Source organism: Pristiophorus japonicus, unplaced genomic scaffold (assembly GCF_044704955.1).
Source record: "Pristiophorus japonicus isolate sPriJap1 unplaced genomic scaffold, sPriJap1.hap1 HAP1_SCAFFOLD_542, whole genome shotgun sequence".
NCBI lineage: Eukaryota > Metazoa > Chordata > Chondrichthyes > Pristiophoridae > Pristiophorus > Pristiophorus japonicus.
In genome coordinates this window covers 28,992-101,080 of record NW_027254449.1, presented here as the reverse complement: position 1 = coordinate 101,080, position 72,089 = coordinate 28,992, and the positions used below count along the sequence as shown (strand labels likewise).

Genomic DNA, 72,089 nt, shown 5'->3' with positions numbered 1-72,089 from the left:
TGGCCAGCTGTTGGGATATGCCCCCCAATGCTTCGATGAGCTGGTCACCAATGTCTACATTCCCCCTGGACAACTGTACCATCTCTCTGCTGTCATGTGGCGCTTGTGGAACAGACCTGCCGCGTCCACGAGACCGCCGGGGGGTTGGCGCCCTCCTGGGGCCAAATGGGGTGCCCTGTGGCAAGATGCTTGGGGCCAGTACCTCCAAAGTGGAGGCGGAAATGACCGGAGGACCACTAGATGGCCATGGTGTGGAATGGCTTCTGGAGCGTGGTGATGCAGGTTAATCGAAGTCAATGCTCTCATCTGTAGAGAGCAGACCCAATGGATTGACGAGTGAGAATCGGAGCTCCTCAGCACCAGATCCCATACCTTCCCTGTGTCAAATCACCCCAGCGTAACTCGACCTCCTGCAGGAGGGGAGGCATTTGCCTCGTCCGAGAACATCCTGGTTCTTTTGTGCCCTCCAATGTGCTCCGCTTCCACCTCACTGCTCTCTCCTGCATCAGTCTCTACACCGTGCTGTGATGCCTCCTCCTCTCTCTCCATTATAGGCCAAGTTCGGGAAAATATTTGGCTTGTAACTGCTAATTTTTGTTTGCCTACTTGCTGTGAAGCTCTAAAGTCTCCCTCCTTCCTCCCAAAGCAGCCACACCACACCCAGACACGCCTTCAGTTCCTCTGAGCTCCCTCTCTTTCTGTCTCCTCTTCTGTGCATGTCATGATGAACTTTGACCTCTTGTATCGCGGGAATCAAGCATTGCCATGCTGTTGCTAAGGACGGTCACACTTTATGGCAGAAATTCAAAAAAATTTAACGCTACCGCCCATTTTATATCGTTCGCGGTTACGTATGTAAACTTGTATATACCTTGTACAACCACCAGAGGGCTCATCCCCTGGCATCCCAAGGGATCCCACAATCCCTTGGGAGCACAGGTACTTAAGGAGGTCTCACAGGCTGAAGAGGCACTTTGGAGACCTGTAATAAAAGACTAAGGTCACATTTTACTTTGAGCTCACAGTATCCAGTCAGATGCTTTACTCATATATAACAACTGGCGACGAGATACAGATGATGAACCCAATGATGCAGAGAACAGTGGGCATCCTGGAGAAATTCTCGGAGGGAGATGATGGAGAAACCTTCATGGAGCGACTCGACCAATACTTCGTGGCCAACGAGCTGGAAGGAGAAGCGAATGCTGCCAAACAAAGGGCAATCCTCCTCACCGTCTACGGGGCACCAACGTATGGCTTCATGAAAAATCTGCCTGCTGCAGCGAAACCCACAGAGAAATTGTATGATGATTTTTGCACACTGGTACGTGAGCATCTGAACCCGAAGGAAAACGTTCTGATGCCGAGGTACCGGTTCTACACCGACAAAAGGTCTGAAGGCCAGGAAGTGGCGAGTTATGTTGCCAAGCTAAGACGCCTTGCAGGACATTGCGAATTTGAAGGACATTTGGAGTACATGCTCAAAGACATTTTCGTACTTGGCATTGGCCATAAACTGATACTTCGCAAATGTCCGCTGCCACCACTGAAAGCCTGCAGGCCATGTTTGCCATGCACGGACTACCTGATGTCCTTGTGAGCGACAACGGGCCATGTTTTACCAGTGCCGAGTTCAAAGAGTTCATGACCCATAATAGGATCAAATATGTTACATCTGCCCCATTCAAACCAGCATCCAATGGTCAGGCAGAGGGAGCAGTGCAAGCTATCAAGCAGAGCTTGAAGAGGGTAACTGAAGGCTCACTGTAGACTCGCCTATCCCGTGTTCTGCTTAGCTACTGCACGAGACCCCACTCGCTAACTGGGATTCCATTTTTTGAACTGCTTATGAAAAGGGTACTTAAGACAAGGCTCTCGTTAGTTCACCCTGATCTATATGAACAGGTAGAGAGCAAGCGGCTTCATCAAAGTACATACCATGATCGTGCAAATGTGTCACGCAAAATTGAAATCAATGATCCTGTATTTGTATTGAATTATGGACAATGTCCCAAGTGGCTTCCCGGCACTATTGTGGCCAAAGAGGGGAGCATGGTATTTCGGGTCAAACTTTCAAACGGACTCATTCACCGGAAACACTTGGACCAAATCAAACTCAGATTCACGGACTATCCTGAGCAACCCATTTTGGACCCTACCTTCTTTGACCCCCCAACATACGCACCAGTGGCAACTGACACCACGGTTGACCACGAAGCTGAACCATCACCAGCAGCTGCCCAGCAGGACTCATCACACCAGGCAGCCCAGCAAGGCCAGCTGCATAGCAGCCCAGCGAGGGCCCAACAAACGATTCACCAAAATCAGCATTTGCACCGAGATGATCAACCAGGGAAAGAAAGGCCCCAGATCGACTCACCTTGTAAATAGTTACACTGTTGACTTTGGGGGGAAGTGTTGTTATGTAAGTAAACTTGTACAGCCACCAGAGGGCTCATCCCCTGAAATCCCTTGGGAGCACAGGTACTTAAGGAGGCCTCACAGTCTGTAATTAAATACTAAGGTCACACTTTACTTTGAGCTCACAGTATCCAGTCAGACTCTTTATTCATACATAACAGTGCTAATGGCCATTTTCAAAAATGGAGACTAGGGGCTAGAACCTCCACTTTTTTTGCATGCTTTGCGCCCACTTAATGCCCATTTTACCGTTGAAATGATGTAAAATGCCCAGATATTGCCCAGTTTGGCACAAAATGGAAACTGACGGGCATTTTTAGGAAATTTATCACCGAGCATTTGTTTCCCCATATGCTTAATGCCCGGAAAAAATATTACCGCTTTTTTTGGGCGGAATCATCAGAATAGGCGAAATCAACGCACATAATATCGTCCAGAATTACTTCCCACACTGATTTAATGCCGAGATTCAATATTAACGCCCGCCCATGTTTTTTTGTCGTAAAGACCATATTTACCGAAACTAGTGGCCATGAGATCGCCCAGCTTCAATTTCACGAACTCGCACACATATCGCCCACAATATTGCTCGCCCAAAAAAACGCCCTGAAAAAGTTGTGGACGCCATGTTGTACATCACATGTTGCATCCTTTAAAAGGCTGCTGTGCTTCAACCTCGGCGGAGTTCGAATGTACTCGGCAGGTCGTTGGAGTTGATGTGAACGTCTCTAAAAACATCTTGACTATACAGTGACCGATTGAAATTGGATAGTGCCTTCATTGGGACATTCCTTATTTGTGATGAATCGGTGTAAAACAGAGAGCTACTGCAATGGGGCCTGTCCTTTCTCACCCTCTCTTGGTGACCAAATACATGCAGCAGACTCAACATCACGGAAGGAATGCTCCACTGCATTATGTGCTCAATGTAAAACATGAAAGACAGATGAGGAGGACAAGACATTACACCCCCGCAAGTACAAGGAGAAGCATTCTTACCTTGACTTGCCCGATACCACCTGCCTTCGGAGACTGCACTTCCACAAAGAGGTTATCACTGAGATATGCCAGCTGATAAGGGCAGATCTGCAGCCTGCCAGCACCTTCAGTACTGCATGATCCGTCAAGGTCAAAGTCACCACGGTACTGTCGTTCTACACCTCGCGTTCTTTTCAGGCCACAACTGGAGACATTTGCTGACTTTCTCAGCATGCCACACATCGCTGCATTAGACAGGTCACTGAAGCCCTGTACGCACGCAGGGCAGACTTGATCAGTTTCCCTATGACCAGGGAGGCACAGAGTGAGAGGGCTCTAGGATTCTCCAGAATTGCAAACTTCCCCAAGGTGCAGGGAGCAATAGACTGTACACACATTTCGATGCGGGCACCTTTCAGGTTGCTGAGGTTTTCAGGAACCGCAAGGGATTCCACTCCCCGAATGTCCAACTGGTTGTTGATCACCAGCAAATTAGACTGGCAGTGAAGGCTCAATTTCCAGGCAGCATTCATGATGCTCACATCCTGTGTGAGAGCACTGTATCTTAGTTGTTTAACAATCAGCCAAAAGGTCAATGCTGGATGCTTGGTGACAAAGGATATGGCCTCGCCACCTGGCTGATGACCCCCCTGCGTGATACCCACACTGAAGCCAAGAGGTGATACAACAAGAGTCACAGAGCAACTCGCAATATTGTGGAGAAAACCATTGGAGTGCTGAAGCAGCGTTTTAGATGCTTGAACCACTCAGGAGGCGAGCTCCAATACCACCCTGAGTAGGTAACTCAATTCATGGTGGTGTGCTCCATGCTGTACAAATTGGCTATCAGGATGGGACAAGAATTGCCCGATGAGCCTGACAGTCCACCTCACCAGAGAGAGGAAGAAGAGGACGAAGAGGAAGACGCTGACATCAGACCAGACAATCAGGCTGACACTGAAGCCATACTCTCAACCCCCTGTAGAACCCATGAAAGGACCCATGATGGCATGATAGCTGCAAGAGCCTTATGTCAGGAGCTCATCAATGATCGCTTTGCCTGAAACAACATTGGTGTTATTTACAAGGCTGACACACTGCTGGATATGCAGGTGATGCATCAATGGTGGGCATCACCTTGGTGACAATTAAAGTTTAAGTTGATTGAAATTAATTGTAATTATACCCTTTGATGTTAAGGAATCACCAGCGTATAACGGTGCAGCTATCTGAGCCAATGCGCTACAAGATTTTGTGAAATAAAATATATTTAAACCGAACATTAGTCTGATATCAGTATTTCTGTACTAACCAAACCTTCCACCCGCCCCCCCACCGCGCCCACTTCTCCTCCCTACCTCTACCCCTTCCCCTTCACCTCCTGACTCCAAGCCGCCTGGCCGAGGAACTCCTCAGACAATGCTTCATTGGGGGGTGGGTGACAGCCGAAACGCTGCTTGGATGGATAGGGGAGAGGACGGTCCCGAGGTGGGAACAAGATGTTACTGCTGGCTCTCATGTGTGGTTGGCAATGGGGATGCGGCACCTTGGGGTGCAGTGCCGCACTCCGGGACCACTGGGAGCCCTCTGCCACCAGTGTTCCTGGCTACCAGCTCCAGGGGCTCCTCCATCCCTTCCATGTATATATTATTTATTGGACAAAAATTTGGTGCCAATTATGTTCTTGGTGCTAGGTAGGCTTTTTGCTACTGGTGAATCTCCCTCATGCCTCCCACAACAGCCAGGCAAGCACACACCACAGCCACACATGCTTTCAGTGCCTCTGAGCTCCCCCTCTCTCTGTCTCCTCTTCTGCGCATGTCATGATGACCCTTGACCTTCTGAGTCATGGGAATTGAGCGTTGCCATGCTGTTGTTAAGGACGGCCAAACTTTACGGCGGAAGGTCAAAAAAATTTAACATTACTGCTCATTTCATATCGCTCGCTTTGCCCATTTCAAAAATGGAGACTAGGTGCTTTGAGAATGGGCGAGAAGCCAGCGATCTGAAAATCCTTTTTTAATGCCCATTTTTGGGCGATAAGCACAAAAGTGGAGGTTCTAGCCCATAAACATTAATTTCAATTAATTTAAATATGTGTCTTCTGTTTTTTATTTTTATTATTTTGTGTGTTTGGTTTTGTTCCCATCAATAGCACTGGGAACTCGTAGATACGCGCGTCTGTAAAATACTTAACTGATTGGCTGAGCAGTCACATGTGACTGCATCTTCTGCATGGGACGGGAGCACACTTTTCAGTGCGGGAAAAGAAGGCCTCCCCACTGGAATCCAGGGCGCCTCCTAGACCACCAGGTACTTTCGTGAAAAATCTCCAGCGAGGAAGCAATTGCCCGCGGGGAAGAACCCAGAGGAATTTCTGGGCCAATATTTTTTATTACATTTAGTGCACAGCAGGCTGCAGTTAGTCTGCTCTGATAATCTTGTGAATTAAGGAAACAGTCATGTATTGTATTATGTAGGGCTCTGTTGGGCTGGAGAGTGTGAGTGTTACATGTTGGTAAAAATTATTCTTTCATCTTTGACATTGGTGTCTTATGTCTCGTTGCACAATCAGTTGTACATTAGGCAGCGTAGTGGCATAGAGTAGTGAGGAAAGGCTCACTCCTCCCCTTCCCCATTCAAGACAACTGGTCAATGATGAGCTGCCTACATAAGGCTCTTGCAGCAGCCACATATCCACGCTGCCTTTCTCTATGGTCACGGTGGTTGCGGTATGGCTTCCTCGCCAGGCTCCTCTTCCTCTTCTTCCTCCTCTTCCTGCAATCCCCACTGGCAATGCCTGTCCCCTCATGATGGCTAAGTTGTGTAGTATGCAGCACATGACAATGAGCTCGGGGACCTGCTGAGGGGAGTATTGAAGGCTGCCTCCAGAATGGTCCAGATATCAGAAGCGCTGCTTTAGCATACTGATTGTCTGTTCGATGATGTTGCATGGCTGACATTATAGCATCACTCGGCTTCTGAGGCAGGGTTCCTGAAGGGGGTCATGAACCAGGTGGCTAGGCCGTATCCTATGTCCCTGATCAGCCAGCTCAGACCTCATCTTTGTCGCTGAAACATGTGTGACACACTGCTCTCATGCAAGATGAAAGCATCATGTGTGCTCCCTGGATAGCGGGCATTGACTGTGAGGATGCGCTGAGTGTGGCCACAGACCAGCTGAATGTTTAGGGAGTGGTATCCCTTTATGTCTTGGAAGACCTCTGCATTCTGTGTTGGTGCTCGCAGGGCGATGTGCATAGAGTCAATTGCACCCTGAACCTTGGGGAAGCCTTCTGGCTGTCCCTGCTCATTGGGAACTTTCTGAAGTCCATCCTGCACACATACAGTGCCCTTATCACCTGGCAAATGCAGCAATGTGTGGTGTGCTGCGAGATGCAGCATATGTCCCCTGCTGCTGCCTGGAAGGTGCCAGTGGCATAGAATGCCAGTACCGCAGTCACCTTCACCTCAGCGGGCAGCGCTACTCTGTAAGGTACTGGTCGGCTGTAGGTCTGTCTGCAGGAGCTGGCATATCTCTGTCAGCGCTTCTTTTCTGAAGCACAGCCTTCTAATGCACGGCGCATCAGAAACATGGAGGTATGACCGATGTTCCCTCTAAATCTGTTGGGGGTAAGGCTTCTAACCAAACGTCTGCGACCTCTTCGATTCCATTGCAAACCATGAACAATAAGCCTTCCAGCTTGAAGCCACCTGCTCATAACAATCAGCATGATTTGCTGCCTAACTAGCATTGCCCCCATTAAAATCTCTTACTGACGTGGGAAACAAAGGGTTAACTCACATAAAAGTGATGCTTTATAATGTCCACTAATATAGAAACATAGAAAACATATAAACATAGAAAATAGGTGCAGGAGTAGACCATTCGGCCCTTCGAGCTTGCACCGCCATTCAATGAGTTCATGGCTGAAAATGCAACTTCAGTACCCCATCCTGCTTTCTCACCATGCCCCTTGATCCACTAGTAGTAAGGACTACATCTAACTCCTTTTTGAATATATTTAGTGAATTGGCCTCAACAACTTTCTGTGGTAGAGAATTCCACAGGTTCACCACTCTCTGGGTGAAGAAGTTTCTTCTCATCTCAATCCTAAATGGCTTACCCCTTATCCTTAGACTGTGACCCCTGGTTCTGGACTTCCCCAACATTGGGAACATTCTCCCTGCATCTAATTTGTCTAAACCCGTCAGAATTTTAAACATTTCTATGAGATCCCCTCTCATTCTTCTGAACTCCAGTGAATACAAGCCCAGTTGATCCAGTCTTTCTTGATATGTCAGTCCCGCCATCCCGGGAATCAGCCTGGTGAACCTTCGCTGCACTCCCTCAATAGCAAGAATGTCCTTCCTCAAGTTAGGAGATCAAAACTGCACACAATACTCCAGGTGTGGCCTCACCAGGGCCCTGTACAACTGTCGTAACATCTCCCTGCCCCTGTACTCAAATCCCCTCGCTATGAAGGCCAACATGCCATTTGCTTTCTTAACTGCCTGCTGTACCTGCATGCCAACCTTCAGTGACTGATGTACCATGATACCCAGGTCTCGTTGCACCTCCCCTTTTCCTAAACTGTCACCATTCAGATAATAGTCTGTCTCTCTGTTTTTACCACCAAAGTGGATAACTTCACATTTATCCACATTATACTTCATCTGCCATGCATTTGCCCACTCACCTAACCTATCCAAGTCACTCTGCAGCCTAATAGCATCCTCCTCGCAGCTCACACTGCCACCCAACTTAGTGTCATCCGCAAATTTGGAGATACTACATTTAATCCCCTCGTCTAAATCATTAATGTACAATGTAAACAGCTGGGGCCCCAGCACAGAACCTTGCGGTACCCCACTAGTCATTGCCTGCCATTCTGAAAAGTACCCATTTACTCCTACTCTTTGCTTCCTGTCTGACAACCAGTTCTCAATCCACATCAGCACACTACCCCAAATCCCATGTGCTTTAACTTTGCACATTAATCTCTTGTGTGGGACCTTGTCGAAAGCCTTCTGAAAGTCCAAATACACCACATCAACTGGTTCCCCCTTGTCCACTCTACTGGAAACATCCTCAAAAAATTCCAGAAGATTTGACAAGCATGATTTCCCTTTCACAAATCCATGCTGACTTGGACCTATCATGTCACCTCTTTCCAAATGCACTGCTATGACATCCTTAATAATTGATTCCATCATTTTACCCACTACCGATGTCTGGCTGACCGGTCTGTAATTCCCCGTTTTCTCTCTCCCTCCTTTTTTAAAAAGTGGGGTTACATTGGCTACCCTCCACTCCATAGGAACTGATCCAGAGTCAATGGAATGTTAGAAAATGACTGTCAATGCATTCACTATTTCCAAGGACACCTCCTTAACTACTCTGAGATGGAGACCATCAGTCCTTGGGGATTTATCGACCTTCAATCCCATCAATTTCCCCAACACAATTTCCCGACTAATAAGGATTTCCCTCAGTTCCTCCTTCTTACTAGACCCTCTGACCTCTTTTATATCCGGAAGGTTGTTTGTGTCCTGCTTAGTGAATACCGAACAAAAGTACTTGTTTAATTGGTCTGCCATTTCTTTGTTCCCAGTTATGACTTCCCCTGATTCTGACTGCAGGGGACCTACGTTTGTCTTTACTAACCTTTTTCTCTTTACATATCTATAGAAGCTTTTGCAGTCCATTTTAATGTTCCCTGCAAGCTTCCTCTCGTACTCTATTTTCCCTGCCCTAATCAAACCCTTTGTCCTCCTCTGCTGAGTTCTAAATTTCTCCCAGTCCCCGGGTTTGCTGCTATTTCTGGCCAATTTGTATGCCACTTCCTTGGCTTTAATACTATCCCTGATTTCCCTTGATAGCCACGGTTGAGCCACCTTCCCTTTTTTATTTTTATGCCAGACAGGGATGTACAATTGTTGTAGTTCATCCATGTGGTCTCTAAATGTCTGCAGCTTTCTGCACGCAATCGTGGCAATCATTGACAACTGTGATCTAAGATTCTCCAGCCTTCATTTAAAAATTCTGCCAATTGTGTCTTCTGCACCCTAGGAATGCCTATTATTTTTGGTTGGGTCCTGGGGTGGACACCAAATCAGGCGTAATGCCTGAAAGTTACATCCGGGGCACGAGCGTAGTCTTGCATGATGATTGACATCATCCTGAAGGTCAAAACAAAGGGTGGGGCGGTAAGTTTTTGCGCCACTGCAAAGCCATTGCCGAAACTTTTGCCCGGGCGCAGAATCCTGGATGCCCCATTTGATGCCCAGAAACACCCTTTTGCACCCCGCCAAGGCGCAAAATGGAATGCAAATTAGCAGAAAATCCAGCCCATAATCTATTAATTTTGAAATATTAATCACTTTAATGTAAAATACCATTTATTTGCAGTGTAGCTTTCCGCCCACCCCGACCCCCCATCAAAGCAGCATCAATGTTCTGCCTACTTGTTATTTTTCTCCAACAAAAGTGAAGGAGTGTAGTGTGTATCCTTACAGCTTCGGGTGCAAAAGTCATGTCATACTTGTTTTCACATGTCATCGATTTTTACACTAGCCCATTTGTGAGGGATAAACCTTTACAAAGCAGTTGGTCATATATGACAATATCCAAAAACTAACAAACTACTCTCGTGAGACATCTCAAATGTGAAAATATTCCAAGTTAACACTAGGGCCGCAACCTTTACCTTGGAGTCGGGTTGCATGCATGCAGGCTGCATAACGGGTCGGGAGCCTGATATTGTGACAAAGTGATTATTTGCAACAGTTTTTTGTGTGTCCTTCTGCGCATACGTGGCCTAGACTCTGCCCCCGACATGCTACGCATGGGCATGACCGTCCTGGACTCTGCCCCCGACATGCTACGCATGGGCACGACCGTCCTGGACTCTGCCCCCGACATGCTACACATGGGCACGACCGTCCTGGACTCTGCCCCCGACATGCTACACATGGGCACGACCGTCCTGGACTCTGCCCCCAACATGCTACACATGGGCACGACCGTCCTGGACTCTGCCCCCGACATGCTACACATGGGCACGACCGTCCTGGACTCTGCCCCCGACATGCTACACATGGGCACGACCGTCCTGGACTCTGCCCCCGACATGCTACACATGGGCACGACCGTCCTGGACTCTGCCCCCAACATGCTACACATGGGCACGACCGTCCTGGACTCTGCCCCCAACATGCTACACATGGGCACGACCGTCCTGGACTCTGCCCCCAACATGCTACACATGGGCACGACCGTCCTGGACTCTGCCCCCAACATGCTACACATGGGCACGACCGTCCTGGACTCTGCCCCCAACATGCTACACATGGGCACGGCCGTCCTGGACTCTGCCCCCAACATGCTACACATGGGCACGACCGTCCTGGACTCTGCCCCCAACATGCTACACATGGGCACGACCGTCCTGGACTCTGCCCCCAACATGCTACACATGGGCACGACCGTCCTGGACTCTGCCCCCAACATGCTACACATGGGCACGACCGTCCTGGACTCTGCCCCCAACATGCTACACATGGGCACGACCGTCCTGGACTCTGCCCCCAACATGCTACACATGGGCACGACCGTCCTGGACTCTGCCCCCAACATGCTACACATGGGCACGACCGTCCTGGACTCTGCCCCCGACATGCTACGCATGGGCACGACCGTCCTGGACTCTGCCCCCTCCGTCCCGCGCATGCGCAGACTCCTCGAATCGGAAGTGGAGCCTATATCGTGAGGAGCCCTGCTGACCACGTTGCTTTGCTGAGACGCCCGGAGCTGCTGTCGACCATGTTGCTTTGCTGATTTAGACTTTTGTCTAAAATATCGCTGTGGCTTTCTGTGGGAGAGAAAAAAATCAGAGCTAGTGAGAGACTGGGAAGAGAGAGAGAGAGACTGGAGGAGAGTGAGAGAGGCTGGGGGGGAAGTGAGAGAGGTTGAGGGAGAGTGAGAGAGAGACTGGTGGGGGGAGAGTGAGAGAGAGACTGGGAGGGAGAGTGAGAGAGACTGTGGGAGAGAGAGACTGGGGGGGGGAGAGGGAGACTGGGGGAGAGTGAGAGAGACTAAGGAGGAGACAGATGGGATCATAGAGGAGAGAGAGGGAATTCAGGCAAGATGGATCACCTTCTTCCAATCCCCCCCTTTACGCCCACACCCGATTTCTCAGAAAGCTGGTTCATGTGTGACAAGTGACATCATTGCTGAAGATGAAATCCGGAAGTCATAACACTGTAACTATTAACTTCATACCCAATAAACCCGCTAACAATCTGTGACCCACACACAATGCCCCATATATAGCGTGGTGGGGAGTGGGGTGTAAGGTCAGAAAATTGACCTGGGATGGGACAGGATCATAGCGGGTGGGGGGGGGGCAGGAACTTGGGCTGGGGGGGCAGGAAATTGGGCTGGGGGCAGGAACTTGGACTGTGGGGAGCAGGAATTTGGGCTGGGCTGGGATGGGGCCGGAACTTGGGCTGAAGGGGCATGGACATGGACTGGGGCAGGAACCTGGGTTGGGATGAGGCAGGAACTTGGGCTGGAGGGGCATGGACATGGGCTGGGGGCAGGAACTTGGGTTGGGATGAGGCAGGAACTTGGGCTGAGGGGGGGCAGGATCTTGGGATGGGGCAGGAACATGGGCTGGGATGAAACAGAAACCAAGGTTGGGAGGGGCAGGAATGGGATGCGGGGGGCAGGAACTTGGGCTGGGATAGGGCAGGAATTTGAGTTGGGGGTATCAGAGATTTGGGCTGGGATGAGGCAGGAACCAGGACTGGGATGGGGCAGGAACTTGGGCTAGGGGATGGGCAGGAACTTGGGAGTGGGGGGAGGGGGGTTGTTGGGGAGATTTTAACCTGTGAGAGTGAGCTCTCTCCTGTCTGGAGTTGGCAGTCAGAATGGCTCAAATTACACTTTGCAAAGTTACTGATTACATAGGCAAGGTGATTCTAATTACACATTCCACAGAAACTGCTGGGTGTGTCTTATACTCCAATGGGACCAATCAGCAATCAGGTCATGTGATCAAGGGGACCCAATCAGAGCATTTTTCTGTTGCAAATAAACGCATCCATATTGTGAGCCGCATGTTCTTCAGTGCGACTTTTACTTAATGGCCCCAATTAAACCAGTCATGCGCATTTCCAGGTCCAGTTAAATGGAATGGGTCTGACTCATTTCCAGTGCTGACATTTAAAGCAGCCTTGCACACATCTTATTTGAAGGTTGATGTAGGAGTGAATATGTTAATATCCAGAAGTCTGAGTAGCATTATAAAGCTGATAAAAGTCTGGGTCATGGGGACACAAAGGGAGAGGGCCATGCCAAGAATTAACAATGCCCTCCCTCAATGTTCTATGGTGCAGGTAATTAGGTCCTCTTCCTACACAATAGATGAAAAAGACCACCCAAGGACACTAAAAGGGCATGATTGGAGGTCGCAGAGGAGGTCAGCAGCAGGGATGTTCTCATGAGGATGTGGATTCAGTGCAGAAAAAGATTCAATGATCTCCTGAGATCAGGACAAATGAATACAATGCTACACTCACATATATCCTGATGTACCTGTCACCACAACCCCATTACTCTGCATTACCAAGCATACTTCTGAAAATCATTCATCACACCAACTTACCTTGCAGGTCTATCCATCCCTCTCTGTCGACGTACATCCTCATGTCCCCATCTGACTAACCAACCCTGACACTTGCCCTCATCCTGATGCAATCATAAGAACATAAGAACATAAGAAATAGGAGCAGGAGTAGGCCATATGGACCATTGAGCCTGCTCTGTCATTTAATATGATCATGGCTGAACTAATCATGGACTCAGCTCTACTTTACTGCCCATTCCCCACAATTGTATATTCCCTTATCGCTCAAAAATATGTCTATCTCTGCCTTAAATATATTCAATGACCCAGCCTCCACAGCTCCCTGGGGCAGAGAATTCCACAGATTTACAACCTTCTGAGAGAAGAAATTCCTCCTCATCACAGTTTTAAATGGGCGGCCTCTTATTCTGAGACTATGCCCCCTAGTTTTAGTTTCCCCAATGAGTGGAAATATCCTATCTGCATCCACCTTGTCGAGCCCCCTTTTTATCTTATAAGTTTCAATAAGATCATCTCTCATTCTTCTGAACTCCAATGTGTATAGGCCCAAACTTCTCAAACTTCTGAACTTTCTCTGAACAGCCTCCAATGCAAGTATATCCTTCCTTAAATACGGATACCAAAACTGTATGCAGTACTCTAGGTGTGGCCTCACCAATACCCTGTACAGTTGTAGCAGGTCTTCTCTGCTTTAATACTCCATCCCCGTTGCAATAAAGGCCAACATTTCATATGCCTTCCTGATTACTTGCTGTACCTGCATACATACTTTTTGTGTTTCATGCACAAGGACCCCCAGGTCCCTCTGTACTGCAGCACTTTGCAATTTTTCTCCATTTAAATTATAATTTGCTTTTTTATTTTTTCTGCCAAGGTGGATAACCTCAAATTTTCCCATATTATACTCCATCTGTCAAATTTCTGCCCACTCTCTTAACCTGTCAATATCTCTGCAGATTTTTTATGTCCTCACAATTTGCTCTCCCACCCATCTTTGTATCATCAGCAAACTTGGCTACATTGCACTCGGTCCCTTCATCCAAGCCATTAATATAGATTGTAAATGGTTGAGGCACCAGCACTGATTCCTGCAGCACCCCACTGTTTACTGTTTGCCAACTGGAAAATTAACCATTTATCCCGACTCTCTGTTTGCTGTTAGTTAGCTAATCCTCTATCGATGCTAATATATTACCCCCAACCCTGAAAACGTTTATTTTGTGCAGTAACCTTTTATGTGGCACCTTATCGAATGCCTTTTGGACATCCAAATACACCACAGTCACTGGTTCCCCTTTATCTACCCTGCTCATTACATCCTCAAACAACTCCAGCAAATTTGTCAAACATGATTTCCCTTTCATAAAACTATGCTGACTCTGCTTGATTGAATCATGCTTTTCCAAATGTCCTGCTACTGCTTCCTTAATAATGGACTCCAGCATTTTCCCAACGACAGATGTTAGACTAACTGGTTTATAGTTTCCTGCTTTCTATCTGCCTCCTTTTTTAAATAGGGGCGTTACATTTGCGGTTTTCCAATCTGCTAAGACCGCCCAAGAATCCAGGGAATTTTGGTAGATTACAACCAATGCATCCACTATCTGTGCAGCCACTTCTTTTAAGACCCTAGGAAGCATGCCATGAGATCCAGGGGACTTGTCCGCCTTTAGTCCCATTATTTTACCGAGCACTACTTCTTTAGTGATAGTTCCTCCCTCCCTATAGCCCCTTGATTATCTGCATCATTGTCTGCCTTTGTTGATAAGAGGCTCCCAAGATATGGGAAATGGTTCACATTGTCGAGGGCCGAGCCGTGAATCTTGATGATTGGAGGGCAGTGCTGTGCGGTGGGGACAGGCTGGTGGAGGACCTTTGTCTTATGGATGGTAAGCGTAAGGACCATGCTTTCATATGCCTCAGTGAACACATTGACTATATCCTGGAGTTCAGCCTCAGAATGTGTGCAGACACAGGCAACGTCCACGTACTGCAGTTCAACGACAGAGGTTGGGGTGATCTTGGACCTGGCCTGGAGGCGGCGTAGGTTAAACAGCTTCCCACTCGTTCTGTAGTTTAGTTCCACTCCAGCGGGGTGCTTGTTGATTGTGAGGTGGAGCATGGCAGCGAGGAAGATTGAGAAGGGGATTGGAGCGATGACGCAGCCCTGTTTGACCCGGTCCAAACATGAATTGTTCTTTAATGGATCCGTTGGTAAGGATCACGGCCTTCATGTCGCTGTGAAGCAGGCGAAGGATGTTGACAAACTTTTGGGGGCATCTAAATGGAGTAGGACGCTCCATAGACCCTCACGGTTGACAGTGTATGTCTGTCCCACCTGTGACAGGGTCTGTGGCTCTCGTATTGGACTTTTCAGCCATCAGGGAACCCACTTTGGGAGTGGAAGCAAGTCTTCCTCGATTCCAAGGGACTGCCTATGATGATGATGATTATCCACTATTGGGATTTTTTTTAGTGTCTTACATGGAAACATAGAAACCATAGAAATTTATAGCGCAGAAGGTGACCATTTCGGCCCATCATGTCTGCGCCGGCCGACAAAGAGCCGCACGGCCCACGGTCAGCAGCCCTGAAGGTTACATAGAAACCAATGAACAATGAACAATGGTGGAAAGGTAAACCAGTCTGCCCCACACAACTGTGACACCCCTTACACTGAAATATTCTAAACTTCACCCCAACCGGAGCCATGTGATCTCCTGGGAAAGGCAAAAACTTCTACCGTGAAGACTGATACAAAATATTTGTTCAAAATCTCTACCATTTCCCTGTTCTCCATTATTAATTCCACAGTTTTAACCTCTAAGGGACCAAGATTTACTTTAGTCACTCTTTTTCATTTTATGTACCTGTAGAAACTCTCACTATCTGTTTTTATATTTTGTTCTTGTATGCTTTTATAATCTATCGTCCCTCTCTATTATTTCTTTAGTGGTTCTTTGCTGGCTTTAAAAAGTTTCCCAATCCTCTGGCCTCCTACTAGTCTTGGCCCCTTTGTATGCCCTTGTTTTCAATTTGATACCATCCCTTATTTCCTTTGTTAGCCACGGATGGTAATCTCTTCACTTACAGCCTTTCCTTCTCATTGGAATATATTTTGTTGAGAGTTATGAAATATCTCCTTAAATGTCTGCACACTGCTCATCAACTGTCCCACACTTTAATCTATTTTCCTAGTCCACTTTAGCCAACTCTGCCTTCATATTTTTGTAGTCGCCTTTGTTTAAGCTTAGGACACTGGTTTGAGATCGAACTTTCTCACCCTTCAACTGAATTTGAAATTCAACCATGTTACGGTCACTCATTCCGAGAGGATCCTTTACAAGGAGATAATATATTAATCCTGTCTCATTACACAGTACCAGATCTAAGATAGCCTGCTCCCTGGTTGGTTCCGCAACGTACTGTTCAAGGAAACTATCCCGGATACACTCTATGAACTCTTCCTCAAGGCTACCTTTGCCAAGTTGTTTTGTCCAATCAATATGAAGGTTAAAATCGCCCATGGTTATTGCCTTTCCTTTTTTACAATCCTCCGTTATTTCTTGATTTATAGTCCATTCGACAGTGTAGCTAATTTTAGGGGGCCTATAGACTACGCCCACCTGCAACTTTTTCTCCTTATTATTCCGTATCTCTACCCAAACTGATTCAACATCTTGATCTTCTGACCCAATATTGTTTCTCACTAACGCACTGATCTCATCCTTTATTAACAGTGCTACTCCACCTCCTTTTCCTTTCTGTTTGTCCTTCCGAATTGTCGTAGCAAGTAACACCACAGAAGGAGGCCATTTGGCAATGTCACGCCACTCCCTCATAGTCAACCTGTACAGATATAGCCCATCCATTCTTTTCACTCATTCCATCACCCACTCAACATTATATTCTTTCCATCCTTGCAGAAGAGAACCCATAACAGGGAGAGGCAGAGAAGCAGAGGTGGCTCTCCAGTTTTAACTCAATTGACTGCAGTAGAGGAGGGGGCCTGGAGATTTCAGGAGTTACAGAGCTGCTGGTGGTGGGAGATGGAGAGATGGGATAAAAATTGATAAGGAGGAGGTACTAGAAAGGCTAGCTGTACTTAAAGTAGATAAATCATCAGGACTGGATGGGATGCATCCTACGATGTTGAGGGAAGTAAAGTTAGAAATTGTGGAGGTATTCGCCATAATCTTTCAATCCTCCTGGGTTATGAGGCTGGTGCAGAGGACCGGAGAATTGCAAATGCTTGGACACTTATTCAAAAAAGGGTGTAAGGTAAACCCAGCCACTACAGGCTAGTGAGTTTCACCTCAGTAGTGGGGAAGGTTTTAGAAGCAAAGGGGTCAATTTTTCCCAAGCCTGTTTTCTGGCGTATTGCCAGAGTTACACCCATTTTTCTAGGCCAGAAATGCACCGTAAATAATTTGACAAAGTTTCCCTGATGTATAATTCAAATATGGCGCCGCGCAGTGTGTCCAGTCACCTCGGGGGGTGGAGCCTGTTGTCTGCACCGAAAAACCATGCTGCACCCTCTGCGCATGCACGGGAAAAAAAAGTTACGCTGCTGATGTCGTGGCAATAGACGGCACATGCACAGTATAGCTCCAAGTTGGCAATCGGCCATTTTTAAAGAGCCATTTGTGTGTGTGAGAACGTTGAGTGCTGTGTGAGAGCATTAGAAAAATCGCAGCTGCAGCAGTACAAGATGCAACATGGTGCAAGGACCAAGAATTTCTTACAGGATGAAGTGGAGGCACTAGTTACTGTGATTGAGAACAGATGGCAGGAGCTGGACACCAGCAGAGGTCACATAAAAGTTCCACCCAAAGAAATGAAGAAACGCTGGAACCAAGTTGCAGAAGATTACTGTGCAATGGTGACCACCACGAGATCTGGAGGCCAGTGTAAAAGGAAGTGGCAGGACCTTGGTCAAGTAATTAGTGTAAGCAATATTTTCATTTATTCAATGCAATTGCAATTGTAAATGTATGTCCCACCCAGCAGAAAGACACCCTCTTTAAAAAGTTAGGTTTTCATCTTTGCAAATGAAGGTGGCGCATAATAAAAGGGAAAGAACTCGAACAGGGGGAGGACCGGCAAATCTGCACCCACTGACACCCTTGGAAGAGAGGGTCGCTGCTTTGATGGGTCCTGCCTGGAGAAAAGCAATCACCACTGCACAAGCTGGACCCACACTCGAGGGAGAGGGTAAGTTCTGCAAATTCAATGTGGCCCTTCAAATCAGCCTGCTGCCTGGCCTGCGATGTGCATTTACAATTTACAATTGCAATTGCATTGAATAAATGAAAATATTGCTTACACTAATTATTTAACCAAGGTCCTGCCACTTCTTTTTACATTGGCCTCCAGATCTCGTGGTGGTCACCATTGCGCAGTAATCTTCTGCAACTTGGTTCCAACGTTTCTTCATGGCACCCACCCTGCCCGCTCCTCTGCTGCTAACCACTTTGTGTTCTGTTATATTTTGCAGAACTTGAAGCCAACCCTGACGATGCAGAAGATTCAGACGGGGATGAGCCTGAAGAGGAGAACATCTTCCAATCCAACCCTCCAGACCAAGAACATTGGTGTGAGGGGGAGGGGGAGGGGATGGAGCTGGATGAAATGCCAACTGTTGTACTGACTTTGGAGGAGGTGCTGTTCATTGATGTAACAGCCCAACTAGTTGTTTGAATGCTGGTGGGACATTCCATGGTTTCACACCTTCCGAGGTTGCAAGTCCCAGTGGTGGGGTGCAGCGAGGCACACGCAGGGCCCCGCCCACTGTCCCAGACTGTGGGTCCCAGTGCTGGGGTGCAGCAAGGCATACCCGTGGGGAGGATGAGAAGGAGAGCTCGACCACACTCTCCTGAGGTGCAGGATCAAACAGATGTGGTTCAGATGATATCATTGAGTGTGAAGAGCATTGACCTTACCCAATCACTCCTGGACACCTTCAGTGGGGTGAGTGATGAGGTAGCAGGACTGTTGGGAGAAGTAACAGCAATGACATGAAAAATGGGAATGCTGTCTGGGACCACCAGTGAGGGAATAGTGACCATGAGGGAGGGAATGTCAGAGGTAGTGCAAACCACGTCACTGACCATGAGGGAGGGAATGTTGCAGGTAATTAAGACAGTTTTGATCAACATGAGGGAGGGAATGTTGTAGGTCCTTGAGACACTGTCAGGGTGCATGAGGGACGGCATGTTGGAGTTAGCTGCTGCAATAAGGGAACCCGCCCAGACTCCGCGTCCATTGACAGAATCAACCATCACTCCCACTCCAATCACCAAGCCAACCTCTAAAGAGCCCAAAGCCGGGCCCTCCAACTTGCCACCTGCCGCTGATGCCACCCCCGCCACATCCCCAGAGCTGCGCAGTACCCGAGATCTTAGAAAGAATAAGCTTGGTACCAAGCCCAGACACACTGCACCACCGCCTGCGGGTATGGGTGGTGGAGTGTACAAGACCTCTTAGCATAAGGTGGAGGAGAGATGTGTGGGTACAGCCAAACTTTGCTGCTGTTATTGTTGTTGTTGTTGTTATTGTTATTATTATTGTTGTTACTGTTATAACTGTTCTCAAATTAAACGTTTTTTATAAGTTATGTAAATTTAAAAGTTTGTAAGTGACTTAAAGTTTTTAAGTGATCTTAAAATAAAGTTTGATACAAGAATAATTTTATTAAAGTTAAGTACAAAAGAACTGTTTGTTAAACTATTGAATAAAATAAAACTGAATCATGTTCCAGTAACACAACACAACATTACAGAACAGCTCCAAACAGTAAACATGTCCATGTGGAATAGTTGTCGCTGAGTCCTTAGGCATCAGTAAAGCGTTCACCGGTGAGCTGCTGGCACAAGGCTCGAGCAATCATTAAAGGAGCACGATGGCCCGCCCTCCTCCGCCGTTGTGCTCCAGCCTCAGGCACTTGCATGGCTTCCTCATCCTTGGCGTCCTCCTCCTCCTGCTTGTCATCTGCATCTTCCACATCATTATCATCAGCCGCAGGTGGGTCTTCCACTACCAGTTGCTGCTGCCTTATGATGGGTAAGTTATGCAGCATGCAGCACACAACAGCGAACTGACCGACAATCTCAGGAGAGTACAGCAAGTAGCCTCCGGAATGATCCAGGCATCGGAAACGCTGTTTCAATATGCCAATGGTCCTCTCAATGATGCTGCATGTCGCAATGTGCGACATATTGTATTGACGGTCAGCTTCTATCTGGGTTACGCATAGGGGCGTCATGAACTTGGTGGCGAGGCCTTTGTCTCCCAGGAGTCAGCTCTGCCCTTCTGGCTTCTGCTGGTGAAATGTGGCAGATATAACGCTGTCACATAGGATGAATGCAACATAGGTGCTCCCAAGGTATCTTGCATCGACTGACATGATATGATGCATGTCATCACACATGAGCTGTACATTAATGGAGTGGAAGCCTTTTCTGTTCCTGTATATCTCAGAATCCTCCAAAGATGCTCGCAAGGTGATGTGGGTACAATCAATGCAGCCCTGTACCATTGGGAAGCCAGCAATCCTGGAGAAGCCCACAGCCCTGTCATGGATTGCTTGGGCGGTCATGGGGAACTTTATGAAATCATTCCTATGTGCATACACTGCATCTGGCGAATGGAGACATGTGTTGCACGTTGAGAGATGACACACACATCCCCAGTTGTAGCTTGAAACGAGCTGAAGGCATAGAATGAAAGTGCAATTGTAACCTTCACTTCAACTGACAAAGCAGTCCTCCTGATGCTTCTAGGTTGCAGGTCTGCTTTCACCAACTCACAGATCTCACTTATAACTCCTTTACGGAAATGCAGCTTTCTAAAACAGTCTGCATCACTCAGCTGGAGGTACGAATGCCTGTCACAATATACCCGAGGTGGGTAAGGCCTCCTGCCCAGCATCCTATGGGCTCTGATGTTCCTGATGCAATGACATCGAATCAATTGTCTCCTACGTAGCACCATGATGCAGAAGCTCGCACAAGATATCGCATTGTCAGTCTTGCCCCCATACTTTGAAAGAAGCTCAAAATGGCAGGAAAGCAGGCAGGACAGGTTCACAGTTCGCTCTCTCCCCAAGGTCTGTATGGATGGACCACAGCTCCGCACTGGTCCGATGGTTTTGTGACTTCTCCTCTCCCCTCCCCCCCTTAACTAATTGCAGTCTTGTGATTCTCCCCTTCTCTCTCCCCCAACACCTGCCCCCCCTACCCTGTTGTATATGTATATACCATGTACACTCAATGTACAGTTACATAAGACCACTGAATGTATCTTTACACTGTGTACACTATGCCTGTACCACCAGAGGGTGCAATTAGTGGAGACCTAGGGGTCACCTGCACACTGCAGGTAATCAAGTATAAAAGGGAGCTCACCTTACTGTACCCTCATTCAGGAGCTGCAATAAATGGATTAAGGTCACAACAGTTCAAGTGCAATACCTTACCGCGTGGAGTCATTACTAGAGTGCTTACAGAAACAATAACTGGCAATGAGAATATGAATTTCCACGCGAAAAATGGCTAACCTTGGCAACTTTCAACAATTCGCTGATGGGGAAGATTGGGATGCCTTTGTCGAAAGGCTCGAACACTACTTCATCGCGAATGACCTGGCTGGAGACACACCGACCTGCTAGCCCCAGAGAAGATGACAACCAAAATGTTCGCGGAGCTTGTAACGAGTATCCTCACAGCCAGACACCGGTTCTACACACACCAGTGGCCCGAATGCCAAGAAATCGCAAAATATGCTGCAGACCTCAGACGATTGGCTGCACTGTGTGATTTTGGCGACCACCTCACCAAAGCACTGAAGGACATCTTTGTTATTGGAATCGGCCACAAGTGCCTCCTCCACAGGCTGCTCTCTGCGAACACCATGGTCACCCTGCAGAAGGCAATCAACGTCAGCCAGGTTTCATGACCTCGGCCTGCGATTCCAGAAGGATGATGCCTCATCCCCAGGACTCTAACTCGGCAAGTTCCGTGGACCGACTGGCGCCCTTTAGAGGCAAGGCTACTACCCCGAGTCCCGCAACCCTGAGTTCGCCGCATGGGGCCAAAAGGCCAGCTCCATGCTGGTGCTGTGGAGGAAATCACAGGCCCACCAGTGCCGATACAGAGACTATACTTGCAAAGGCTGTAACACTAAAGGCCACCTCCAGCGAATGTGTAAAAGAAATGTTACTCACCGAGTCGCTGAAGAGTTGGCCGATCACCCGGGCTCCAGCACTCATGAAAACAGAGAGTCCAGGAGGCAGCTCAGTCCCAGGAAGAGGTATATGGAGTATTTACCTGCTCCACCAAGAGTTCTCCGTTGAAAATGGAAGTCAAAAGCAACGGTGTTCCAGTCTCAATGGAGGTCGACACAGAGGCGAGCCAATCGCTGATGAACCTTCGAGAAACTCTTGGACAATCCCGCCTAACGACCTAAAATGCTCCCGATCCAGGTGAAGCTGCTCACTTACACAAACGTCACCATCCCAGTCGTTGGCAGCGTGGATGTCCAGGTGTCCTACGGCGACACGATGCACAAGCTACCTTTGTGGATCGTTGCTGGTGATGGTCCAATGCTGCTAGGAAGAAGATGGATGAAACAAATCCAAATCTGTTGGAGCTGGGAAAGCCTCCAGGCCCCGGCAATTGACGTCCTATGCGGGCCCAAATTTGGATCCATCACAGCACCTGAAGATCCTACCGTCCAACTCGACTGCACGGCAATGACACAGACTGCACAACCGAACGGCAAGATGATCCAATCCAAACGACCAGATGTCACCTTCCAGGCTCCAGTGGCAGGACTCGGAAGGAAGAAGATCGACGCAGAAGGTAAATTCCCGACTTCAGTGGCAGAACCTGGGGAGAAAAGGATTACAGCAGCCTACCTCGTGGAGAGAGAAAAGATGGCGCCCGCACCATGAGGTGAAGAACCTGAAATCAATATGGCCGCGACCAGACCACGAGGGTCAGCATTGAAGGAGCAACACGTGATGCCGAGCAGCGAACCGGATTGGGGTAAAGATTGCAAGGCCCTCTTAAAGGAGACCGGCAACACAGAACAATTAAAGGGACAGTTCCACTCTTTGTACAGCAATGCCAGTGATACTAACGTAAGAGATGTAATTAACAAATGCAAGTATCTAAATGTACCTTTGAACAGCAATGCCGGTAGGATACGTGGAAAAGATGTAATTGACGAATACAAGTATCTAAATGTAATATTGTACAGCAATATCGATAGTATACATGGAAAAGATGTAATTGATGAATACAAGTATCTAAATATAACATTGTATAGCGATGCCGGTAGTATACAGGGAAAAGATGTAATTGACAAATGTGAATTTGTAAAGACAACTAACAATGTCAAGTTGGGCGATTGCGGTTGGAGCCAATGTATTATGAATGTAAATGATGGAATAGTGTGTGGTGCTGGGTTCTACATGTACGCCAACAAAATCAAGGGCAACCTCCCGTGGGAAGCACCCAGGTCCAGCAGGCTACCCGATCATGTAGCCTGCACCTCCGGGAGCAACGTGATGCCCCGGGGAGCATGGACACACACAGTGGGAGCATACCCACTGCAGGGCCAGCGATCAGCGGACGGCACAGTCACCACTACTGGCACCCTGCCCCAGATCTGCCCTACCTCTCTGGCCAGCATGGCCAGCACTGGGAGCAAGAGGCCAGCACCCTCCAGCCCTCCCGACGGGACCTGGGATGACCAGGCCCCCACTACAGCTGAAGGGCAGCAGGGAAACCCTGTAGCCCTCAAAGGAGGACAGGGAAGCCACACACTCCTGTGGCTCTGCCCACCACTCGGCAATGGCAAAGGCCCTGAGACTCAGCCAGTGGAGCGATCCAAGCCCACCCAGCTGGCAGGGGGCGCAGTGCCACCATCAGACAACCTGGACACAGTCCGGTTACTCTGGAACTAACATCCTCACCCACCTGCACCTACACCCCAGGGGCAAGACTGTAATACCAGGTATGTACCTTACCTGTCGTACGTACTCGTTCCACTTCTGCAAAACCCAAAGAGTGATATAACCAATCCATTTTTTTCCATTCTCTGTACATGTATGTAAATGCAGATGTCGAGCCACACACATGGTCTATGTATGGGGGGAAATGGATGTATGTAGCCATGGACACACATGGATCACACCCAGAACCCACTCAAACCCCACTGCAACCTCCAACCGTCCACTGCTGACCATTTCCCAATGTCGTGGCAATAAGGACTTGGGGTCCACAGGAAGAGATCCATTCCCAAGCACAGACAAAGTACAAGGGCTCTGGGCACTCAAGTCGAGGGCCAGAGCACACCGTGCAAAGGCCAGTGGCACAAGACTTAGGGGGGAGTGATGTGTATGTATATACCCTGTACACTCAATGTACAGTTACATAAGACCACTGAATGTATCTTCACACTGTATACACTATGCCTGTATACCAACAGAGGGTGCAACTGGTGGAGACCTAGGGGTCACCTGCACAATGCAGGAGAGCAAGTATAAAAGGGAGCTCACCATACTGTACCCTCATTCAGGAGCTGCAATGAATGGGCTAAGGTCACAACAGTTCAAGTACAATACCTTACCTTGTTGAGTCATTACTAGCGTGCTTACAGACACAATACCCCCCAGTCATTGCAGTCTTCAGAATCCTTCCGATCGGCAACTCATTCCCTGGCCTCAGCGCAGAGGCTTCTGATCGGCACCTCACTCCCCGAGCTCGAAGCCTTCTGATCGGCACCTCGCTTTCTCTCTCTCTCTTCCCCTCCCTGCCACCCCCTCCCCCCCCCACCGCCCACCAGCCACGGCTTGTTTTTGAGATGAGCCCCGAGCCCCCTGTGACCGGGCGTGGGGCCGATTCTGCCAGCCAAACCTACGACCCTCCAGCCCTGCTTCAAGACATTCAGTGGTGGCATGTATGAGTAAAAAAATGAGAAAACTTCTAAAATACACCAAATTTGCATTTACTACGTTGACAGGTAAAAAAAAGTTGAACTTTATTATTGATTTTGACAGTGTTCTTGACTCCCTCCAAAATCTTCGATTAAAAATAATGGCGTCTGTCAGCGGCGATTTATCAATGTGTGCTGGTTTTCTTAAGTGCCCAGAAGGTTTTTCGGGAGTGGTCAGATTTGACGACCTAGGAGGAAAAAGTGTTGGCCAAACTGCAAAAAATTGAAAAAACCGGTGCAAACATGACAAAAAAAAACTGTCCTAGAAAAATCGTAATTAAGTCAGTTATGCTGACGCAGATCGCAGGGGGAAACTTGGGGAAAAAAATACGCCAAAAAAACAAAGCACGCCAAAATAAACGGCGCATATGACCGGGGAAAATTGAGCCCAATAATCTAGAACAAAATTAACAGTCACTTGGACAAGTATGGATTAATTAAGGAAAGCCAAAATGGATTTGTTAAAGGCAAATCATGTTTAACTAACTTGGTTGAGTTTTTTGATGAAGTAACAGAGAGGGTTGATGAGAGCAAGCGGTTGATGTGGTGTGCATGGATTTCCAAAATGCATTTGATAAAATGCCACATAATAGGCTTACCAGCAACATTGAAGCCCATGGAATAAATGGACAATGGCAGTATGAATACAAAATTGTCTCAGTGATAGGAAACAGAGTAGTGGTGAACATTTGTTTTTCGAACTGGAGGAAGGTATACTGGTGTTCCTCAGGGGTCGGTACTAGGACCACTGCTTTTCTTGATATATTTTAATGACTTAGACCTGGGTGTACGGTGCACAATTTCAACATTTTCAAATGACAAAAAACTTGGAAGTATAGTGAACAGTGAGGAGGATAATGATAGACTGCAAGAAGACATAGATAGGCTGGTGGAATAGCCAGACACATGGCAGATTAAATTTAATGCAAAAAAGTGCAAAGTGATACATTGTGTTTGGAAGAATGAAAAGAGGCAATATAAACATAGAAACATAGAAACATAGAAAATAGGTGCAGGAGTAGGCCATTTGGCCCTTCGAGCCTGCACCGCCATTCAATAAGATCATGGCTGATCATTCCCTCAGTACCTCTTTCCTGCTTTCTCTCCATACCCCTTGATCCCCTTAGCTGTAAGGGCCATATCTAACTTCCTCTTGAATATATCCAATGAACTGGCATCAACAACTCTCTGCGGCAGGGAATTCCACAGGTTAACAACTCTCTGAGTGAAGAAGTTTCTCCTCATCTCAGTCCTAAATGGCCTACCCCTTATCCTAAGACTATGTCCCCTGGTTCTGGACTTCTCCAACATCGGAAACATTCTTTCCGCATCTAACCTGTCCAGTTCCATCAGAATCTTATAGTTTCTATGAGATCCCCTCTCATCCTTCTAAACTCCAGTGAATAAAGGCCCAGTTGATCCAGTCTCTCCTCATATGACAGTCCAGCCATCCCTGGAATCAGTCTGGTGAACATTCGCTGCACTCCCTCAATAGCAAGAACGTCCTTCCTCAGATTAGGAGACCAAAACTGTACATAATATTCCAGGTGAGTCCTCACTAAGGCCCTGTACAACTGCAGTAAGACCTCCCTGCTCCTATACTCAAATTCCCTAGCTATGAAGGCCAACATATCATTTCCTAAATGGTACAATTCTAAAGGGGGTGCACGAACAGAGAGACTTGGAGGTATATATGCACAAATCATTGAAGATGGCAGGACAGGTTGAGAAAGCGGTTAAAAATCATACTGGAGCCTGGGCCTCATAAATAGAGTCATAGAGTACAAAAACAAGGAGGTTATGATGACCCTTTATAAAACACTTGTTCCACCTCAACTGGACTATTGTGTTCAATTCTAGGCACCACACTTTAGGGACGATGTGAAGGCCTTCGAGAGGGTGAAGAAAAGATTTACAAGAAATATTCCAGGCTGACCTATGAGAATATCCACAAGTTGGCATTCCTTCAGATGATTGGAATATGGAAGCACTGAGGGGAAGTCTAAAATCGTAGAAGTGCTTCTCTTCTTAAGCAATCCTTTGGAGTCGAGGATGACTTGCTTCCACATTAAAAATGAGTTCTCAGGTGGCTGAAGAGTCCAACGCGGGACCCACATTCTCTGTCACAGGTGGGACAGACGGTGGTTGAAGGAACAGGTGGGTGGGGTGCCTGGGTTGCCGCACGCTCCTTCCACTGTCTATGCTTGGCTTCAGCTTGCTCTCGGCAATGAGACTCAAGGTGTTCAGCGTCTTCTCGGATGCTCTTCCTCCACATTGGGCGGTCTTGGGCCAGGGATTCCCAGGTGTCGGTGGGGATGTTTCACTTTTTCAAGGAGGCTTTGAGGGTGTCCTTGAAGCGTTTCCTCTGCCCACCTGGGACTTGCTTGCCGTGATGAAGCTCTGAGTAGGGCGCTTGCTTTGTGAGTCTCATGTCAGGCATTTGGGCGATGTGGCCCATTCAACGGAGCTGACCGAGCATGGTCAATGCTTCAATGCTGGGGATGTTGGCCTGAGCAAGAACATTGACGTTGATGCATCTATCCTGCCAATGGATTTGCAGGATCTTGTGGAGGCAGCACTGGTGGTACTTCTCCAGTGCTTTGAGGTGTCTGCTCTACATGAGTCCATGTCTCTGAGCCATATAGGAGGGTGGGTATCATTACTGCCCTGTAGACCATAAGCTTGGTGCCAAGTTTGAGGTCCTCGTCTTCGAACACTCTCTTCCTCAGGTCACCGAAGACTGCACTGGCACACTGAAGGCGGTGTTGGACCTTGTCGTTGATGTCTGCCCTTGTTGACAGTAAGCTTCCGAGATATGGAAAATGGTCCACAAGGCCTCGCTGTGGATTTTGATAACCGGGGGCAGTGCTATGTGGCGGGGGCAGGTTAGTAGAAGACCTTTTTCTTATGGATGTTTAGTGTAAGGCTCATGCTCTCGTACGCCTCGGTGATGTTGATGATGGCTTCGAGTTTGCCTCCGAGTGTACGCAGACGCAAGCATCGTCTGCTTATTGTAGTTCAATAACAGAGGATCGGATTACCTTGGATCTGGCCTGGAGGCAGCGGCGACTGAATAGATTCCCATTTGTTCTATAATTTAGCTCCGCTCCAGCTTAGAGCTTAAGCAGCTGGCTTCAGTGAGGAACATCTCCAAGAGTGGTTATACCTTTGCCACCTTTTTGGTAGACGAACCACGTAATCACCTCTATGTGGGAGCAAGTAATGCTATCTTTGTCCTCAACTTAACGTGTGTGGAGCAGGATCAATTTATGATAGAGTGGAATGTAATGGAAAATGAACGTAGTTCCTCTATCCGAAAAGACAAGATGAAGACTAAATGCTACAGCTACATTTGAATTTTGGAAGCCTAGAATGAGATGCACCTATTTGCCTTCGAGACTTATGCTTATGACCCTCAATCTGCATATATTAAGGTCTTCAGTTCTATCGACACAATAGAGAGCAGAGTGCAAGGAATGGAAAAGGGGTGAGGGAAGTGTCCATTTGAACCGATGCAACCATTTGCAGCAATCCTGGCAGAAAGAGTGCTGAACGCAGTGACGGGGATCGATTTTCAGGGCAAGGATCCGGGTGTGGTCAAGAGCATGGGACTGCAAGAAAAGATCCGCACAGAGGATTCTGCCAAATGGCTGAGCGAGCCTGAGTTTGTGCGATCGACATTTGTTAGAGAAAATAAAGGCAGCGGTGACAATGACAAGCTCTACTTCTTCTTCAGTGAGACAGCCCATGAGTTCGAGTACTACAAAGCAGTGCGAGTTCTCAGAGTGGCCATGTTTGCAAGGGAGACATTGGTGGCCAGAAGACACTCCAGAAAAAATGGACCTTCTTCCTCAAAGCCCGTTTGGTGTGCGCTGACAAGGGCAATGAGATGTATTTTGATAAGATTCATGATGTCTATACCCAACGCGGATGATACAGTTTCCATTGTTTTCTACGGAGTCTTTTCCACGAGATGGGACAAACAAGATATTTCTGCAGTGTGCACTTACAGAATAGCAGACGTGCAGAAAGCTTTCGATGGGTGATTTATGGAGTATAAAAGGGAGGCCAACAAATGCGACGTGTTTCAAGGTGAAATCCCAGATCCATGACCTGGCACATGCATTATTAGCCAGTTGAAGAAGAGGGAGCAGAACACATCCTTGGATCTGCTGGATAATGTGCTGATGTTTGTTCGAGACCATCTTATAATGGCTGATTTTATCAGCCCCATTGGTGGGAAGCCACTCCTCATTATGATGGATACCCTGTCTTCCAAGATCACTTTCCAGAGAGTGAATGCCAGCCAATGGGACGGGATACGAGGTTTTCGACCTCGGTACAGAAACTGGACATTTGCACAAAGCGGTCAGAAACTGCTCCAAAATTCACGTGTCGGAGGACTATGTAGTCTTCAAGCCAGCTGAGAAAGTTCTGAACATTGCAGTTCAGCAGGGATCTGTCTACATTGGTTCAACTAGCAAGGTGGTCCAGCTTCTAGCAATAAACTGCAGCAGATATTCCCGCTGCGATGCTTGCTTTCTGGCACGGGATCCGTCGTGCAGCTGGGATATGCGGCAATTGGAGTGTGCTCATTTCGGAAGCCAACCTGCACAGGGGTTGCTGCAAGATGTGGAATATGACTATCAGAAAATTAACACCCTGTGTAACATTGATAAAGACCCTTTCCTGGTGCAAAAGGTGGTACCAGTGGTGAGGGGGACCATAATTTTCCTTTTGTGCGAACCTAGTTCCGCCTGGTCTTTCTGCTATTGGAGAACACCCAATGAAAATATGTGCAACAATGATGAAGCCGGAGGGATTGGCATGGTGGCCACACAGTACAGCCTGGGCAATTACAAGAGTGTGTGCATTGAGGAAGAAGTGCAGATTCCTGAAGCTTTGGACAGCCTGTTCGCATGCCAGACATGATAGGCACAAAGCAAGCGCTCTACTCGGAACTCCTTCACGGCAAACGAGCCAAAGGTGGGCAGAGGAAACATTACAGCGACACCCTGAAAGCCTCCTTGAAAAAGTGCAACATCCCCACTGACACCTGGCCAAAGAATGCCCTAAGTGGAGGAAGTGCATCCGGGAGGGCGCTGAGCTCTTCGAGTCTCATCGCCAAGAGCATGCAGAAATCAAACGCAGGCAGCGGAAAGAGCGTGTGGCAAACCTGTCCCACCCACCCTTTCCCTCAACGACTGTCTGTCCCACCTGTGGCAGGGACTGTGGTTCTCGAATTGGACTGTTCAGCCACCTAAGGACTCATTTTTAAGAGTGGAAGCAAGTCTTCTTCAATTCTGAGGGACTGCCTATGATGATTGTCATGTATTTATATACTGTTTGTAGCCAGCAGATGGTGTCATTGTTGGAGACCACTGAGCAGCACGCACATGTGGCTGCTCTGCTATAAAAGACCAGCCATTTTGTGAGTCAGGCACTTTGGGCCGTAATAAAGCAGAGCCAAAGTTGTACCTTGTTCATCTAAACAGTAATCAGTTTGTACCTTTAGTGCATACATAACATTTGGCGATGAGAATGCAAGAACCTTTGTTTGCAAAATGAGCACGATGGGATTTTTAGAGTGATTTGTGGAGGGAAAAGATTGGGCAGACTTTGTGAGCCGTTTGAACCAGTATTTCGTGGCCAACAACATGAAGGGAGTCGATGATGCAGGTCGACGCTGGGCCGTTGTTCCTCACTATGTGCGATTCAAAGATCTACGGTCTGATAAAGAATCTACTCATGCCTAGTGATCCAACAGAGAAAACGTACCAGGAGTTATGTACATTGGTACGGGAGCACCTCAAGCCAGATGACAGCATCATCATCTCGAGATACAGGTTTTATACACATGTTCGATCGCCAAAGCGCGGCGGAATTCGTTGCCGACCTGAGACGTCGAGCGGGAATGTGCAATTTCGGGACGGTGTTGGCAGACATGCTGCGGGACTTCTTTGTTATCGGTGTCAACCAGGAGGTGATCCTGCGCAAACTTCTGGCAGTGGAGGAGTTGGATTTAAAAAGGGCCATCCAGATCACTCAATCATGTATGACGACAGACAGGAGTTTAAAGCAAATATCAGTGAAGAATCGAACCACGGCAAGTACTGTAAATGCGATTGATCTGCCATTTGGCAGAGCGGCACATGGCAGAGCCTATCCGGCCGCGTTCGCAAACGATTCGGCGTTTGGCAGAGTGGCACATGGCAGGGCCTATCCAGCTCCTTTCGCGAAACCTGTTACTGCCCAAAGTCCGGCAGTAGTGCCGATTTAACCAATATAGTTGCAAAGGCTGCCTGAGAGTGGGGCATCTCCAGCGCAAATGAGCAAGTTAGCTGCGACACACCACGTGGAGGATAAGAGTCAGACTAGCACGGATCCAGATACATAATCCGAGATTCCAGAGGAGGAAGTGTATGGACTGTACTCTTTCATAACCAAGAGTAAACCAATTTTGATTAATGTGAAGTTTAACGGGATACCGGTATCGATGGAACTGGACACAGGGGCAAATCAATCGATCATGAATGAGAGGGCATTTAATAAGCTGTGGGATATTGTGAGGCCTCGTCTGAGCCTTGTTAACACCAAGCTGCGCATGTACACCAAAGAACTGATAAAGGTGATTGGCAATGCACAAGTTAATGTGTCGTATAATGGTGTGGTTCACGAGTTACTGCTGTGGATTGTTCCAGGCAATGGCCCAGTGCTGCTTGGCAGGAGCTGGTTGGAGAAAATCAGATGCGACTGGAACGAGATAAAGGCGTTGCCGTCGGAGGAAGATACATGTGCCCAAGTATTGAGCAAGTTCCCCTCGCTGTTCGAACCAGGTATTGATAAGTTCACGGGAACCAAGGTGCAGATCCAGGTGAACTCAGATGCAAGACCCATCTATCATAAAGCTCGGGCAGTGCAGTATATGATGAGGGAGAAGGTCAAAATTGAACTGGACAGACTCCAGCGTGAAGGGATCATATCACGGGTCAAATTTAATGAATAGGCCAGCGCCATTGTTCCTGTGCTGAAAAGTGATGGCACAATCAGAATCTGTGGAGACTACAAGGCTACAATCAACAGGGTTTCGAAACAGGATCAGTACCCGTTACCAAAGGCTGATGACTTGTTTGCGACGCTAGCCGGAGGGAAGTCGTTCACAAAACTGGACTTGACATCGGCCTATATGACGCAGGGGTTGGTCGAGACATCAAAGAGACTTATGTGCATTAACACGCACAAAGGACTGTTTATTTACCACAGGTGCCCGTTTGGAATTCGCTCGGCTGCAGCAATATTCCAGAGGAATATGGAAAGTCCACTGAAGTCCATTCCCAGAACTGTTATGTTCCAAGATGACATCCTGATCACCGGTCATGACTCTAAGGAACATCTGAACAACCTGGAAGAGGTTCTACTGCGTTGGGACAGAGTGGGACTCAGACTTAACCGGAGGTCGAATTCCTCGGGAGGAAAATTGCCGCTGATGGCATCAGACCTACTGATGTGAAAACCAAAGCCATCAAGAATGCTCCCAAGCCGTGATGGAGCTGCATTCGTTCCTGGGTCTACTCAACTACTTTGGTAACTTTCTACCGAAATTGAGCACCTTACTTGAACCACTGCACATGCTATTGAGAAAAGGCAACAACTGAGTGTGGGGCACATTGCAAGACAGAGCTTTCGAGAAACCCACCAATCTGCTTTGCTCAAACAAGCTACTGGTAAATTATGACCCATGTAAATGTTTCGTTTTGGCCTGTGACGCAACGTCATATGGAATTGGTTGCGTGTTACAACGAGCCAATGAGTCGGGGAAACTTCAACCTGTCGCGTATGTATCCAAAAGTTTGTCTCAAGCAGAAAGAGCCTACAGTATGGTAGAAAAAGAAGCTTTAGCGAGTGTGTATGGTGTTAAAAAGATGCATTAATACCTGTTCGATCTGAGGTTTGAATTAGAGACCGATCACAAGCTGCTCATTTCGTTGATTTCCGAGAGCAAAGTTATCAATACCAGCGCTTCATCCCACATCCAAGGGTGGACGCTGACATTATCTGCCTATGATTATGTCATTCACCACAGACCTGGCACAGAGAATTGTGCTGATGCTTTGAGCCAGTTGCTGTTGCCCACACCAAAGGTGGAAACGCCACAACTGGCTGATTTAATTTTAATCATGGATGCTTTTGAGAGTGAAGGTACCCCTGTCACGGCTCAACAAATTAAGACCTGGACCAGCCAGGTCCTGATATTATCGGTGGTAAAGGGTTGCATCCTCAAAGGCGATTGGTCTGCCATACCTAAGCAAATGTGCGAGGAGGCCAAACCATACATTTGTCGCAAGGACGAACTGTCTATTCAAGCAGATTGCACATTGTGGGGCAATCGCGTTGTAATGCCCAAGAAAGGGAGAGAGAAGTTTGTGTGTCAGTTACACATACTCATCTTGGTATAGTGATGATGAAGGCTATTGCCACATCTCACGTATGTGTGATATAGTCACAGAGCACAGCACACACAGCTTTCAACTAATGGCAGACAGCATCTCAGAAGTACCGGAAGCTTCTGGTCAGCTGACTCATTTATTCACCTTTAGTTGCAGTAACACAATACGTCCACATCCACAGTGTGGAGTGACAGACATTACACTTCTCCCTCCTTAATGAAGACGTTATTATAACAAATATCATATATAACTTGCATGTTTATACATAACATAACAAAGGACTTATTTTGCCATATTTACAAATTTAGCTTAAACACTGGTTTTCTGTTTCGAAGAGGATACCTTCGCTCTCGAACAGAACCTTCCAAACATCGTGTCGAATCTAAACTCATTCCAGGCTGATCCTGAGGAAAGTTTTCCTCCAAGGGATTTCTTTGATTTTCATTTGAACTCTCTCTAACTTCAGACTGTTTGTTTCCCTGACTCGGACTCAGACTTAAATTCTGATTTTCTCTTGGATTTGTTTCCAGTACAGTGGATTTAGGATATGCTACTGGTGTATCAAAACTATCTGATGAGTCAGAAATAATTGAATCATTCCCACCTTCAACTCCTTCCATGTCTGTAGGTAAAATATGATCAATGTGATCAAACCTAACCTGTCCATTATCAAACATCTTTACCAAATATGTGCGAGGACTACATATCTGCACCACTCTTCCTAGTAACCACTTTAACCATTTATGGTGATGGTTCTTCACGCTCACCTTCTGATTTACTTTCACACTTCTCTCTTTTACTCTACTTCTATCATGATTCTCTTTCTTTCTTAATTGTGTCTCTTCTATGGACTGTGCCAAAGTTGGTTTTAACAACGAGAATCTGGTTTGTAGCTGTCGTTTGAGAAACAACTCTGCTGGTGTTTTACCAGTAGTTATATGAGGAGTATTATGATATATAATTAGAAAATTGGCCAATTTGTGATCCAATGACAACTGTCATTTCTTTGGATTTGGATTCAACATTTATTTGATGAGGGCACCTTTTACAATTTGTACAGTGCGCTCTGCTGCACCATTCGAAGCAGGGTGGTACAGTGGAACCTTGGTATGTTTCACACCATTTTTGCTCGTGAACTGTGCAAATTCTTCTGAATGAAATTGTGGCCCATTATCCGAAACAATTTCTTCTGAGAGGCCAAATGAAGAAAATAAATTTTGTAAAATGTCTAATGTTTTACTTGTTGTTATTTTCCACTTGGAAACACCTCGACCCACTTGGAATGGCAATCAATTACAATGAACAATTGTTGTCCTTCTAGCTCAGAAAAATCAATATGTAGCCTTAGCCACACCTAGGAGTCCATTTCCATGGCTGTAATGGTGCAGACCACCAAACAGTAGTAGTGAGGTTGGGGCTGGCACCAAACAGGAAATTAAGAATGCGTGCAATAAAGGTACAGCAGTAATCATGGGTGACTTTAATGTACATATAGATTGGGCTAACCAAACTGGTGGAATATGGTGGAGGAGGATTTCCTGGAGTATATAAAGGATGGTTTTCTAAACCAATATGTCGAGGAACCAACTTGAGAGCTGTCCATCCTAGACTGGATGATGTGTAATGAGAAGGGACTAATTGGCAATCTTGTTGTGCGAGGCCCCTTGGGGAAGAGTGACCATAATATGGAAGAATTCTTTATTAAGATGGAGAGTTACACAGTTAATTCAGAGACCAGGGTCCTGAACTTAAAAAAAGGTAATTTCAATGATATGAAACGTGAATTGACGAGGATAGACTGGTGAATGATACTTAAAGGGTTGATGGTGGATAAGCAATGGCAAACATTTAAAGATCACATGGATGAACTTCAACAATTGTACATCCCTGTCTGGAGTAAAAAATAAGATGGGGAAGGTGGCTCAACCGTGGCTAACAAGGGAAATTAGTGATAATGTTAAATCCAAGGAAGAGGCATATAATTTAGAATTCAGCAGAGGAGGACAAAGGGTTTAAGTAGGAGGGGTAGAATAGAGTATGAGAGGAAGCTTGCAGGGAACATAAAAATTGACTGCAAAAGCTTCTATAGCTATGTGAAGAGAAAAAGATTAGTGAAGACAAATGTAAGTCCCTTGCAGTCAGAATCAGGTAAATTTATAATGGGGAACAAAGAAATGGCAGACCAATTGAACAAATACTTTGGTTCTGTCTTCACTAAGGAAGACACAAATAACATTCCGGAAATACTAATGGACCAAGGATCTAGCGAGAAGGAGGAACTGAAGGAAATCCTTATTAGTCAGGAAATTGTGTTCGGGAAATTGATGGGATTGAATGCCAATAAATCCCCAGGGCCTGATAGTCTGCATCCCAGAGTACTTAAGGAAGTGGCCCTAGAAATAGTGGATGCATTGGTGGTCATTTTCCAGCATTCTATCGACTCTGGATCAGTTCCTATGGATTGGAGGGTAGCTAATGTAACCCCACTTTTTAAAAAAGAAGGAAAAGAAAACAGGGAATTATAGAACGGTTAGCCTGACATCAGTAGTGGGGAAAATGTTGGAATCAATCATTAAAGATGAAATAGCAGCGCATTTGGAAAGCAGTGACATGATCGGTCCAAGTCAGCATGGATTTATGAAAGGGAAATCATGCTTGACAAATCTTCTAGAATTTTTTGAGGATGTAACAGTAGAGTGGACAAGGAATAACCAGTGGGTGTTGTGTATTTGGACTTTCAAAAGGCTTTTGACAAGGTCCCACCCAAGAAATTAGTATGCAAAATTAAAGCACATGGTATTGGGGGTAATGTATTGACGTGGATAGAGAACTGGTTGACAGACAGGAAGCAGAGAGTCAGGATAAACAGGTCCTTTTCAGAATGGCTTGCAGTAACTAGTGGGGTGCCGCAGGGTTCAGTGCTGGAACCCCAGCTATTTACAATATACATCAATGATTTAGATAAAGGAATTGAGTGTAATATCTCCAAGCTTGCAGACGACAATAAGCTGGGTGGCGGTGTGAGCTGTGAGGAGGATGCTAAAAGGCTCCATGCAGGGTGATTTGGACAGGTTAGGCAAGTGGGCAAATACATGGCAGATGCAGTATAATGTGGATAAATGTGAGGTTATCCACTTTGGGGGCAACAACACGAAGGCAGAATATTATCTGAATGGCGACATATTAGGAGAAGGGGAGGTGCAACGAGACCTGGGTGTCATGGTACATCAGTCATTGAAAGTTGGCATGCAGGTACAGCAGGCGGTGAAGAAGGCAAATGACATTTTGGCCTTCATAGCGAGAGGATAGGAGCAGGGAGGTCATGTTGCAGTTGTACAGGGCCTTGATGAGGCCACACCTGGAATATTGTGTTCAGTTTTGGTCTCCTAATCTGAGGAAGGACATTCTTGCTATTGAGGGAGTGCAGCGAAGGTTCACCAGACTGATTCCCGGGATGGCAGAACTGACATCTGAGGAGAGACTGGATCGACTGGGCCTGTATTCACTGGAGTTTAAAAGAATGAGAGGGGATCTCATGGAAACATATAAAATTCTGACGGTATTGGACAGGCTAGAGGCAGGTAGAATGTTCCCGATACTGAGGAAGTCCAGAACCAGGGGTCACAGTCTAAGGATAAGGGGTAATCCATTTAGGACCGAGATGAAGAGAAACTTCTTCACTCAGACAGTTGTTAACCTGTGGAATTCTCTACCGCAGAAAGTTGTTGAGGCCAGTTTGTTAGATATATTCAAGAGGGAGTTAGATATGGCCCTTACAGCTAAAAGGATCAAGGGGTATAGAGAGAAAGCAGGAATGGGGTACTGAGGTGAATGATCAGCCATGATCTTATTTAATGGTGATGCAGGCTCGAAGGGCCGAATGGCCTACTCCTGCACCTATTTTCTATATTTCTATGTTTCTATGTTTCAATCTAGACATTGCAGCAGCATTACTGTGATCAGCTGATCAGCTGTATTCAATATCATGATGACAAGATCAAAACCCATCAAAACATTCGGGCTGCAGCTAATGTTGGAACTGGGGACTTTGGATGGAGGATTGCTGTCGGGGGCTTATGGTCCATAACGAAGGTAAACTTATGACCATACAAGTATTTGTGGAACTTCTTGACCCCAAAAATTAATGTCAAAGCTTCCCTTTCGATTTGCGCATAATTATGCTCTCTGGCACTGAGAGTGTGTGCAGCAAAAGCAATTGATCTCTCCTCCCCACTACGTAATACATGAGAGATTACTGCCCCAACTCCATACGGAGAGGCATCACATGCTAGCTTAATCTCCTTAGATATGTCATAGTGAACTAACATGGTGCTCTCTATCAATTTGCTTTTACACTCCTTAAATGCTGTATCGCATTCTTTTGACCACTTCCAATGGACCTGTTTTTTCAAAAATTCATTCAGTGGATATTGGATATAATACTGTAGCCAAATTTGGTAGGAACTTCCCATAATAGTTCAAAAGACCCAAAAATGAACGAAGTTCAGTGACATTCCTGGGAGTGGGTGCATTTCTAATTGCATCCAGTTTTTCCATGGTTGGATGTAAACCATCTTTGGCAACTCTGTACCCTAAATACTCCACTGACTTTTTAAATAACTCACACTTATGAGCAGACACTCGAACTCTGTGCTTCTCTAGCCATTTGAGGACTTCATTCAATATGTTATTAAGAATTTGCCTATTTGGTGCTGAAATTAGTGTGTCATCCAAATAACATACTACCCCTTCAATACCTTGCAAAATTTGATTCATCACCCCTTGGAATATGGCAGGGGCAGAAGATACTCCAAACGGTAGCCTATTAAATTGATATCGGCCTAGATGAGTATTTACCGTCAAGCATGATTTGGACTCCTCATCTAGTTCAAGCTGTAAGTAGGTATTCGTAAGATCCAGTTTTGAGAAAATATGACCACCTGTCAGTGTTATGAACAAATCTTCTATATTTCGCAATGTATTGGGGATATTACCCTCTAGTACCTGGTTTACGGTTACTTTATAATCACCACACAATCTTACCTTACCATCGGACTTAGGTACAACAACACTAGGTGTAGCCCAATTACATCGATCTATCTTACAAATAATGTTCTCAGTCTCTAGTCTTTTGAGTTCTTGCTCAACCTTCTCCTTGAGTGCATATGGTACAGAACGTGGCTTGCAGTAAACCGATCTAGCGTCTTTCTGTACCCTGACACTCGCCTTGAAGCCTTGGATCGGACTACCCGTTTCACAGAACACCTTCGGATAACTCTTGATAACATCGTCCGTTGATGCAAATCTCGTTTCAACATGGAAAATCTAATTCCAATCCAGCTTCAGTGATCTCAACTAATTTCTTCCTAGTAAGGCAAGCTTGTCTCCTTTCACTACTATTAGAGGCAAGTTCTGAAATTGATCCTTGTATTTCACCGGTACGGTGATACGACCTACCACAGGAATGTTCACTCGTGAGTAGCCTCGCAGCTTCATCTTGGATTTCTCCAATGGGAAATCACGCAATTTGTTGAGGTATAACGACTCCGGTACTACACTCACGGATGCACACGTGTCGATTTCCATTGGCAGCTTGAATCCCGCAACATCTATGTGGATTTTGATACTTTTCTAATTGCTGGACATTAATCTCGTGCTCCTGATGACGTGTAACTCTAACATCTCCTCATCCTGTTGTTCTTCTTCCATGCTATGTAGTCTCTGGGGATTTCTACTCATAGCTTTGAAAACTGGACTCATAGCTTTGAAAGCTGGTTTACCCTTCAGTCGGCATACCTTCGCAAGATGCCCAGTCTTTCTGCAGAAGAAACACTCTGCCTTCACATATGGACAACTTTGAGCAATGTGCTGTCCCAGGCACTGATAGCATGGCTTTGGTTCTGTTAGAATTTCCAGTTTCTGAGACTTTGGGGCCCCACCGCCTTTTACTTTGAACCTGCAGGCGATTCACCTCGGTTGTCTGATGACTGCAATTATTATGAAATTCTCAGGAATATTGGTCGACTATGCCCATCGACCTCACTGTCTGATAAACAATCTCAAAAGTCAAGTCATCCGTCGTCAATAACTTTCTTCTGTTCACATAATTTTTCATCCCATAAACAAAACGGTCCCGCAATGCTCGGTTTTGAAAGTTTCCGAAATGACATTGAATCGATAGCTTTTGTTAATGCTACAATGCATTCACTGATAATTTCATCAGTCTTTTGATTTAATATACCGAAACAATAGCTTTCAGCAATTTCTAACGGTATCGGGTTGTAGTGCCACTCCAGCTTCATTAAAATCTCTTTAAGTGTTGTGTCCTTTGGCTCGTCAGGCACAAGCAGACTTATCAGGGTTTCATAGAACTCAGGACCTGTTTCCGATAAGAAGATAGCTCTCTTCTGTTCCAACACAGTCCAGTTCTGATCTGCATTCTCTGGAACTTTGATTATATTATTTGCAATGAAATACATTTCTAGCCGGTCCACATATGTCTTAAACTTTTCCTGGTCACCTTTATATTCAACTAAATGACCCATTACTGCTATGGGTGCAGACATTTTGACTTTGCAGTTTAAACTAACGTGCTCGCTTTTTACCTCGGATTTTGTAGCTGTTTCCAAAGACAGAGAAGCTTCCAACGTCTCTCTGTCGGCTGGCTGAATCCTTCCTCAACAAAATTTCAGCTTTAAATCATCCGTAAAATCCCATCTCATCGCCAAATGTGATATATTTACAGAGCACAGCAAACACATCTTTCTATAATGGCAGACAGCATCTCAGAAGTTCCGGAAGCTTCTGATCAGCTGACTCATTTATTCACCTTTATTTGTAGTAACACAATATATCCACATTCAAAGTGTGGAGCTACAGACATTACAGTATGATGGCCAGGAATTGATTCTGAGCTGGAAGTATGCGTGCATCAGTGCAACACCTGCATGCAGCTCCGCAAAGCACCAGTGGAATTGCCACTGAGTCTGTGGTCATGGCCATCCAAACCTTGGTCCAGGATCCATGTAGATTTTGCAGGTCCCTTCCTGGGCAAGATATTTTTAGTGGTGGTGGATACTTATTCGAAATGGATAGAATGCATAATATGTCATCCAGTACGTCCACGGCAACCATAGAGAATCTCAACTTCATGTTCGTGACACATGGTCTGCCCAACATAGTGGTGAGTGACAATGGGTCGTGCTTCACCAGTCAGGAGTTTCAGGAGTTTGTAAAATTTAACGGCATAAAACATGTAAGGTCAGCACCGTTCAAGCCTACGTCCAATGAGCAAGCAGAACGTGTAGTACAAATTATTAAGCAAAGCATGAGGAGAGTAACCCAAGGGTCACTGCAGACCATTATCTTGCATACTGCTGAGTTACAGGACAAGAGCCCACACACTCACAGGGGTCTCGCCTGCTGAACGCATGATGAAAAGAGTTCTTCAGACCAAGTTATCTCTTGTACACCTGGATTTAAATAATCATGTTGAATACAGAAGACAGAGTCAACAAGGGTACCATGATCGTGCAACTGTGTTATGTGAGATTTCTGTTAATGATCCTGTATATGTGTTGAATTATGGTCAGGGTCCCAAATGGATCACTGGTATGGTCATGGCCAAGGAGGGCAACAGAGTATTTGTTATTAAGCTCAAGAATGGGCAAACTTGCAGGAAACACATGGATCAGACAAAGCTGAGGCACACAGATGAGCCAAAGCAGTTGGACGAAGAAACCATCGTTGACCAACCAACCCACCGGCAGCCTTCAGTGGACTCAAGGGTCATCAATGAACCTGGAATTCCCATCACAGGCTTGTTCAATAAAAATGGACTTGCAATTTCTGACATAGCCACTGCCACCCCCAACAAGTCAGCCATCCAACCACCAGCTACAACAGACTCCGCACATTCACCCAAGGCCAGAATCGAACTGAGACGGTCAATCCGGGAGTGTAAAGCACCAGACCGTCTCATCCTCTGAAAGACTGTGATAAGATCTCAGAGAAGGGCATTATCATGTATGTACATGATGTTTGTAGCCACCAGATGGCATCATTGTTGGAGACCACTGAGCAGCACGCACATGGTGCTGCTCTGGTATAAAAGGCCAGCCATTTTGTGAGTCAGGCACTTTGGGCTGTAATAAAGCAGAGCCAAGGCTGTACCTTGTTCAGCTAAACAGTACTCAGTTTGTATCTTTATTGCATGATGATGATGAGGGGCTTTGGCCGACCCCAGGTCAAGTACAAATTCTGCCATTTATTTCCTGCTGTTTGTCTTTCTGGTCATCGACCTTATTCACGGTACTCTTGTCTACAAGTACGGTCAAGTATAAAAACAAAAAGGCATCAAAGGGCGGCTGTAACGGAGATTTCATGGATGCAGCAGAGGGGATCACGGTTCCCAGTTTGGGCTGCACTGATGAAATCCGGCCCTTAACCATCGGCCAGGGGAGTGGTTCGGGTTTAAATGGAATTGGTGAAAAAGAGGTTTATGAAAACGTGGGAAAGGAAGTGAATGAAGTGAACACGGGCCCTTCAAGAAACCACGCAATTACTATCATATCGTGCCAGGATGAAACCTTGATTTAATCACCGGTTGACAGGCAGACTGAAGCCCCTGAAGAATGCGGCCCGAAAAGGTAGCCAAGCATCTGTGTTTTTTAAATTGGGTCTGTGACGTTACTTTTAATTCTGTCCACTTGTGTTTCTTCCAGGTAAGAAAGTGCGGCCTTCGCTCAGCATCACCTTAGTCACGTCAGCTTCACGCATACCTGGCAAAGAGTTCTTGTCTTGTGGGGGTGGGGGATAGGGGTGGAGGCAATGCTATTTTGTTTGCAGCCACGTTGTTTGAGACATTATGAGGGCATGATGCGTCCTTTACCCCTCTGAGGACTACCCAAGTTGCCAGTTTTAGTTTTACGCCAAAGAAACTTAAATGGGAATGATTGGATCCTGTGAATAAATGTATATATTGTGTAAAGAGCGAGCCCAGTTGTAATGGTGGCGAGCAGCTGAGCCACTCAGACCGAGGGGTCCGGGTTTGATCCCTGTTCTGTGCCGAGTTCACTGATCTCAGTCCGAGCTGTTGGTGAGGATGGCCCCGTTCCTGGGCCAAGGAAATAAATATCAGCCCTGGGATTCCTGCTCCTCGTCACCATCCAGTGACCACTGCTGCAGAGGACACTCTTAGATGTGACAAGAGGTCAGGAATGGCCGTGAAAGTCCTGCTAGTAGCAGAGACTTAAATTGCAAGGCTATGGAGAAAGAGTGGGTGAGACTAATTGGATAGCTCTTTCATAGAGCCGGCAGAGGGACGATGGGCCAAATGGCCTCCTTCTGTGATATATGATTCTATGAGAGACTTCAGTTACATGGATAGACTGGAGAAACATAGAAACATAGAAACATAGAAAATAGGTGCAGGAGTAGGCCATTCGGCCCTTCTAGCCTGCACCGCCATTCAATGAGTTCATGGCTGAACATTCAACTTCAGTACCCCATTCCTGCTTTCTCGCCATACCCCTTGATCCCTCTAGTAGTAAGGACCTCACCTAACTCCTTTTTGAATATATTTAGTGAATTGGCCTCAACAACTTTCTGTGGTAGAGAATTCCACATGTTCACCACTCTCTGGGTGAAGAAGTTCCTCCGCATCTCGGTCCTAAATGGCTTACCCCTTATCCTTAGACTGTGACCTCTGGTTCTGGACTTCCACAACATTGGGAACATTCTCCCTGCATCTAACCTGTCTAACCCCGTCAGAATTTTAAATGTTTCTATGAGGTCCCCTCTCATTCTTCTGAACTCCAGTGAATACAAGCCCAGTTGATCCAGTCTTTCTTGATAGGTCAGTCCCGCCATCCCGGGAATCAGTCTGGTGAACCTTCGCTGCACTCCCTCAATAGCAAGAATGTCCTTCCTCAGGTTAGGAGACCAAAACTGTACACAATACTCCAGGTGTGGCCTCACCAATGCCCTGTACAACTGTAGCAACACCTCCCTGCCCCTGTACTCAAATCCCCTTGCTATGAAGGCCAACATGCCATTTGCTTTCTTAACCGCCTGCTGCACCTGCATGCCAACCTTCAATGACTGATGTACCATGACACCCAGGTCTCTTTGCACCTCCCCTTTTCCTAATCTGTCCCATTCAGATAATAGTCTGTCTCTCTGTTTTTACCACCAAAGTGGATAACCTCACATTTATCCACATTATACTTCATCTGCCATGCATTTGCCCACTCACCTAACCTATCCAAGTCGATCTGCAGCCTCCCAGCATCCTCCTCGCAGCTCACACTGCCACCCAACTTAGTGTCATCAGCAAATTTGGAGATACTACATTTAATCCCCTCATCTAAATCATTAATGTACAGTGTAAACAGCTGGGGCCCCAGCACAGAACCTTGCGGTACCCCACTAGTCACTGCCTGCCATTCTGAAAAGTACCCATTTACTCCTACTCTTTGCTTCCTGTCTGACAACCAGTTCTCAATCCATGTCAGTACACTACCCCCAATCCCATGTGCTCTAACTTTGCACATCAATCTCTTGTGTGGGACCTTGTCGAATGCCTTCTGAAAGTCCAAATATACCACATCAACTGGTTCTCCCTTGTCCACTCTACTGGAAACATCCTCAAAAAATTCCAGAAGATTTGTCAAGCATGATTTCCCTTTGACAAATCCATGCTGACTTGGACCTATCATGTCACCTCTTTCCAAATGCACTGCTATGACATCCTTAATAATTGATTCCATCATTTTACCCACTACCGATGTCAGGCTGACCGGTCTATAATTCCCTGTTTTCTCTCTCCCTCCTTTTTTAAAAAGTGGGGTTACATTGGCTACCCTCCACTCTATAGGAATTGATCCAGAGTCAATGGAATGTTGGAAAATGACTGTAAACGCATCCACTATTTCCAAGGCCACCTCCTTAAGTACTCTGGGATGCAGTCCATCAGGCCTTGGGGATTTATCGGCCTTCAATCCCATCAATTTCCCCAACACAATTTCCCGGCTAATAAGGATTTCCCTCAGTTCCTCCTCCTTACTAGACCCCCCGACCCCTTTTATAACCGGAAGGTTGTTCGTGTCCTCCTTCGTGAATACTGAACCAAAGTACTTGTTCAATTGGTCCGCCATTTCTTTGTTCCCCGTTATGACTTTCCCTGATTCTGACTGCAGGGGACCTACATTTGTCTTTACTAACCTTTTTCTCTTTACATATCTATAGAAACTTTTGCAATAGAAGCTGAGGTTGTTCTTCTCAGAGCAGAGAAGGTTGAGAGGAGATTTGATAGAGGTGTTCAAAATCATGTGGAGTCTGGCCAGAGTAGATAGAGAGAAAATGTTCCCATTGGCAGAAGGGTCGAGAACCAGAGGACACAGATTTAAGGTGATTGGCAGAAGAAGCAAAGGCAACATAAAAAAAAACTTTTTTACGCAGCGAGTATTTTCTATGTTTCTATAGTCCTTACTACTATGGGGATCAAGGGGTATGGCGAGAAAGCAGGAATGGGGCACAGAAGTTGCATGTTGAGCCATGAACTCATTGAATGGCGGTGCAGGCTAGAAGGGCCGAATGGCCTACTCTTGCACCTATTTTCTATGTTTCTATGTTTCTATGAGTGGTTAGGATCTGGAATTCACTGCCTGAAAGTGTGATGGAAGTAGATTCAATTGTGACTTTCAAAAGAGAAATGAATAAGTAGCTGAAGCAAAACATTTTTCAGGGCTATGGGGAATGGACAGGTGAGTGGGACTAACTGAAGTGCTCTTGCAGAGAGCCAGCACAGGCTCGACGGGCAAAATGGCCTCCATCTGTGCTCTACTCATTCATTCTAGACCCAAGCACGGCCAGCACCACCGCAGATACGCACATCTTGATGGGAGCTGTGTGAGATAGAGTAGTGTTGCCACCTGGTGTCTGTTAAATCACGTGAGCAAGAACAGATGATTTTGACAGGGACAGCAGTGGAGTCTCCTCGCCGGAGAGCGCAGGATGTTTCAATCTCTGCTGAACTGGCTGCAGATGCTGAACCTCGGGGGCTATCGAGAAAGAAAGTGATCTTGGAGGGGCAGCAACAATTGCATGAGGCTCTGACAGCTTTGCAGCTGCAATGTGTGGAAATGTGCAGAGAATGGAGGAGTCCATCTCCAACATGAGCACCACAAGACAATGGCAATGATGTGCTGTTCCAGGAAAAGGATGGTCACCTGCATGGAGCAGCAAATGAGCCAGTCACACATGCTCAGGCTTGCTGTGGACAACAGATGGCAGACGCTCATAGACCTCATGTCGAGGAGAGATATAAACGTTGACTTGGGCGTTCATAGTCCCACTGATGTGTAGCAAGGTGCTCTCCAGCTTATTGCTGGCACGGAACTGTAGGTGGCCCATGAAAAGGATAAGGGTGAGAGGGGACATGGAAGTGGGGGCTCTTTTCAAAGCACTCACACTTCTACCCCATTGCCTCCCCTTCAGTCGGAGCCCCACATGTACCTCAGATCCCGAAGGCCAAGTTTGCCATTGCACAGCCGCAGAAGGAGAAGTCTTTGACAAGGCTGTCACAGGCTCCAAAACCCTGGGGATTTCCACCAAAAGTGTCTAAGCAGTCGCAGCAAGGAAGTGAGCAGTCTGCGTCTACCTCTGCTGAAGCCATAGGGATTGTACCTCAGAGAAGCACTCAGAAAAGAAAATGACAAATCCTGAATACACAAGGTAAAGCACATGGGTGTATGAGTAAATGTTAGTGATAAGTTTCAGTTATATTTCTGACACAGATAAATGTATTTATTAGCACTATTTATGCATTTTACCTGGAAAGAGCTCTTGTCACTTGGAGTGAATGGTGAGATATTGGCCCTGAAATCCCGGCCTTCCCAGGTCGGTACGGAGTGTGTACGGACCCGGGAAGGCATCGCAAATGCCGGTTTTCGGTGAGCAATGCGCATGCACTGAAAACCAGCTTTTCCGATCTGTCAAGTTCTGGCTTGACAGATCGCACACATTTTGGCAGCAAGGACATTCGCATGGGCAAGATTGCGGTATTTACATAAGAACAAAAGAACATAAGAACATAAGAAATAGGAGCAGGAGTAGGCCATACGGCCCCTAGAGCCTGCTCCGCCATTCAATAAGATCATGGCTGATCTGATCATGGACTCAGCTCCACTGCCCTGCCGGCTCCCCATAACCCCTTATCCCCTTATCGTTTAAGAAACTGTCTATTTCTGTCTTAAATTTATTCAAAGTCCCAGCTTCCACAGCTCTCTGAGGCAGCAAATTCCACAGATTTACAACCCTCTGAGAGAGAAATTTCTCCTCATCTCTGCTTTAAATGGGCGACCCTTTATTCTAAGATCATGCCTTCTAGTCTCCCCAATCAGTGGAAACATTCTCTCTGCATCCACCTTGTCAAGCCCCCTCATAATCTTATAAGTTTCGATAAGATCACCTCTCATTCTTCTTAATTCCAATGAGTAGAGACCCAACCTACTTAAACTTTCCTCAGAAGTCAACCCCCTCATAGAAACATAGAAATATAGAAACTAGATGCAGGAGTAGGCCATTCGGCCCTTCGAGCCTGCAGCACCATTCAATATGATCATGGCTGATCATGCAACTTTAGTATCCCATTCCTGCTTTCTCTCCATACCACTTGATCCCTTTAGCCATATGGGGCACATCTAACTCCCTTTTGAATATATCGAACTGACCTCAACAACTTTCTGTGGTAGAGAATTCCACAGGTTCACAATTCTCTGAGCAAAGAAGTTTCTCCTCATCTCGGTCCTAAATGGCTTACCCCTTATGCTAAGACTGTGACCCCTGGTTCTGGACTGCCCCAACATCGGGAACATTCTTCCTGCATCTAACCTGCCCAATCCCGTCAGAATTTTATATGGTTCTATGAGATCCCCTCTCATTCTCTAAACTCCAGTGAATATAAGCCTAGTCGATCCAGTCTTTCATTACAGGGCATTCCTGCCATCCCGGGTATTCAGTCTGGTGAACCTTCATTGCACTCCCTCAATAGCAAGGAGATCAAAACTGTACACAATATTCAAGGTGTGGCCTCACCAAGGCCCTGTACAACTGCAGCATGACCTCCCTGCTCCGATACTCAAATCCTCTCGCTATGTAGGCCAACATGCCATTTGCCTTCTTCACCGCCTGCTGTACCTGCATGCCAGCTTTCAATGTACCATGACACCCAGGTCTCGTTGCACCTGTCCTTTTCCTAATCTGTCACCATTCAGATAATATTCTGTCTTCTTGTTTTTGCCACCAAAGTGGATAACCTCACATTTATCCACATTATACTGCATCTGCCATGCATTTGCCCACTCACCTAACCTGCCCAAGTCACCCTGCAGCCTCTTAGCATCCTCCTTACATCTCACACTGCCACCCAGCTTAGTGTCATCTGCAAACTTGGAGATATTACATTCAATTCCTTTGTCTAAATTATTAATGTATATTGTAAATAGCTGGGGTCCCACCATTGAACCTTGCAGTACCCCACTAGTCACTGCCTGCCATTTTGAAAAGGACCCATTTATCCCGACTCTCTGCTTCCAGTCTGCCAACCAGTTCTCTATCCACGTCAATACATTAACCCCAATAACATGTGCTTTAATTTTGCACACTAATCTCTTGTGTGGGACTTTGTCAAAAGCCTTTTGAATGTTCAAATGCATCACATCCACTGGTTCTCCCTTGTCCACTCTACTAGTTACATGCTAAAAAAATTCTAGAAGATTTGTCAAGCATGATTTCCCTTTCATAAATCCATGCTGACTTGCTTTCAGTGATCCAAATGCTTTGCTATTTCATCTTTAATAACTGATTCCAACATTTTCCCCACCATCAATGTCAGGCTAACCGGTCTATAATTCCCCATTTTCTCTCTCCCTCCTTTTTTTAAAAAGTAGGGTTACATTAGCTACCCTCCAATCCATAGGAACTGAACCAGAGTCTATAGAATGTTGGAAAATGACCAGCAATGCATCCACTATTTCAAGGGCCACTTCCTGAAGTAATCTGGGATACAGACTATCAGACCCTGGGGACTTATCAGCTGTCAATGCCATCAATTTCCTGAACATAATTTCCTAACTAATAAGGATTACCTTCAGTTCTTCCTTCTCGCTAGACGCTCAGTCCCCTAGTATTTCCGGTCGGTTATTTGTGTCTTCCTTAGTGAAAACAGAACCAAAGTATTCGTTCAATTGGTCTGCCAATTCTTTGTTCCCCATTATAAATTCACCTGATTCTGACATCAAGTGACCTACATTTGTCTTCACTAACTTTTTCTCTTCACATATCGATAGAAGCTTTTGCAGACAGTTTTTATGTTCACTGCAAGCTTACTCTCATACTCCATTTTCCCCCTCCTAATTAAACCCTTTGTCCTCCTCTGCTGAATTCTAAATTTCTCCCAATCCTCAGATTTGCTGCTTTTTCTGGCAAATTTATATGCCTATTCCTTGGATTTAACACTATCCCTAATTTCTCTTGTTAACCACGGTTGAGCCACATTCCCCGTTTTATTTTTACTCCAGACAGGGATGTACGATTGTTGAAGTTCATCCATGTGATCTTTAAATGTCTGCCCTTGCCTATCCACCGACAATCCTTTAAGTATTATTTGCCAGTCTATCCTAGTCAATTCACATCTCATACCATTGAAGTTACCTTTCTTTAAGTTCAGGATCCTACTCTCTGAATTAACTGTGTCACTCTCCATCTTAATGAAGAATTCTACCACATTATGGTTACTCTTCCCCAAAGGGCCTCGCACAAAAAGATTGCTAATTAATCCTCTCTCATTGCACAACACCCAGTCGAGGATAGCCAGCTCTCTAGTTGCTTCCTCGAAATATTGGTCTAGAAAACCATCCCTTATACACTCCAGGAAATCCTCCTCCAACGCATTGTTACCAGTTTGGTTAGCTCAATCTATATGTAGATTAAAGTCATCCATGATGACTGCTGTACATTTATTGCATGCAACCCTAATTTCCTGTTTGATGCCATCCCCAACCTCACTACTACTGTTTGGTGGTCTGTACACAACTCCCACTCACGTTTTCTGCCCTTTGGTGTTCCGCAGCTCTACCCATACAGATTCCATATCATCCAAGCTAATGATCTTCCTTACTATTGCGTTAATCTCCTCTTTAACCAGCAACGCTAGCCCACCTCCTTTTCCTTTCTGTCTATCCTTCCTGAATATTGAATACCCCCGGATGTTGAGTTCCCAGCTTTGGTCACCCTGGAGCAATGTCTCCGTAATCCCAATTACATCAGATCCGTTAACAACTATCTGTGCAGTTAATTCATCCACCTTATTACGAAAGCTCCTCGCATTGAGACACAGAGCCTTCAGGATTTTTTTTTAACACTCTTTGTCATTTTAGAATTATGTTGTAATGTGGTCCTTTTTGATTTTCGCCTATGATTTCTCTGCCCTCCACTTTTCCTTATCTCCTTTCTACCTTTTGCTTCTGCCCCCATTTTACTTCCCTCTGTCTCCCTGCAAAGATTCCCATCCCCCTGCCATACTAGTTTAACCCCTCCCTAACAGCATTAGCAACACTCCCCCTAGGACATCGTTTCCAGTCCTAACCAGGTGCAGACCATCCGGTTTGTACTGGTCCCACCTCCCCCAGAACTGGTTCCAATATCCCATGAATTTGAATCCCTCCCTCTTGCACCATTCCTCAATCCACGTATTCATCTTAACTATCCTTCTATTTCTACTCTGACTAACACGTGGCACTGGTAGCAATCCTGAGATTACTACCTTTGAGGTCCTACATTTTAATTTAACTCCTAGCTCCCTAAATTCAGCATGTAGGCCTCATCGCGTTTTTTTACCTATATCGTTGGTACCTATATGCACCACGACAACTGGCTGTTCACCCTGCCTCTTCAGAATGCGCTGCAGTCGCTCCGAGACAGCCTTGCCCCTTGCACTAGGGAGGCAACATACCATTCTGGAGTCTCAATTGTGGCCGCAGAAACACCTATCTGTTCCCCTTACAATAGAATCCCCTACCAGGAGGAGCGGTGAGTCGTGGGGAGGCCCATAAAATGCCCAGCATTCAAGGCAGCGTCGAGGAGGAATGGTGAGTCGTGGGGAGGCCCATAAAAGGCCAAGCAGTCGGAGGAGTGGCAGTGTCGAGGAGAAGTGGTCAGTCATGGGGAGGCCCATAAAAGGCACAGCAGTCGAGGCAGCATCGAGGAAGAGCCAGCTGGTGCAGCTACAGCAGGAACAGAAGGCAAAAAAGAAGTAAAAATAAATTGAAGTGTGACATCACAGTCAAGGGGGTAAGTGATTGGCTGGTGGATTGATGAGTAGTTTTTCTTTTCTTTTTCTTTTCCTTATCGGTAAGAAACCTTTGGCATTGTTGCCAAATTAAATTAATTTAAGGGTTAAGTCATGGCAGGAGAGCCCAGACCCATGTCATGCTTCCCCTGTGCTATGTGGGAAATCAGGGACACTTCTGCCCATGTGCAGGAAGTGTATCCAGCTGCAGCTCCTGACAGACCGCATTCCGGCAGTGGAGCTGCGCATGGCTTCACTCTGGAGCATCCGCGATGCTAAGGATGTCATGAATAGCACGTTTAGTGAGTTGGTTACACCGCAGGTAAAGGTTACACAGGCAGATAGAGAATGGGTGACCATCAGCAGAGCAGTGGAAGGAAGGTAGTGCAGGGGTACTCTGCAGTCATCTCCCTTTAAAACCGATACACCACCTTGGGTACTGTTGGGGGAGATGACTCATCAGGGAAGGCAGAGGCAGCCAAGTCCATGGTACCAGGGGTGGCTTTGCTGCACAGGAGGGCAGGAAAAAGAATGGGAGAGCTATAGTGTTAGGGAATACTATTGTAGGGGGAATGGATAACCGTATTTGTAGCCGCAACTGAGACTCTAGGATGATATGTTGCCTCCCTGGTGCAAGGGTCAAGGATGTCTTGGAGCCTCTGCAGGGCATTCTGGAGGAGGCGGGTGAACAGCCAGTTGTCGTGGTGCACATAGGTACCAATAACATAGGTAAAAAATGGGATGAGGTCCTACAAGCTGAATTTAGGGAGCCAGGAGTTATATTAAAAAGTAGGACCTTAAAGGTAGTAATCTCAGTGCCATGTGCTAGTCAGAGTAGAAATAGCAGGATAGTTAAGATGGATACGTGGCTTGAGGAATGGTGCAAGATGGAGGGATTCAAATTCCTGGGACATTGGAACCAGTTCTGGGGGAGGTGGGACCAGTACAAAGCGGACGGTCTGCACATGGGCAGGACCGGAACCGATGTCCTCGGGGGAGTGTTTGCTCGTGCTGTTGCGGAGGGGTTAAACTAATATGGCAGGGGATGGGAACCTATGCAGGGAGACAAAGGGAAGTTAAATGGGGGCAGAAGCAAAAGATAGAAAGGAGAAAAGTAAAAGTGGAGGACAGAGAAATCCAAGGCAAAAATCAAAAAGGGCCACATTACAGCATAATTCTAAAGGGACAAAGAATGTTAAAAATACTGTTAAAAGGACAAACTTGAAGGCTCTGTGTCTCAATGCAAGGAGTATTCGTAATAAGTTGGATGAATTAACTGCGCAGATAGCTGTTAACGGATATGATGTAATTGGGATAACGGAGACATGGCTCCAGGATGACCAAGGCTGTAAACTCAACATCCAGGGGTATGCAACATTCAGGAAGGATAGACAGAAAGGAAAAGGAGGTGGGGTAACGATGCTGGTTAAAGAGGAAATGAATGCAATAGTAAGGAAGGACATTAGCTTGGATGATGTGGAATCTGTATGGGTAGAGCTGCGGTACACCAAAGGGCAGAAAACGCTAGTGGGAGTTGTGTGCAGACCAGCAAACAGTAGTATGGAGGTTGGGAATGGCATCAAACAAGAAATTAGGGATTCGTGCAAAAAAGGAACAGCAGTTATCATGGGCGACTTTAATCTACACATAGTTTGGGCTAACCAAACTGGTAACAATATGGTGGAGGAAGAATTCCTGGAGTGTATTAGGGATGGTTTTCTAGATCAACATGTCGAGGAACCAACTAGAGAGCGGGCCATCCTAGACCGGATGTTGTGTAATGCGAAAACACTAATTAGCAATCTTGTTTTGCGAGGCCCTTTGGGGAAGAGTGACCATAATATGGTAGAATGCTTTATTAAGATGGAGAGTGACATAGTTAATTCAGAGACTTGGGTCCTGAACTTAAGGAAAGGTAACTTCGATGGTATGAGATGTGAATTGGCTAGGATAGACTGGCAAATGATACTTAAAGGGTTGACGGCAGATAGGCAATGGGAGACATTTATCGATCACATAGATGAACTTCAACAATTGTACATCCCTGTCTGGAGTAAAAATAAAATGGGGAATGTGGCTCAACTGTGGCTAACAAGGGAAATTAGGGATAGTGTTAAATCCAAGGAAGAGGCATATAAATCAGCCAGAAAAGCAGCAAACCTGAGGACTGGGAGAAATTTTGAAGTCAGCAGAGGAGGACAAAGGGTTTAATTAGGAGGGGGAAAATAGAGTAAGAGAGTAAGCTTGCAGGGAACATAAAAACTGACTGCAAAAGCTTCTATCGATATGTGAAGAGAAAAAGTTAGCGAAGACAAATGTAGGTCGCTTGCAGTCAGAATCAGGTGAATTTATAATGGGGATCAAAGATTTGGCAGACCAATTGAACGAATACTTTGGTTCTGTCTTCACTAAGGAAGACACAAATAACGTTCCGGAAATACTAAGGGTCCGCGGGTCTAGCGAGAAGGAAGAACTGAAGGGTATTCTTATTAGTTAGGAAATTGTGTTCGGGAAAGTGATGGGATTGAAGGGCAATAAATCCCCAGGGCCTGATAGACTGCATCCCAGAGTACTTAAGGAAGTAGCCCTAGAAATAGTGGATGCATTGGTGATCATTTTCCAACATTCTATTGACTCTGGTTCAGTTCCTATGGACTGGAGGGTAGCTAATGTAACACCACTTTTTTTAAAAAACAGGGAGAGAGAAAACAGGGAATTATAGATCGGTTAGCCTGACATTGGTGGTGGGGAAAATTTTGGAATCAATTATTAAAGATGAAATAGCAGAGCATTTGGAAAGCAGTGACAGAATCGGTCCAAGTCAGCATGGATTTATGAAAGGGAAATCATGCTTGACAAATCTTCTGGAATTTTTTGAGGATGAAAGTAATAGAGTAGACAAGGGAGAACCAGTGGATGTGGTATATTTGGACTTTCAAAATGCTTTTGACAAGGTCCCACACAAGAGATTAGTGTACAAAATTAAAGCACATGGTATTGGGGGTAATGCATTGACGTGGATAGAGAACTCGTTGGCAGACAGGAAGCAGAGAGTCGGAATAAATGGGTCCTTTTCAGAATGGCAGGCAGTGACTAGTGGGGTGCCGCAGGGTTCAGTGCTGGACCCCAGCTATTTACAATGTACATTAATGATTTAGATGAAGGAATTGAATGTAATATCTCCAAGTTTGCAGATGACACTAAGCTGGGTGGTGGTGTGAGCTGTGAGGAGGATGCTAAGAGACTGCAGGGTGACTTGGACAGGTTAGGTGAGTGGGCAAATGCATGGCAGATGCAGTATAATGTGGATAAATGTGAGGTTATCCACTTTGGTGGCAAAAACAGGAAGGCAGAATATTATCTGAGTGGTGACAGATTAGGAAAAGGGGAGGTACAACGAAACTTGGGTGTCATGGTACATCAGTCATTGAAAGTTGGCATGCAGGTACAGCAGGCGGTGAAGAAGGCAAATGGAATGTTGGCCTTCATAGCGAGAGGATTTGAGTATAGGAGCAAGGAGGTCCTACTGCAGTTGTACAGGGCCTTGATGAGGCCACACCTGGAATATTGTGTTCAGTTTTGGTCTCCTAATCTGAGGAAGGACGTTCTTGCTATTGAGGGAGTGCAGCGAAGGTTCACCAGACTGATTCCCGGGGTGGCAGAACTGACATATGAGGAGAGACTGGAGCTACTGGGCTTGTATTTATTGGAATTTAGAAGAATGAGAGGGATCTCATAGAAACCATTTAGGACTAAGATAGGGAGAAACTTCTTCACTCAGAGAGTTGTTAACCTGTGGAAATCTCTACCGCAGAAATTTGTTGAGGCCAGTTCGTTAGATATATTCAAAAGGGAGTTAGATATGGCCCTTACAGCTAAAGAGATCAAGGGAGAGAAAGCAGCGAAGGGGTACTGAGGTTGAATGATCAGCCATGATCTTATTGAATGGTGGTACAGGCTCGAAGAGCAGAATGGCCTACTCCTGCACCTATTTTCTATGTTTCTATGTTTACCACTATAACTCTCCCATTATTTTTCTTGCCCCCCTGTGCAGCAGAGCCACCCATGGTGCCATGTACTTGGCTGCTGCTGCCTTCTGCCTTCATCTCCGGAATCAAGCTAGTGAACCTTCTCTGAACTGCCTCCAAAGCAAGTATATCCTTTCGTAAATATGGAAACCAAAATTGCACACAGCATTTCAGGTTTGGCCTCACCAATACCCTGTATAGCTGTAGCAAGTCTTCCCTGCTTTTATACTCCATCCCCTTTGCAATAAAGGCCAAGATTCCATTGGCCTTCCTGATCACTTGCTTTACTTGCATACTTTCCATTTGTGTTTCATGCACAAATAACCCCAGGTCCTGCTCTACTGCAGCACTTTGCAATCTTTCTCCATTTAAATAATAACTTGCTCTTTGACTTTTTTCTGCCAAAGTGCATGACCTCACATTTCCAACATTATACTTCATCTGCCAAATTTTTGCCCACTCACTTAGACTGTCTATGTCCTTTTGCAGATTGCTTGTGTCCTCCTCACACATTGCTTTTCTCCCATCTTTGTATCATCAGCAAACTTGGCTACGTTACATTTAGTCCCTTCTTCCAAGTTGTTCATATAGATTGTAAATAGTTGAGGTCCCAGCACTGATCCCTGCGGCACCTCACTGGTTGCCAACCAGAGAATGAACCATTTATCCCGACTTTGTGTTTTCTGTTAGTTAGCGAATCCTCTAACCATGCTAATATATTACCCCAACCCCGTGAACTTTTATCTTGTGCGGTAACCTTTTATGTGGCACCTTGTCAAATGCCTTCCGGAAGTCCAAATACACCACATCCACTGGTTCCCCTTTGTCCACCCTGTTCGGTATATCCTCAAAGAATTCTAGCAAATTTGTCAAACATGACTTCCCCTTCATAAATCCATGCTGACTTTGACTGACTGAATTATACTTTTCCAAATGTCCTGCTACTGCTTCTTTAATAATGGACTCCAACATTTTCCCAACCACAGATGTTAGGTTAACTGGTCTATAGTTTCCTGCTTTTTGTCTGCCGCCTTTTTTAAATAGGGTCTTTACATTTGCAGTTTTCCAATCTGCTGGGACCTCCCCAGAATCCAGGGAATTTTGGTAAATTACAACCAATGCAACCACAATCCCTGCCGCTACTTCTCTTAAGACCCTCGGATGCAAGCCATCAGGTTCAGGGGATTTATCTGCCTTTAGTCCCATTATCTTACTGAATACCACCTCCTTAGTGATTGTGATTCTGTTAAGTTCCTCCCCCCGCTGTAGCCCCTTGACTATCCACTGTTGGGATATTGTTAGTGTCCTCTACCGTAAAGACCGATCCAACATATTTGTTGAGAGTTTCTGCCATCTCCATGTTCCCCATTATTAATTCCCTGGTCTCGACCTCTAAGGGACCAACGTTTACTTTAGCCACTTTTTTCCTTTTTATATAACTATAGAAACTCTTGCTATCTGTTTTTATATTTTGTGTTAGTTTACTTTCATAGTCTATCTTCCCTTTCTTAATCATTTTTTTAGTCATTCTTTGCTGGCTTTTAAAGCTTTCCAGTCTTCTGTCCTCCTACTAGTTTTGGCCACTTTGTATGCCCTTGTTTTTAATTGGAAACCGTCCTTTACTTCTTTAGTTAGCCACGGATGGCTGTCTTTCCTCTTACACCTGTTCCTCCTCATTGGAATATATTTTTCGTGAGAGTTGTGAAATAACTCCTTAAATGTACACCACTGTTCATCAACCGTCCTACACTTTAATCTATTTTCCCAGTCCACTTTAGCCAACTCTACCCTCATACCTTCATAGTCTCCTTTATTTAGGCTTAGTACGCTGGTTAGAGATCCAACTCTTGCCCTGCGAATGTCCTTAAAATTCTTGTGCCTGGTAAAAGCAGGTGCATAGCCTACTTTTACCAGCATAAGAGTTTTAAAACTTACAAAAACATATAAAAATAAAATGTAAAAAATACATTTTAATGTTAAATACCCTGCCCACTAAGGTAAGTTTATTTTAAACAATTATTTTAAAACTTTTTTAAAAAATCAGAATTTTTTTTATTTTTTCGAGATTTCTAAGATTAACTTTTATTTAAATTAATGTTAATGTGACTTTTTTCCTTTTTTTATTGGTGTTTTTATGTTGGGGGTTGTTTCGCAATCATAATAATGAGAACTCCTACTACGAAGTTCCCATTATTATGAATGAGAAAATACTTTACCTTGATTGGCTGCCCAGTGCCATGTAACTCCAGCTCCAGCTCTTCATCCGTCCAGACGTGCACGCGCTCCTATGCGCAGGGCGAACTGGCCTCAGGACCGGGATTTCTGGTGGGTGCAGCAGCAAAAGCTAAGTGCGCATCTTTTCTCTAGAAGTGAGTCGAATCGGACCAAGTTGAGCCCCAGCACCAACAGCAGCAGCCACACCAGCCGCTGCAGCCACAACACGAACAGCAGCAGCCACACCAGCCGCTGCAGCCACAACACCAACAGCAGCAGCCACACCAGCCGCTGCAGCCACAACACGAACAGCAGCAGCCACACCAGCCGCTGCAGCCACAACATGAACAGCAGCAGCCACACCAGCCGCTGCAGCCACAACACCAACAGCAGCAGCCACACCAGCCGCTGCAGCCACAACACGAACAGCAGCAGCCACACCAGCCGCTGCAGCCACAACACGAACAGCAGCAGCCACACCAGCCGCTGCAGCCACAACACCAACAGCAGCAGCCACACCAGCCGCTGCAGCCACAACACGAACAGCAGCAGCCACACCAGCCGCTGCAGCCACAACACGAACAGCAGCAGCAACAACAGCCTTCTCCTCAATGACCTGATGCTGCATAAGAGAGAGGGAGGTCAGCACAGGCCTGCACTGTGCCAGAGGCGATACCCCCAACACAGGATATACAGACAGAGGATGAGCTTCCTGGACATGACTGAGCAATAGTGCTTCAGGAGGCTCTGGCTATCGCACCAGGTCATCGTAGACATTTGTGGCTTGCTGGAACAAGACCTGCAGCCCAGAGGACCTGGTGGACATGCCTTACCAGTGGCTGTCAAAGTCACCACTATCCTCAGCTTCTTCACCTCAGGCTCTTTCCAGGGATCTGCAGCAGACATTTGCACATCACAGTCGGCCAATTATGTCAAATTTGTCACTGATGAGGCCAGTATTATTGAATGGGCCATCGGCTTTGCGGCTCTGGCTGGCTTTCCACAGATGCAGAGCATCACATCATTGACTGCACACTGCATTCAAGGCACCCCCCCCCCCATCACCCAGGAGTGTTTGGCCTCCTGTAATTGTCCTCGGGTTACACAGCTTGTAACAATTAATCATTCTGATATGTTATTTCCCTTTAAACACCTTTATAAAGGTGACCACTACAAAAGTCTATGTCAGCTCGTTTTAATTCCGAGATCCATTCTTAACCCTTTAATTATAACAGAGCTCCATAGCCCCACTTAACTTTCCATTAACCAAATAATCAGGTGTCAAGTGGGCGTATTCATGTGTTTTTCCCAGCTCTCAAATAATGCAGTCACACAATGGCCACTGAGCAGGCAAGGTTCCTGAGGTTTGTGAATCCCGTGCCCAACCAGTTAAAGCCAAAAGCTGCTGCTAAAAGCCTTCTTAAGGATCTCGCAAGGGTCTTTACGTACTTTAATGAGGTCACCCTCCTCTCTCGAGCGGGTCTGTGGCATGCCTCCAAACGTGCCCGAATTAATTGCGTAAATCGGCGGGATGATTATAGGTTCCCGACGAGCTGTCAATTTCCGCGAATTTAACTGCCGACCCGCCCTCCCCGAAACCCGCATGGTCGGCACTGGGAAATTTCAACCGAGGAGTCTGCTACAGACCATCAAGTCATCATCAGAACAAAGATGATTCGCTCTTTGAAAAGATGAAGTGTATGTGAGATTGGGAATGTTATTTTAATATGCGCTTTTAATTAACCCAGTGTAAACGCAAGTAATTTAGAGTCAGAATTGTTAAATGTAATGGATCAGTGGTTCGCTTGTCAATGTGTCAGAGAAGCCATGCGAAGCAGTGCTTGTCTTGACCTGGTGTTAATGACCTAGATAATGTACATGAAATGGAAGTCATAGCAACCTTGAGGTTAGTAACCACAGAATGATCAATTCAAACATAATCTGGAAGTGAGGGATACCAAAAACCAGGATGGGCAGTGAATGACAGAGTTCTCCCACTCGTTAGTTATAATTTCACTACGAACCCAGGAAACAAGTAAAGGGTCTTTGCACGATTTTTCCAGGTTTTCCACAGCTCTGTTCCAAAAGTTACAGTGGAAGAGTGGAAGAATCTCCTGTGGAAATTCACCCCCTGGAGTCAGCCCAAATTCAAAGAAATGTGGGAAAAACTTAATAATTGGAGATAAAAACATAAAATGCAAAAAATATACAGCAGGTCAGTCATCATCATGAAAGGCAGGTTATGATGTACCGGATGGGTACCCGTCATCAGAAGCAGTAAGCAGAACAGGGGGATTCCAGGAGGAGGTGAAGATGCAGTGGAGCATGGCCCCAGGTAATGTTATAATCCCACCTGTTGCAGGTCTGCTAAGAAAATGGCATGGAGTGGGCAGAACATGCAGGCCACTATATCTACTTTAACTTTGCACTAATTGTTTTCTTACAATATTAATGTTTAACTCATGAATAGTATTAATGATTTGGAAATATATCAATTCCTTCACAGTCGCTGTGTCAAAATCCTGGAACTCCCCACTTAACCGCACCTAACCTTCATCACATGGTATGCAACGGTTCAAGAAAGTGGCTCACCACCACCTTCTCAAGAGCAATTAGGGATGGGCAATAAATGCTGGCCTGGCCAGCGATGCTCACATCCCATGAATGAATAAACAAATGAGACATAATTCATGGAAAATAGAGAAAGTAAAGCCAAATTAAATATATAGAGAGTCTTCAAATGTAGAATGCCTCAATCATAGTTAATTAGTTACATCGATGTATAAGCCCCGATAATAACTCTGATGCACATTCAGAGCAGGTGGGGGGGGCGACGGGGAGGGGGTTCCCGGTTGACGGGGGGTAGTGCAATGTCAAGTGGGAAACCTGGAAAAACTTTCAGCTCGTGGCAATTTTAACGCAGCAACCCAATCATAATATTAATTCCAGGTACGTTGTCGAATTCATAGCAGTCGGTATGGTGCAGATGTACACAATGCGTTCTTAACTGGGGTATTTAAAGAGCCAATGCAAAGATAGAATCTGGAGAATTTAGGAGTTTGAACAAAGAGAGGGAGAAGTTTCATGATGAATTCAAGGCAGTTAAATCTGCGGCTAGATGTAATGATGTATCACTTGATGCTGGGTGCAATGAGAATTCGGAGAGAGATACATTTCCCCAACAATGGGAGGAAGAAACCTGCTGCTGTGACAAAGAAGGAGTGGCTATATGTGGCTGAGGAGGTCAGCAGCAGGAGCATTATGTGATGATCCTGAATTCAGTGTAAGAAGTGCTTTAATGACCTAACTAGGTGAGGAAAAATGAGTACAGTTGCACATTTAACTACATCCTGCTGTACACATCACCCCACCCCCTCACTCTGCCTTATCAAGCCTATTCCATTGCATAGATCCTCAGACCCGCTTACCTTGCAAGTGCACCCATCATTCTCTTTCTAGGCACTTCCTAACATCCCTCTCTATCCATCCAACACAGCCATGCACCTTGATCCTTATGCAATTTGATGATTCTGCCAGTTAGTCACCCTCACAAAATACATTGCATCCATCAGGTGACCACATACCATTCCTGTCACTCATAGGCCTGTCCTTTTTCCTATTGCAGGAGAAGAGAGCGCGGAATACTAGGGAGAGGTGGTCCTCAACAGATCTCGCAGCTGACAACTACAAAGGAGGAAGTGCTGGACATCAGTGGTGTTTTGATGTCTCTGACCATCGGAGATGGTGAAGATTGTGACTGCCCAGGTACCTGGTGAAATAATTAAATATCAGTGACTCACATGTCATACAACACTCAGTTGATTTCAGCAGCAAGTGAAATAATCTTCATAATGAAAGGTTGCAACATTCTTACCTTGCCAGTACTTATTCATATTTTTCGCTCCACCAGGTCCATCACATGTCATCCATCATAGGCAGTCCCTCGGAATCGAGGAAGACTTGCTTCCACTCTTAACATGAGTTCTTAGGTGGCTGAACAGTCCAATATGAGAATCACAGTCTCTGTCACAGGTGGGGCAGATAATCGTTGAGGGAAGGGGTGGGTGGGACTGGTTTGCCGCACGCTCTTTCCGCTGCCTGCGCTTGTTTTCTGCATGCTCTCGGCGATGAGACTCAAGGTGCTCAGCGCCCTCCCGGATGCGCTTCCTCCACTTAGGGCGGTCTTTGGCCAGGGTCCCCCGGGTGTCAGTGGGGATGTTGCACTTTATCAGGGAGGCTTTCAGGGTGTCCTTGTAACATTTCCGCTGCCCACCTTTGGATAGTTTGCCGTGAAGGAGTTCTGAGTAGAGCACTTGCTTTGGGAGTCTCGTGTCTGGCATGCAAACTATGTGGCCTGCCCAGCAGAGCTGATCAAGTGTGGTCAGTGCTTTTGATGCTGGGGATGTTGACATGGTTGAGGATGCAAATGTTGGTGCGTCTGTCCTCCCAGGGGATTTGTAGGATCTGGCGGAGACATCGTTGGTGGTATTTCTCCAACTACGTGAGGTGTCTACTGTACATGGTCCATGTCTCTGAGCCATGCAGGACGGCGGGTATTACTACAGCCCTGTAGACCACGAGCTTGGTGGCAGTTTTGAGGGCCTGGTCTTCAAAAACTCTTTTCCAGCGGCCGAAGGCTGCACTGGCGCACTGGAGGCGGTGTTGGATCTCGTCATCAATGCCTGCTCTTGTTGATAGGAGGCTCCCGAGATATGGGAACTGGTCCACATTGTCCAGGGCCGCGCCATTGATCTTGATGACTGGGGGACAGTACTGTGTGATAAAGTTAGGCTGGTGGAGGACCTTTGTCTTGCCGACGTTTAGCGTAACACCCATGCTTTCATTTGCCTCAGTAAATACATCGACCATCTCCTGAAGTTCAGCCTCTGTGTGCGCAGACGCAGGTGTCGTCCCCGTACTGTAGCTCGACGACAGAGGTTGGAGTGATCTTGGACCTGGCCTGGAGACGGTGAAGGTTGAACAGCTTCCCACTGGTTCTGTAGTTTAGTTCCATTCCAGCGGAGAGTTTGTCGACTGTGAGGTGGAGCATGGCAGTGAGGAAGATTGAGAAGAGGGTTGGGGTGATGACGCAGTCCTGCTTGACCCCGGTCCACACGTGGATTGGGTCTGCAGTGGATGCGTTGGTAAGGATCATGACCTGCATGTCGTCGTGGAGCAGGTAGAGGATGGTGATGAACTTTTGGGGGCATCTGAAATGGAAGAGGACACTCCATAGACCCTCGCGGTTGACAGTGTCAAAGGCCTGTGTAAGGTCAAAGAAGGCCATGTATAAGGGTTCGTGCTGGACCCTGCATTTTCCTGCAGCTGTCGCACTGCAAAAATCATGTCCGTTGTGCCCCTTAGGGGATGAAATTCTCACTGTGACTCTGGGAGGATCTCCTCAGCCACAGGGAGGAGACGTTTGAGGAGGACACTAGCGACAACTTTCCCAGTGAGAACAGGGAGATTCCTTTGTAGTTGCCACAGTCGGACTTGCCCACTTTTTTAAAGATGCTCACGATCATTGCATCTCAGAGATCTTCCGGCATGCTTTCCTCACTGCAGATGAGAGAGAGGAGGTCATGTATTTGCGCCAGTAGTACCTCTCTGCCATACTTCAGTGCATCAGCAGAGATTCCATCTGCTCCAGAAGCCTTGTTGTTTTTAAGCTTTTTCTACCTCGTGCAACGTTGGAGTTTCACTGAGGTGATGACGGGTCACATGCTGTGGAATGGAGTCGAGAACACTCGAGTCAAAGGCAGAGTCTCGATTGAGGAGATCTTTGAAGTGCTCCTTCCAGCCGGCCCTGACTGCCTCGGTGTCCTTGATGAGTGTTTCCCCATTCTTGGCCAGCAGTGGGGTGGGGATCTTAGGTGTTTGAGCCAGAAGTGGCCTTGACTGCAATGAAGAATCCTTGCACATCATGGCTATTGGCCAGCTGCTGTATCTCCTGTGTTTTCTCCATCCACCACCTGTTCTTTAGGTCCCAGGTTTTTTTGTTGGACCTCAGCCTTGAGGCGTCTGTAATGCTGCTTTGCTGCTCCGGAGTTGGGTTGTTGCTTGAGGCTCAGAAATGCCCTGCGTTTGCGATCTATTAGCTCTTGGATCTCCTGATCATTCTCATCAAACCAGTCCTGGTGTTTCCTCGTCGAGTGACCGAGCGTCTCTTTGCAGGCACTGGTTATGGAGGCCTGGAGGGCAGTCCAAACACTGTGGGAATTCTGTGTCTCGGGGTCATCAAGGCATGCCAGGTTAGCTGTGAGGCGCTGACTTAGTATTTACTATATACGGCTCTCTTAGTTGGATCTTTAAGTGCCCCGGCATTGACATTTTTGCGGCACTGCTTCTGCTGCCCCCCCTCCACTTTGGGGCTTTGTTGATGTCAATGATGGATCGGATTAGGCAATGGTCCATCCAACAGTCATTAGCTCCTGTCATGACATGGGTGATGCGCACATCCTTGCGATCCCTGGCTTGGACGATGACATAATCGAGCAGGTGCCAGTGTTTGGAGCGAGGGTGTTGCCACGATGCCTTATATTTGTCCCTCTGGCGGAACAGGGTGTTGGTGATGACAAGTTCATGTTCTGAACATTTTGTCAGGAGTAAGGTACCACTGGAGTTGGCTTTCCCTACCCCCTCTCTGCCAATCACACCTCCCCAGAGGACTGTGTCCTTGCAAACCCTGGTGTTGAAGTCACCGAGGAGGATCAGTTTGTAACCCGCGGGGACGCAAGACAGGGATTTTTCGAGGTTTGAGTAGAAATCCTCTTTGGTCTCATCTGTTGCATCGAATTTTGGGGCGTACGTACTGATGACTGTGGCGCATTGATTCCGGGATCGGGTGCATCGAAGAGTCATGTGGCGTTCATTAACTCTGCAAGGGGGAGTCTTTGAGGCGGTCGACCAGCTCGTTTTTGATGGCAAAGCCGACTCCATGGAGGCGGCATTCTTCCTCTGGTCTCCCTTTCCAGAAGAAGGTATAACCTCCACCTTGTTCCTTGAGCTGGCCTTGCCCTGCCCGCCGAATCTTGCTCAGGGTGGCGATGTCGATATCAAAGCGTCTAAGTTCCCGGAGAACTATGGCGGTGCTTCATTCCGGCCTGTCACTGTTGCGGTTGTCCATGAGGGTCCTGACGTTCCAGGTCCTGAACTTCATGTTAGAGAAGTGGATGATACCTGTGCGTGAGCTCTTTTAACACGGTGTGGCCGCTGCACACCGGCTACCACACGAGCTTAGCTGAGCAAAGTCTTGATCCAGTGGCATTGGGGTCCAAGATGACTGGAGACCAGGCACTACTATATGGGCCTAATTGCCTACAGCGAGATGTTGGCCACAGGCTCAGCGCTGAGTAGTGCCGTTGATGGTAGGTGGTCTGAGGCTTGCTTGGGGCAGGCATTGGGAGGGTCAGTGGGCCACTGGGGTTCAGAGTGGGGGGTCAGGGAGGTCACAGTCATAATGGTCACCACGTGCTGGAGGAGGAGGAGGAGGAGAGCTCCTGTCGTCGCTGAAGGAGGACGTCACCTGTGGGGAAGGTGAGGTCCAGCCGACATCGAGAATAGGCCCGATAGCCACTGGAGGAGTGAAGGCCTGATCGCCGCTGGAGGAATGAAGGCCCGGACGCCTGGTCGGAGGCTCACCTGCTCGCCGGGCATCGTCGTGGATCGAGGGTCCCGGTCTTCGTCACTGATGGGTGATGTGGTGGGAAGCCTGAGGTAGGCCTGATCTTGTGGGATTCACAGGGATGGGTTTAGCGTAGGGGTTGAAGTGTTTAAGACCCCATATTAGGGCTAGGGGAAGTTTAGACAGTGGGAGGGGGGAGGCTAAGGGTGGAAAGTTGCCGGATGGTAGCAAATGGTAGTTGTTCAGCAGCGGAGCTCCCTAGGGAGCTGCCACCCCGGTGGCCATCACATGTACAGCAGCAGTCGGTGGAGCTCCCAGACAACAATTCTTCAAAGCAGCTGATCCTTCTGAGTGTGCACCATCACAGGACTCATGCTCACCATGCACCAATGCCGATACAGTGGTCACTTTCAGAGCTACTGTTAAAGCATTGCCACCAGGTGCAGCATGGAGTAGGTCTTCTTCTGGGAGGCCGCAGATATCTGCCACCACCTGACGCAACAATCTGAGCCTCCAGTGGCACTGATTTTCCAAGAGGTCAAGGAAGCTGAGCCTCTACTTATACACCCCATTACGCAGGTAGTGCCTCTGTGAGCTCGACCACACTGCTGCTCTCTCTGTTCACCACTTACAGGTCTCTCCACAGCAGGCTGTTGCTGCTGCTGGTGGTCATCTTGCTCCTCGACCGAGGTCTAAGCTAAGGCAGCCATGGCACTACCCATCCTGATACATCCAAAGTGCACAAATTAGCCTCTCAACACAAGTACTCTCAAAAAACAAACCTTTACCCAGTGAGAGGTAAGAAAGCAGGTGTGAGCATTGAGTACTTATTGCTGTAATTTGCCTAACTTTTAATGAGCCCCATGAATTGCCATTCAGTCTTCTCGGCTTGGTTTCAATTGCAAGTTTCAGGAAGCCAGGAAACATGTGCACGTGCTGTTAAATTGAAATGCCAGTTACAATATCGTTGGAATACACTCATTTAAATATTCAAATCAGTAACCCACTTCTCTCGGAGGAGGTTATGCAAATGCAGCCAAAAGTGCCCGAGTTAAAGGTAGATGTCGGTGTGCTGAAGCCGGCTTCCGGACATGCTGACATTCTTGTTGCATTTAACCCAACACCTACCTAAACCCACAATACCTTTTTTTTTGCACCTTCTCAATGCCTCTATATTCTTTTTATAATATGGAGACCAGAACTGTACACAGTACTCCAAGTGTGGTCTAAGCAATGTTCGATACAAATTTAATGAAGCTTCTCTGCTTTTCAGTTTTATCCCTCCAGAAAGGAAACCCAATTTCTATTTTTAATGGCCTTATGAACCTGTGTCGCTATTTTTAATGATTTGTATATCTGTAGCCCAAGATCCCTTTGCTCCTCTACCCCATTTAGACACTTAAGGCTAAAAATTGGATATAGTGATGAAATGGGAAGTGTTAAGATGAAATCGGGGAAACAGGAGATGACGCTGAAATGCCATTGACAGCTGTAACGAAACTGATGCCAGTTCCAGCGCCACACGCTAACTGCCGATAGCATTGCTGGTAAACCCTAGTACCAGGGTGCTCGCCATCCCGCACAATCTCCAACATTGGATTTAGCCACTTATATTAACGGCAGCACAGAACAATGATAGGGAGAGCTGGCATCTACCAGCAGGAAGCAGGCTGCAGCAGCATAATTTAAAGGCACCATTCCCAATCCGCTGTACCTGACAGGGTTTTGCAGGTTCAGTGCCTGTTTGTTACCTCCTGCAACTGAAACAGCTTTCTTTAGTTATTTCAACATTTTTTGGTGACAGTTGATTCAAGTGTAGAAGTCGCTCATTATTTATTAAGGGCTTCTGCTCACAACACTTCCACATAGTCATGGGGGCTGCAGGATTGTGGCATTACCTCAGGAGGACGACGAGGCAGAGGATGATGAAGAGGAAGAGGACGAGGAGGAGAAGGCCAAGGAGGAGGAGGAGAAGGAAGAAAAGGAACAGGAGGGAAGGCGGAGTCAGCAAGACAATCAGCCTTCTGGACAGGCTGTCCATGACCAGCTCACAGACCCAGATTCACATGAATGAAACCCCAGATCCCCGTAGCTCACCACATTCCCATCATACAATCCCTTTCTCATGGTATATCATAGTGCCGTCCTGGGCACAAAGGTGAAATGAGAGAGATCACAAAATATTCCAAACACCATTAATAAATTTATCTCACATTACAACAGTGACTACAGTCCAAAAGTACTTCATTGGCTGTAAAGCACTTTGAGACGTCCGGTTGTAATGAAAGGTGTTATATAAATATATGTCTTTCTTCTTTCTTTCTTTCAATAAATATATCACACATATCACATAAATTCTAATAACTAATGACCCGTGTGCCTGTCATAGTTGACTAGCTGTCAATGTGTGCAAGGTGTGAGATGTGGGTGTGAGTGTTGTTAGGTAGTGATTGTTGGTGGGTGAGTGCTGGGGGTGTGGTGCTTTGGTCAGTGTGTGAAGATTGTGGTACAGATGGTGGTATGTAACATTTGTTGAAGCCTTCTCTCACTCTGACCACCCGTGTGAGCTCGTTAACTTCCTCCTGCACTGGGTGTGGGGCCTGGGGACCACAGTGCTGCCTGTGAGGAGGTGTGTCACTTCCCTCCACATAGTGCGTTAGACATGTGGCGAGGGCCTCCTGCCAGTTGGTACAGGATAACCCGCCTTCTCTTCACTGCTAAAACCATTGCTTCCATAGCTACCTCGGAAAACTCTCGGGCTCTCTCCCTGGGGCGGCGATCTGCCATCAACATTTGTAAATAAATGCTCCTTCTCTTGGTCCTTCTTCTTATGGTTGTTGAGGCAGAGGTACACCCAACAATGCTGAGAATGAGGTGCTATAGCATCAATGGATCTCCCCTTTAAGTAGTGGAAAAAGCCTGTGGCAATCATTACTTGTGTTTAGACTACACCCGATATTGGTCCATTATTTTAGTGTAACGCCAACGAGCTTGGGTTTTTAGAATCGATTTATGAATGCAATCATTTTAATGAGGAGTGAGCATGAATTTTGCGTGCAGTTTAAACGATTTTCACCTGGCGCTACTTAATCATTTTTAGTCTAACCACTGTCCATTCCTTGGCTATAATGAATTTCTAGCTCATGAAAATGGTCATGGTAGCAGGCAACATCCGTGCTCCATCTTCATTATCATGATTATAATCATGGACCTAGAATTCGGTCATTGGAAAAAAACTGCCAGTGTCACTGCATCCTTGGGCTTACGTCTACTGAAAATGGCCCCAGTGCTACCGGACAAAAATTCATGCTGGGGGCTAAAGATTTGTAGTGCTAACTTACAATGTAATACCCTCATAGTGGTGTTGGTGCAGGCATCTGACCCATTCCTGTCCAGGAGCTGCTTCTTACAGCCTCTGGGAGCGAGGCTGTGCAGCTCGCAATGAATTGTGGGCAATTAAAAGGACTATGTATTGAACTAATAAAAATTAAAATCGAGTGAAATAATGCATTTTTCAGTTCTTATGGCCTTTTAAATAAAAAACATTGTCCCAGAATTCGCGGTCGGAGGAGAATGCCTCTGACCGCAAACATTTCTATGAAAGTACCTGGTGGTCCCAGAGGTTCATAAACTTGTGGTCCTGGGCCTCTATGCGAAGGCTTGCATAGAGACTCACATAGTCCAGGAGTGTATGTAATTCATACGTGTTCCTGGGATCATATGGGCCGAACCAACCAATCAAAATAGGGGTATTCCCATTCTTATGGTGAGTTCCATTTCCACGGAGCTGCCATAAGTATGAATGCGAATACCCGCAAAAACACACAAACATATTACATATATAAAAAAACACATAATATATTTAAAATGAATTAAATATTTTATGCAAAAATTAATTTTTTGAATTTTTTAAAATATGTTTTCACAGGGCTAAAAATAAACTTACCTTAATGGACCGGGATTTTAATATATAAATGAGTGATAACATTTTATTCTTCTAAAAAGAAATTCCAAATAGGAGTCTTCAGCTCTTAAAGCTGAATTCTCTTCCAAACCTAAAAAATGTGGTAAAAGTGCTTCTGCGCAAACACAACTAGCTCAGCAAGCCAAGGAAGGGGCACCCAGTGATTCGCACACAGCACTTCAGCTTTGTGCAGGGGGTCAACACTGCAAGAGAGGACCTCTACCCACAGGGGCCAGGAGGCCCTCCTGAAAGAACGATGTTCGACCAGATCACCGAGGCCATAACTGCCATCCCCATCACCTGGCTCCAGTGCCCAAAGAAGCTTCATGACCTCAGAACATTGGTCAAGATCATCTTCAAAAGCCGTCTCCTACCAATTGAACCGCTAGCCTCACACACTGCTCAATGCACGACTCCCCCCATTCCCATCACTCACGTACCAACAATCTGTACCAATCACGAGGCACATCTCCCATTCCTAGCCTCACCTCACCCCCTTGGAGGAGACGGTTCCATTCTTGGCAGGAGCATGGCTGAGCCCTTGGCCATTGGCAGGGCAGAAAGGATACAAGATGCTGATAATCTCATATGTTATCCCCCTTTTGGCTGCACCTCTTGCTTTCCTGCCCTCCCCTCACCACAACTGCACCCTTGTGCCTTCCTCATTTCACACACCCAAGAAATGCAACCTGCCCAGCCAGTGGTTGGACAAGAAGAGGGAGAGGAGAGTGAAGAAGTAAAAGAAGAAGAAACACGGTCACTTGATTTGACACTCCCAGCCACGAGCTCCTCACGGTCAACCAGCAAAGCCATTTTCATTGTCCTCCACTGAAAGTCAGCAGCATTCGACCAGCCATGCTGCCGCCACTGAGGTAGCACTGCATGACATCAGTAGGATGGACAAAGGCACACAAAATACAGTCAATAAGGAAAGGCATAAGGGTGGTGAGTTTATTTCTTGATGGCATACTGGATAGATAAATGCATAAAGTTGGATTGGACTGTTTGCTTTGTGGTGGCTTTCATTTCAGCATTGCAGCCAAGAAGATGCTGTGATGGTCAGTAACAGAGGGAAGGGAAGGTGAGGGGCTAAAGTTGAAAGAGGAATTGTGGTTGTGGTCACTGGAGCAGGCGGATGATTCCATCCCAAATATCCTGGCCAAGAAGGGGCTGTCTAGGATGCATCTTTCCTTCTGCTTCCTCATCCTCAGCTTCCTCTTTTTCTGCTCCCTCCCCTTCGGCTTCGTCCTCTTCTGTGTCTTCCTCTTAGATGAGGAAGAATGGGACAAGGCTCGACTTGAGCATAAACACCGGCATGGACTGGTTGGGCCGAATGGCCTGTTTCTGTGCCGTATATCTTACCGGTATTCTCTTCTGAGTACTAATGGGGGCAACAGTGCCTCTGGGGAGTGCAGCCAGAGCCAAATCCATGGCACCACGGTTGGCTCAGCTGCACAGGGGGGGAGGAAGAAGAATGGAAGAGCTATAGTGATAGGGGATTCAATAAACAGGGGAGCAGACAGGTGTTTCTGCAACCGCAGACATGACTCCAGGATGGTATGTTGCCTCCCTGGTGCCAAGGTCAAGGATATCACCAAGCGGCTGCAGGGCATTCTGGGGGGAGAGGGTGAACAGCCAAAGCTTGTGGTCCATATCGGGACCAATGAAAGAGGGATGAGGTCCGGCAGGCAGATTTTAGGGAGCTACAAGAGAGATTACTCCCGGTGCCACGAGCTAGTGAGTACAGAAATAGAAGGATAGAGCAGATGAATGTGTGGCTGGAGAGATGGTGCAAGAGGGAGGGCTTTAGTTTCCTGAGGCATTGGGTCCGCTTCTGGGGGAGGTGGATGGGTTGCACCTCGACAGAGCCAATACCAATATCCTCGTGGTGGGGGTTTGCTAGTGCTGTTGGGGAAGGTTTAAACTAGCTTGGCAGGGGGATGGGAACCTGAGAATAGATTCAGTAGGGGAGTAAAGCTGGAATTAGAAAACCAAAATGTAGAAAGTGAGTTTGAAAGACAGAGAAAATAAGCAGGAAAAAAGGGAAAAAAAACAAATTCAAAAGCTCTTTGTCTAAATGCATGTAGCATTCGTAACAAAATAGATGAGTTGACGGCACAAATAGATACAAATGGGTATGATCTGATCGCCATTACAGAGACGTAGTTGTAAGGTGACCAAGACTGGGAACTAAATATTCAGGGGTATTTGACAATTCGGAAGGACAGACAGAAAGAAAGAGGAGGTGGGGTAGCTCTGTTAATAAAGGATGGGATCAGTGCGTTAGTGAGAAATGATATTGGCTCAGAAGATCAAGATATTGAATCAATTTGGGTGGAGATAAGGAATAATAAAGAGAAAAAGACGTTGGTGGTCATAATCTATAGGCCTCCTAACAGTAGCTACACTGTTGGACGGAATATAAATCATGAAATAATGGAGGCTTGTAAAAAAGGAATGGCAATAATCATGGGTGCATGCAAACGGCAACCTTCATATTGATTGAACAAAGCAAATTGGCCAGGGTAACCTTGAGGAGGAGTTCATAGAGTGTATCTGGGATAGTTTCCTTCAACAGTATGTTGCAGAACCAATCAGGGAGCAGGCTATCTTAGATCTAGTACTGTGTAAATAATCTTAGATCTAATAATGTGCAGGATTAATAAATGATTGCATAGAAAAAGATCCTCTCGGAATGAGTGACCATAATATGGTTGAATTTCAAATTCAGTTGGGGGGAGAGAAAGTTGGTTCTCAAACCAGTGTCCTCAGCTTAAATAAAGGAGACTACAATGGTATGAGGGCAGAGTTGGCTAAAGTAGACTGGGAAAATAGATTAAAGTATGGGACGGTTGAAGAGCAGTGGCAGACATTTAAGGAGATATTCCATAACTCATAACAAAAATATATCCCAATGAGAAGGAAAGACTGTAAGAGAAGGGATAACCATCCGTGACTAACTAAGGAAATAAGGGAGGGTATCAAACTGAAAACAAAGGCATACCAAGTGGCCAAGACTAGTGGGAGGCCAGAGGATTGAGAAACTTTTAAAAGCCAGCAGAGAACGACTAAAAAAATGATTAAGAGAGGGAAGCTAGATTATGAAAGTAAACTAGCATGAAATATAAAAACAGATAGTAAGAGTTTCTACAAGTAAATAAAAAAGAAAAGAGTGGCTAAAATAAATGTTGGTTCTCTGGAGGATGAGACTGGGGAATTAATAATGGAGAACAGGGAAATGGCAAATACATTGAACAAATATTTTGTATTGGTCTTAACGGTAGAAGACACTAAAAACATCCCAATAGCGGATAATCAAGGGACTATAGGCAGGGAGGAACTTAATACAATCACTATCATGAATGAAGTAGTACTAGGTAAAATAATCGACTAAAGGCGGACAAGTCCCC

At 46.3% G+C, this 72,089-nt stretch overlaps 1 pseudogene; it reads left to right on the top strand.

Annotated features, from left to right (window-relative positions):
- Window positions 1-15,172: 15,172 nt before the first annotated feature.
- Window positions 15,173-42,097, top strand: LOC139254467 (semaphorin-4F-like; annotated as a pseudogene).
- The last annotated feature ends 29,992 nt before the right edge of the window (window positions 42,098-72,089 follow it).